We start from the raw sequence: 72,089 nt of genomic DNA on the forward strand, positions 1-72,089 counted from the left end.
CGGATCAGTAATACTCGCGTTTCATTGTCTGAAAACAGTAATTTCTGTACGTTATTGCTACCTTAGTTCATCCGAATTACTTTATGAGTTAATTCCAGGCTGAATAGAGCCAAACCATTGACCAACCACATTTATTCAAAGATGTATGGACTGGCAAACCATTATGGGCTTCTTTGTGTCTACTGGAACCTTGAACCACTGGGAAGGCCACAGGGTACGTGTTATAATCTTTCATGAATTTTTGGCTTCTCAATATTTGTCCTGAAAATGCACCATTTCGTCTCTTGGACCGTTATTAGAGATAGCTGCACGGTTTCTTCCCTGGTAACTCCAGAAAAATCCATACTTACATTTACGAATGCCTCTGTCACAACCCTACAGTTGTCATAACAATTTGCTGTGCACATTATCAATGTTTACGTTTAGTTTTGAATGATCTGATAATATTCGGGTTCTTTTGTTGACTGGATGTCATTCACCTTTTTTTTTAAAATTGGTATAGATAACTATATTGCTTTTTTTTGGCTTTCTTGGAAGCAGGAGACGAGTTGTTATCCTACTTTGGACATATTTCAGAATTTCAACACCGTTCTGTGCCTCATTATTCTGTATGAAAAAACGCCCTTCGGTAAGTTGGGCTTAAAGTCCGTTCAGGGGATGGCATCATTGGTATCTCTGCCATTCTATAGTACTGGTTCTCTCATCTTTGGAACACAATAGAACCAGTGATATGAGTCTAAAAATGATCATTTAATTGTGGAATAACACATACACAATACATACATATACATATATCAACAGTTACCTTAATTAATTACATACTCCTATGCACCCTGTTTTTTTATTTAAATGAACTATCTTTTTTAATAATATCTGTACATGCATTTTTATTATTCATAGTATTTTCGATTCCACAGGTACAGCTAGGTAATCTAGGATGTCACTAATCACAGTGATTACCTCAATTTTTGGGTCTCGCCTACCAGACAGGGTTTAGCTGTCTGGTTGTGAAAGGTATTTTGTGGGCTATACTAAGAAATTAAAGTGGTGTGAGAGCCGCCTACTGCTTCAGTGTCACTTCCATTTTCTTGCTTCTTATTCAATGACTGTCCTCCCTCTTCTGTTCTTTTGTGGTGTTTGTCGCTCCTCTGGAGCATACCCTCATTACCATCTTTATAATTAGCTGACTTGTATCCTTCCACTTCTCAGTTTTAGGGAACTACTTTTTTAATTTTTCCCTATGCATTCCTTGGGAGTGCATGTTTTTCTAGCTCTCTGCTTCGCGTGCTTCTCTCCTGCTAAGTATCCACCCTTCTGCACTCTGTGTTGCTCAATCCTTCATGTATTGCTCTCTCTCTCATGTGCTTCTCTCCAGGCCCCTCCGTGCTCTTCGGAAAACCTTATCTCTCTAATCCCGTGTTCCCGACGGCCTGCACCCGGGAACACAGGATTAGAGAGATACGGTTTTCCGAAGAGGTCACATACTCGTGATTATCTGATCATCTGTTCGCGCTTAGACTTCGCCAGACACAGACGTTCACCACATGACTTGCAAAACTCAAACATGAATATTTAGTAGAATAGATGCAAGTTCCTATTGGAATTTCTGCATATGTGAAAAACTAATTTCTCGAAGCCAACAAACTTGTTAACATATTCAAATTAAGAGCCCTGAAGAAGTCTTCTGTGCACGATATTGCACGACGAAACACATGTTGGCTGATTGTTTTCTGTTAATTACAAATCTGAGTTCAAGCTTTGTTTTGAGAACACTACCTGGCTGCATTGGAGACGAGATGCATATGAATAAATAACTGAATCTGGACTTGGATCAAGAGTTTTTTGGGGTTATTTGGACAATATATTGGATGGACTGTGTGCGCAGGGATTTTTTCTCATTACATCAAGGTACCCTTTCTACCTTTTTTTTTTTTTCACCAGAACAATAGTCGTACTGTTTTTATAAATTGCTTCTTGCAGAAATCGTATCCCAAAACCCTTTAAATCATCACCTTCTACTGCTTCTGGCACTTTTTTATTTGTGCTACACCTTTAGTGTTTCTTTTCATATCTTGCTTATTTTCCTGCATTACTATTTATAACATTTTTGTCGTGGTCATCATGTCCTCTAATTTCATTTTCAGTGTGGAGCAGGCATTTTAGATCTATCTCTAGTTTTCTTCAGAAGTGATAAATCTATACTTAATTTGAGTTTTAAAATTTAGTAGCATATCTTACAAATTTTTATTACCCAGCACTCAGCATCACCACATCACCACAGCACCACTCAGCACCACCACAGCATCACTCAGCACCATCACAGCACCACTCAGCACCACCACAGCATCACTCAGCGCCACCCCAGCATTACTCAGCACCACTACTGCATCACTCAGCGCCACCACATCATCACTCAGCGCCACCCCAGCATCACTCAGCGCCACCACAGCACCACTCAGCACCACGACAGCATCACTCAGCGCCACCCCAGCATCACTCAGCGCTACCCCAGCATCACTCAGCAGCACCACATTATCACTCAGCACCACCACATTATCACTCAGCACCACCCCAGCATCACTCAGCACCACCACAGCACCACTCAACACCACCACAGCACCACTCAGCATCACTCAGCATCACCACAGCATCACTCAGCGCTACCCCAGCATCACTCAGCAGCACCACATTATCACTCAGCACCACCACATTATCACTCAGCACCACCCCAGCATCACTCAGCACCACCAGAGCACCACTCAACACCACCACAGCACCACTCAGCATCACTCAGCACCACCACAGCACCACTCAGCGCCTCCACAGCATCACTCAGCACCACCCCAGCATCACCCAGCACCACCACAGCACCACTCAGCACCACCACAGCACCACTCAGCATCACTCAGCACCACCACAGGACACTAGCTGGTGCAACGAACCTGCTTCATGCATCATTAGCTCCGACCAAGAGTCCGGCAACCACTCAGCTCAAGTAATTCCCGACACTGGCCGAATCTCCCATATCAGTTCCACAAATAATCCAACTATCAATATAGTGTCTTGGACTGTCGCATGGTTACATAAAGCCCTGCAAAGCCCAGACGCAGTAGCTCTTATGGTTGGAGCAGACATAGTTTGTGTTCAGGAAACATGGGCCATCTCAGCAACACCATTACGTAACTATGCCGAATACTTCAAACCCGCAAAAAAGATTAACATCTTTGGGAGACCATCAGGGGGCATTTCAATTTACATTAGACACGTATTACAAGTAAACTTTGAAATAATACGGCACACCTCAGATATGTTTCTGGCCGGGATTCTGAAAGGCCTTATAACGCCCAAGGGCCAGACTTCAATTCTTCTCATCAATATTTATTACAATTGCCACGGGCCGAATTCAAAAGATAAATTCACTGACCTATTAAAACAGATTGAAAACCTATTGGTGCGTTATGCGGCCATGGATTCAATTATCTTGGGCGACTTCAATTTGCACGATATAGGGCACACAACTGACGAAAACCATTATAGTGGAAACACTAGAAGATTCAATGCCCTAATGCGAGCTTACAAATTGGCAACAACACACTACATCTCCATAAAGAATAAGCCAACAGTATTGATACCTCCTACTTTTAACAACCAAACAACAATTGACTATATCTTATTAAGTGAATACTTACAAAAGCATGTGTTAAGTTATACCGTTCAACCTTGGACTGATAGCGATCACGCCGCTCTTATAATAGAGCTGTCCATGAGTGCAAAATTTAGACAAACTCTCCATCACATAGGAACCACAAATGGAGATGAACTATATAGACTGCTTAAAAGAATCAAATGGGGCCCGCTCCCGACCCATAAGTTTGCTGAATGGAAATCATCCTGGAAAGGGTGGCAGACTGACCATAAGGATCAGGGAAGAATTGGAGAATGGGGCGTCCTCGCATATGATCTATCCCAACAGCTCCGAGAGAACAACAATCAAAGAGCCTACGATAACTCCATATACAAACTGGGATTTCAGCCAGCAATAAAGAGTTCCACAAAAGTTCTCAACTCCAAACGTAGAGCTTACAGGGCAACCGGATCGTTAATCGCAAAAAAGGATCTATAGGAGGCGGCCAAGGCTCACACAAAAATTGTTTGGCAGGTGAAACGCGAAGCAACCGAGCAAAAATGGTCGATAATCTTCAAATTGCTTGCTCCTAGCAAGTCACAAGAATTTTGGCAATATATAAACAAACTCAGCCATGGGTCTTGTAATAGAGAGAATTCAATTGATGCGAGCACTTGGGTAGCCCATGTAAAATCCCTCCACACTAACGACCCAAAAACAAACCCAAGCAAAAGATCCCCCCTTGATGATCATTTAACTGACGAATCAACCGAACCAACGCCCCTCCTTGCTAATGTCACATCTGCTAAAAAAAAAGGTTTTGAGAGCAATCTTGAAAAAAATACGCCCCAACGGGGCACCTGGACCAAATGGCCTGCCGGGCTCTCGACTTTTGGACCGAGAGCCTGGGCCAGTTGTACTCGGAGTGCAGACTTATGATGGACGTCCCAGACTCCTGGAGGGGATCCCTGCTACACCCAATCTATAAACAAGCATTTACAATGCAATGGTTTCGCCTTTGTTAAAGTTAGAGCTATTGGCATTGCTCTTGACATTATTTTTATTTATGTTTTTTTTAACATAAATAAATGGCATTGTCATTTACAATGCCACTAGCTTTATTTCTCGCAAATGACACACACAGAGCCCCCCACACACACACCCACACAGAGCCCCCCACACACACAGCCACACAGAGCCCCCCACACACACACCCACACAGAGCCCTCCACACACACAGCCACACAAAGCTCCCCCCACACACACAGCCACACAGAGCCCCCCACAGAGCCCCCCACACACACAGCCATACAGAGCCCCCCACACACAGCCACACAAAGCTCCCCACACACACAGCCACACAAAGCTCCCCACACACACAGCCACACAAAGCTCCCCACACACACAGCCACACAGAGCGCTCCACACACACCCACATGGCACAAGCAGGCAACAGGGGCACATGGAGGCACAAGCAGGCAACAGGGGCACACGGACGCACAAGCAGGCAACAGGGGCACACGGAGGCACAAGCAGGCAACAGGGGCATGAAAACGGAGGCACAAGCAGGCAACAGGGGCACGAAAACGGAGGCACAAGCAGGCAACAGGGGCACGAAAACGGAGGCACAAGCAGGCAACAGGGGCACACCATAAGTAATCATGTCTTAGCAACCTTTAGTGTCTGATCGTTCTCGCAATTAGATTTGTTGAGACAAAGGCGCGCATTAAATATGCCTGGTTCGGTTTGAACCGAAGTCGACTCTTAGCTGATTTAAGATGAATAAATCCAGCCTTGGCCATCACGGTTAGGTCGGCATGTGTTTTAAGCCATGATAGAAGAGGATGCTGAGGTTGTGCACCTATGTCGCAGGGGCTCGTCGCGTACCCTTAATTAATGCCCGCTCGCACTGCTTGCGAGTCAATCTTGGTGTCTCTTTGAACCCACCCCTCTTTCATGTTCGGAGAAGGATCCGCCAATTTATCTCCATCCAGCGTAGGCACTAGACCCGCCATGTCACCTCTGCTTTGTTCTACAAACACATTTCTCCCTGGCCAGCTTCTGATCTTTTCCTACTTACGCACTCTTGCCACCTCCCAGCTCGGCCCATCGCACTTCATCAGAGATACGGTGGCCTCTGAAACCGCGGGGACGCGGCGGTTGCAGCCGGCTGGTGCTTGTCAGTAATGAGGGCTAGAACATCAGGCTAGGAACATGAAAAAAAGTCTCTGTGCTTTGGGTCGGCTACTGTCTCTGGAGGAACTTGGCGGAACGCGAGGCTACCAGTGCTGGCGTACCCCGTTGCATCCTAGCCTGCCGACCCCGCTCACGCGGCTGTGGGTGGCGCAGCAGAGCAGCGGGAGCTCAGGGATCGCGCACTGGAAGGGATCAGGGATAGGAGCGCGTTCTGCTTATTATGCTGACCAGGATCCCATTCGAAACCAAGGTTAAAAAAAAAAAAGGAGCGGTGGGGAAAGGCATCAAAGGAGCAAAGAAGACAACCTGAGCAGCAAAGGAGAATTTCTGTCCATCAAAAGCAAGGAAGGCTCTTTAGATCTGTGGCAGAGAGATATATTGATATGTCTGATTGGTTGTGTCTTTTTATGCGAATAGAACTTCAAATTTCGAGCGAAAAGGAGAACTTAGAACCGGAAAGTCACAATGTACACCTTATAGAAATATAAGCAATTTTGGAGAGCGTGAGAGGCAGCGGGAGGGGGGCGGGAACGTGGCCGGAGACACGGAGAGCGGGAGAGGGGGTGGGAACGGGCAAAAAAAAAAGCAAGCACTCACCTGGACTTCTTCCGGGTGCCGTCAATGCCGGACCAGATTCGGGGGCGTTCCCGAGAACAGGCTTTCGGCTGACGTCACCAAAAGGGAAAAATTGTCGGGAACGCCCCCGAATCTGGTCCGGGATTGACGGACAGAGCCGTCTCCCAATGGCTAGCCTCCATTTATGGAGCTAGCCAATGGGAGGAGGGGGCGAGTCCCTGTTCCCCACTGCAAAACATAAGATTTTTCCTAGCGCATGCGTACTTCGTACGCTTGCTAGGGCAAAACCTAAAAATTGATCATATCACCTCAGACCTGAAAACACTGAACTAGCTACCTTATGAGGCCACATTCCATCTTAAAATTGCCTGCATGATGCATAAAGCTCTTCACCATAACAATCCATGCTACCTGGCCCAGAAACGGGCTCCGTCTGGCGGGAATAGATCTTCGCAAAGCACAAGCTCCCTACTACTGAGCCCCACAAATTCAACAAAAAGAAAACCTACAAGCGAGTCTTCCCTGGAATTGCCCCAGAAATCTGGAACTCTCTTCCTACTGAGACCAAGTCCAAGCTCTCGACAACCCTCTTCAAAAAAGAAGTAAAACTTTTTCTTTTGAAGCAACACCTTCCCAATCGATGTTGTACCTTTCTCAACCTTACCCCCGAGAGTCTATTTGCTCCTGTTTACATTTTCTTTATTGTTTTTCGTGTTAGCCATTTTATCTACTATTTCTGTGACCAATACCAATTGGGATCTTTGTCGATCTTTTGTCTTATAGCCACTTATTTGTATACTGTTGTACAACACCCATATACTCGAAAGGGTCTTGTTCGCACAATCACCTCCGAGAAGCTATTGTTGTCATATTCTTTGTTATTTTCCATGTTTACCCTGTAACTATTATTTCCATGACCAATACCAAATTTACATCTTGTGTTGATCTTTCATCCCATAACTAACTGTATACTATTGTACAGTGCTCTGATACCCGAAAGGGTCTTAGTTGCACTATATAAAACTCTAGAAATAAAATCTATAATGAACATCTCTAAAAGCATGGTTTGTGTAAGATACACAAGAGAATGGGTCGTACATTATCTAAAAAGGCACGACCTGTTTAATATAAATATAAGAGCACTGTTTGTAATTGTGTAACAGGAGAGTGACTTGTTGAACATACACATGGGTGTAGTTTGCATGACATCAACAATGCCTGCTTAACATCTATAAGGGCTTGGCGTGTATACAATCCGAGATAGCCCTGTTCGAAGAACACCTACAAGGGTGTGGTTGCTTAAGTTGTGGAATGTCACAGTTTCAACTTCTTTAAAGTCTATAAGGGCATGGCGAGTATAACAAAGATGATGTATAGTTTATATAACACCTAGAAAGGCGCTGTTTGTATACCCCTATACAAGGGGCGTGGCTTGTATAATTTATACAAGGGCAGGGCTGGCTTAACATTTAAATGCCAAGGTTTGCAGTTCTATAGTATCTATAAGGGTTGGCCTTTATGCTGTTAGATGTATCGGGAATAGAGAAACAAGTTCAGGCGTGAATGTGCGCATTGACGGGGGTCGCGGCCGCTGCAGTGTCGCCGCACCAGTAATCCGCGCATGCATGCCTGCATCCGAAAGAAGCTGGAGTTCATTATGTGAGGCCCGCCGCGGGGGGTGAGAAATGTCAGGGCCGAGAACAGGACAATTAGAGACCCGCTGATCTTCACGGCTTCCGCTACCAGCCAGAACTGGTTTGTGGTAAACTGAAGCTACCTACGACACATTAAGACGCTCAAATCCCCCCTTGCCTCGCCCGAGCCGCATACCAGATGAAATATGAACGCCCCTCCGCTGGTATCCCCAGTGGAGACGCTCTAGCATACCAACCTCTGGGCTCCCCGAACTTGGAATGCGTAATTCCTTCTGCAGCTGAGGAACGGTTTCTATTTTTGGAAGTGTCCCGGGCTGACGCTGTGGAGCGCGCGCCCTGCTCTGAAAGAAATTACCCAGTTCAATAAACGTATGACTGCCCCCGGAATGATTTGTTCCTGTTAGATTACATCCCCCCGGGAGGCTGTTTGTTGGTATGTCCGCAAGTATTCGAGGGTATCAGGCAGGCTCACATCCTGTCGTCAGTCTGTGATGTGTCTGGACATTACCACAGTGCACTGTTAGCTATAAAGCATCTGTTCGACATTTTACAATGCTGCCCACCAAGTCCACGGCAAACCTCGGGGAGACAGACGACTGTGCGTGCAGAACCACAGCTTCTAGGCACCGCCGCTGGAGTTCTTTAACCCGCCCCTGGGGAACAGCACAGTCATGGATTGGGTGAAAGCATGTTGTCAGGGATTGGCAAATGCTGTACACACACAAAAACAAGCACCTACGAGGACACAGGGGGCGGGAGATAACACGAACGGCGGGAGGGGGGGCGGGAGAGGACACGAACGGCGGGAGGGGGGCGGGAGAGGACACGAACGGCGGGAGGGGGGCGGGAGAGGACACGGGGGGCAGGAGGGGGGCGGGAGGGAGGCGGGAGAGGACACGGACGGCGGGAGGGAGGCGGGAGAGGACACGGACGGCGGGAGGGGACACGGACGGCGGGAGGGAGGCGGTAAATGTGCACAGGACAGCGAGGGGGGGCGGGGGCGGGGAGGCACACGGAGGGGGGCTGGAATGGACAGTGCATCTGGAACGGGAAAAAACGAAACTCCGCCCAGGGAAAAAATCTCGGGAACGCCCCCGAATCTGGTCCGGCCTTGACGGACAGATCCGGCACCCAATGGCTAGCCTCCATTTATGGAGCTAGCCAATGAGAGCCGGGGGACGTTCCCGAAGTCCTTATTGTTAACAAAGGATTTCACCTGCGCCGAAAAGCTGCGCAGAGCGCAGCCTTCGGCAGGCGAAACCCAAAAAGGGGCAGGCACAGACCCTAAGAACTATCGAATGATTGCGCTACTGGATGTGGAAGGCAAGGCATATGCAAGCTCTCTCCTTACAGAACTAGCACATTGGGCCACCAAGGAAAACTTGCTCCCCTTCTACCAAACAGGGTTCCGACCGGGCGGCTCAACCATAGACAACATCATAGTCCTCTCATACATCATACAACAATCAATGGCCCAGGGTGTCCAGCCTCTTTTTGCCTGCTTCATTGACTATACAGCAGCATTTGATGGTGCTGACCGGAACATCCTATGGAGTAAATTGGCGGGTTGGAATATCTGCCCGAAACTTCTACAAGCCATCAGATCACTGTATACCCAGACGTGGGTAAGAGTCAAACTTTCGAGCCAATCAGCCACGGAAAAAATTGGCACAGACCATGGGCTAAAGCAGGGGTGCGTCCTTGCCCCGCTTCTTTTCAACTTATATACAGCTGACTTGGGCAAAGCACTTAAGGGAGCAAATCTGATGACTCCAAGGATCGGGGGAACCAGACTCCAATTGATGCAGTATGCCGACGACCTGGTCCTATTGGACCACACCAAAGTCGGTCTTCAAAAAGGTTTAACCGCACTAGCAGATTATAACGCCAAAAACAAACTGGAGGCAAATCAAGCAAAATCTAAAATACTGATTTTTGGCCGATATCCAAAAAAGAAACTAACAAAATGGAGACTGGGATCGCTCACGTTATCTACCACACAAGCATATAACTATCTTGGAGTATGGCTTAGTGAAACCGGCCGGCCACATGTTCATCGACTCAAGCTCATGCAGAAAGCCAAAATGGTAACCTATGCAATCTGCAAACTAAACGCAACCTTGGAAAGCCCGACCACCACGGCCATCCAACGGGTTTTGAAAGCAAAACTATTACCCTCCGTCAATTACGGCATACAGGCGTTCCCAGGAAAACTGTGGCAAGACCTCGAAAAGATCAACTGCGCAGCCTATAAAAAGCTATTTTGTCTTCCATCTTGCACAAGGAACACTCTAATACGCCTAGAATTTAACCTCACCCGGCAATCCTTGGAAGAATTGGCAAGCATGGCAAAATATTTCTATTTAACGACCACAGCACCAGAGAATTCGATGAAGCAAGTAATAAATAAAATATTCACAAAGTCTGGCAATCCGTGGTCAGCCAGCCTGACTCTAGCCAAAGAGCATTTGTAATTAGCAATAGAAAACTGGGATCCTAACATAATAAAATATACAAACATCAAAGCAGTTATGAGAAAGCAAGTAAGAACTTGCTCACGAAAACTGGACATTGAAGCCTTGACGGTCAGAGACTTCCATGAGTCTCAAAGCTCTCCGCACATTTTAAATGGCCCAAAACCACATTTGGTACAGTCGGTGGGCAGGCAAGCCCTTCAAAGGATTCTGGCTGCAAGACTGCATGTGCTCCCCTTAAAACAGCTGTACCCCTCTGTCAAAGTTGGCCCAGAGATCACGGAATGTCACCTCTGTCATTACAAGCGTGAAACTTTATCTCACATTCTATTATGCTGTCCTGCCCTGCTGTCAGCTCCTAGAATCCACCTAAGACCCATTCTTCTCCAAATAGGAGCACGGACGGTAAAAGAGGCTGTTCTCCAATTGTACCTGTTGGACACTGTGAAGCATATGGCTAACTTCGCCAAATTCATCTATCACGCGCGAACAGCTTTAACGGACAAGACAACCACGGTTGTAACTGACTTCTAATGGGTGGAATTTTCTATGTAGCACACGCCACCCAAATATACAATATTTTCCTAAATTTTAAACATTTTCTTTCTTTTTTTATACTGATTGTTCCTTCTTATATTAATTGCCCTCTCTTGCATTGTTTTTTTTTTTTTTCTTCCCTATATATTTTCAATTAGTAAAATTTTAGTTTTAGAATACAGAGCTTCAGCTTTTAATGGAATATGAAATTGTGCTAACTACGTGTTTCATTGTACAGATTGCTAAGATTTTAATTAATTAAGCAATAAAGATTACCTACCTACCACTCAGCACCACCACAGCACCACTCAGCACCACCACAGCACCACTCAGCACCACCACAGCACCACTCAGCACCACCACAACACCACTCAGCACCATCACAGCATCACTCAGCGCCACCCCAGCATCACTTAGCACCACCACAGCACCACTCAGCATCACCATATCATCACTCAGCACTACCCAACATCAATCAGCACCACCACATTATCACTGAGTACCACCACATTATCACTCAGCACCACCACAGCACCACACAGCACCACCACAGCACCACTCAGCGCCACCACAGCACCACTCAGCGCCACCACAGCAGCACTCAGCACCACCACAGCACCACTCAGCACCACCACAGCACCACCACAGCACCACTCAGCACCACCACTCCACCACAGCACCACTCAGCACCACCACCGCACCACTCAGCACCACCACAGCACCACTCAGCTCCACCACCACAGCATCACTCAGCACCACCTCAGCACCACCACAGCATCACTCAGCGCAACCCCAGCATCACTCAGCACCACTACAGCATTACTCAGCGCCACCACAACATCACTCCGCGCCATCACAGAATCAATCTGTGCAACCATTCAACATCAACTGGTTCAAATATGTTCTCTCAATGTTTCAAGCTTTATTACAAATGTCACAAAAACATGTTAATATTTCACTTCTGTTCTTGGATTTTCATCACAATAAAATACACTGAACATAATCTTCACAAAAGTTATTTACAAAAGTTTAAGCTATTGCCATTATAAATTACAATCACTTGTATTTAAGTATTAATTATTTTAAAAAATAAAAGCCATTGTTTTTTGTAATATCAATACATCTAAGTCACGTAAATACAAAACATGTTGCATTACAAATGCTATAGGTGTCACATTTGCGAAAGCTATAACTATTGGCATTGGTAATGACAAAGCTATTAATTTAGCTATTTTCAAAACCAACACATAAATAAAAAAATGGTCATTTACAAGACCAATAGCTCAAACTTTCATAATGCGAGACCTATTGCATTGCAAATGCTTGTTGTTGAATTGTTTTGTTTCTTGGCTCTTCAGATGGATTCCTGCCTGTCCCGAGGGTCCAGCGCCTTAGACCCGCAATCTCTCTCACCTGCTGACAAATATGTCCATTTATCTGTGCTTTCTGGCGACCCACAAACCTGAAGTTTCCAAACTACAGGATCATAATATATTCTCATCATCATTAAAACCGTCATGAATGTGGAACTGAAAAGATAACAACATTTCCTCTCCTCCCCACCAGTGATCTCTTCATCTCCTCATTTTGTTTGGAAAATGAGCCCAAGAGGCTAAGGCTGCGTTAGAAGGGGAAGGGTGCAGTACCTCAGCTCGTCACTAGGGTTCGCTGTAGTCAGATGCAAAATGTGCAGCTCCTTGTACAGGCAGACAAGGTTTTCAATTTCAATTTATTTTATTTGTTTGATTAATTATAATCTTCCAAAAGTTCCAAAAAGGGGAACAAATCTAAAAGATTTATGATTGATACCATATCTTAAATATGCTAACTTATACTTTAAAATGCAGTACAAAATCGGGCAGATTTACAAGCCCCTTGCGCCACTTTTGTGTTTAAGGATCAAGGGGCATATTTACAATAACTGGCGCATCCCTGCAAATCAGCAGGGATGCGCCAGTTATTATGCGCCACAGCTCCGCCATCAAGGATGCGCCGCATTTACAATGCGGCGCACCATGGTGCAAAAACGGCACAGATGCGTCACGCATCTGTGCCGTAAAAGTGACGCATTGCTGGAGTTGCGTCGCAAGCGTGATGCAGCTCCAGCAATGCTCTGGTGGGGCCCTATCTTGTGAATGCTGCGTCAATCTTTACGCCTGCTTCATGCAGGCGCAGGGTTTTGACGCAGCATGGGCTTAAAAGTGACTGAGTGAAATCTTGTAGATTTCACTCAGCCACTTTTAGGAGGCGTTCCTGCGCCGGAACGCCCCCCCCCCCTGCACAGGAACGCCTACATGTGGCGCAGGGCAATACAACGTGACGCATCTCCCAGATGCGTCACATTGTAAGTACCCCCGCACCATGGAGCAGGATTTGCGCCACCGCTGCGTCACAAAGGTGACGCAACGGTGGCGTAAATGAGGCACAAGGGGCTTGTAAATATGCCCCCAAGGGTGTTAGCATAATAGGAATAATAACATTTACTCATTATTTGAAATGTCCATTGTATTTCTGTGTTACATTAAGATTCATAATATTTCCTTTATTTGCTATGCATACCTCAATTTATTAATATGCAGCAGAAATTAGGGGCCTTATTTATGAAGGCCTTGCGCCGCCGGTGCGTCACTTTTAAAATGGGAAAAAGTGACGCACCGGCGGCGCAAGGCCTTTATAAATAAGGCCCTAGATGTCTCCAAAAGCATCATATATTACAACATTGATTGGCTCACTCTAATGATACATTGCTAGTCGGGCCCTACTACGTCACATGTCATTACCAGATATGTGTGTAGCTTCTATGTCTAAAACCCCACAAAAGATGCTGTTATTGGGAGATGTGCCAGGTCTTTTTGATCTAGGCCCAAGGCTCTTAAAGATCTGGCCCGTTTTATAAAGATCTCTGGGGCATATTACCAACAACTAGCGATAATTATCGCTATGTTGGCTTAGCGGCAATATTTTTATCGCCGTGCTGCGGCGATTTTTATCGCTTAGGAACCTTGCTATCATCAAGGTTTATCTCCTAAGCGATAAAAATCGGCCGAAATGCATGAATATCGATGAAAAGTCAGCGATATTCATGCATTACCGAGCTAATGCTCTTAGCCATGTTATCCACCTACCATTGGATAACATGGCTAAGAACTGCTCAGGGGCAGGTGTTAGCTTTTGGAGATATTCGCACTTAGCGCGAATATCTCCAAAAGTTGGTAATAGGAGATAGCGATGTTAGCGACTGTTTCCAGTCGCTAACATCTTGGCACGCCCACTTTGCATGTCATTAGTGATAAATTTCACTGACGTGCAAAGCGGGGCCCAAGATGGTCGCTATCTCCTACTAGCTGTCGCTAACTGGTGTTAGTGACAGCTAGGTAATAGGGAGATCATTTTATCTCTGCTTTCTTGGATTTTAAAGCCACAAAAGCGGAGATAAACCCCCTTGATAATATGCCCCTCTGTTTGTTTGCACATTGGAGGAGGAATCATCTCAGAATACTGGGATTTAGACGAATTACCTGCTGTTTCTTCCAACCATGTATCTTTTTATATTGTGTTTACCTTGGTTATGTTATCTATTCATGCCTCAGGTGGGATAGAGACAACCCAAGAGTTCTTTGTCCAACAGGTTAGAGCAACTATTCTCCAAGATTGCCTTTTGTATTTTCTTAAGCAGCTTGATGTAGTTTGTGCCAAATTTGATCATATTCCTACCCCTTTTGAGCGATTCAGTGTAATTTCCATTTTTCCTAAAGTCTATAATCTCTTCTTCCAAGTTATAGATTATTGCAGGATTTTTTTGCGCTTGAGCTTGATATTATTTTGAATCTGCAGCATCTTTCGTGTAATTGTTTACATTTTTTTTGTGTTTTTGTTGAACTATCCATTGCCTTTTTTACTTTCTATATACAGTTCTCGTACTCTGTTACAAGATGATCCTCAGCAAACTATCAGGCCCAAACTTGCTATAGCCATCTTGTTGAAATGTTTTATGTTAGTGGTGTTCCAATGCAAATGTCCACGCGTTGGGCCAACATCACTCTGACCATATCGAGTCTCAAAGGACCATTCAGAGGATTGTTCCAGCATGGGATCAAAGGTAACTTGAAGAACTGCTTGTTGACTGTGTGTAAAATGTAACAACTTTACTCCCGAGATTACATTGGATAATTCATGGTTTGAGATTCTATAGTGTATTGTTGAGATGCCTGTGATGCGTCTTCTAGTAGGTCTGGCAGGTATATCTGACTCAACTCTTCCATTAATTATGATGCCATGTATGATTAGTAGGAACACACGTAGTTGTTTACCACATTTGTCAGCTCAGTTTTACAATTTCATGCAAAGAGTTATTCAGGGATGTTGCGCACTTCTTCTAGGTAGGCCTAGGTGGAATTTCAATTTTACTAGAGTAATCTGAGGAATTATTGTAATTCTGTATTACTCCTTGATGTGGAACGGGACTTCCAATAATAACACGATTGCACCCACTCACGTAATTAAGAGTAATTTGAGACTGTGGAGGCTTTATGTAATGTAGACAGCGCGCTCAGCATATTTCTATTTCTATTTCTATTTTTAATGTTTATTAAGTGCTCGATTGCCGTGGCGTCTTGGCGCTAATGTGTGTGAATCCATAATCCTGAAAGCTACAACCTGAGCCAGCCTAAGTTACAAAGAGCAGCGTCTTCAGACTCTTCTTAAACAGCCTTGTGTTTGGTTGAAATCTCATGTCCAGAGGTAGTCTGTTCCACAGATGTGCCGCTCTGTTGGATAGTGTCCTACCTCTCCATCTGGCTCGTTTGACTCTGAAGTTTTGAAGAAGTCCTAAATTGGTGGATCTCAGAAGGCGAGGGGGAGCATAAGGCATAAATAGCTTGGAAACTTCATCGGCACCCCCTCCATAAAGAGCCTTATGAACCTGGCACAAGGCCTTGAAATCAACCCGCTGCTGTACTGGTAACCAATGCAATGATTTAATACCTGAAGAGGTGGGGCAGCCCCTCGGAAATTTCAGAAGCAACCTGGCTGCCGCATTCTGAAGTGACTGAAGCTTTCCCATCTGCATTCTATCTATGCCCATAAACAAGGCGTTGCAGTAGTCTAATTTGGAGAGAAGAAGGCTCACCATCACCGTTTTCTGTAGATCCTGCGAGATGAATGGGAAAATCTTTCTTAGAGTTTTTAAGAGAAAGAAACAGGACGATGTCAGGCTATTAACCTGAGCTGAGAAGTTTAGCTTATCATCAAAAATGACCCCCAAGTTCCTAACCTTAGAGACCGGGACCGGGCATTTCCCAGCCTCAACTGGCCACCATGAGTTGTTCCATACGGGACCCCCCCCCCTCTAAATTCTATCACCGCTTTTTGTCTGTGTTGATCTTCAGAAAATTGTGGTTCATCCAGACCATGATCTCAGATATGCAAGCGTGGAATTTAGCAGATGTGACCTCAGGCTGTTTACCAATAGAGATAACAAGCTGTGAGTCATCAGCGTAGGATGCCAACACGAAACCATGTCTTTTGATGAACCTTGCTAACGGGGTGACATATATGTTGAAAAGTGTGGGGGATAGGGATGATCCCTGTGGGACCCCGCAAGGAAGATGGAAACTCTTGGACTCCAGTCCATCCCAAACCAGCCTTTGCTCTCTCCCCTCCAAGAAGGAGGTGAGCAGGGAAAGGGCAGTGTCCACAACCCCCAGATCCTTCAGCCGTTGCACTAAAACCGTGTGATTCACGGTGTCAAATGCAGCCGATAGGTCTAGGAGTAGGAGGGCCGCCCTACCCCCTTCGTCGACCACCCGCCGAATTTCCTCAGTTGCAACAATCAGAGCCGATTCAGTGGAGTGGCAGGCGCGAAAACCATGTTGAGTTGGGTATAATAGCTTGTTAGCATTTAGATAATCACCCAGCACTTTGTTCATTGATTTCTCAATGACCTTCGCCACCATCGGTAATCCTGCAATCGGTCGGTAGTTCTTTCAAACCTCCGGGTTTAGGTTTTTTTTTTTTAGTAAGGGCCTAATGGCCGCTTGTCTCCACCGAGCAGGATATAATCCCGTTGTCAGTGCTTGGTTGATAAGGGGCGTCAACTTTTCGCAAATCTTCATAGGGGCTAGATGCATGATGGCAGGGGGCAAGTGTCACTTGGAGAACCTGATTTTATAGAGAGGAGCAGCTCTTGCACCTCCTTGTTTACCAGTTCAGGGAAACAGGAGAGTTTACATTGCGTCGCCGGCCTGACATCCTCTGCATTGAGTATGATAGTATTCTGGAGTCCCTGAGCTTTTAGAAGATCATCATATATCATCTGTACTTTATTTTGAAAGAAAAGGTCCAGATTGTTACATATCTCCAGATCAGCCTTCAAAGCATTGTTCTGCTGAGGTTTTGCCAAAGAGTTAACTACTTAAAAAAGTTATTTACTACAATCGGCCGCATCTCTAATTTTGGTGGAAAAATAATGCTCTTTGGCAGAGATTATCTCATTTTTATATTTCTGCAATGCAAGGTTGTACATTATTTTGCTACTCTCACTATAATCTTGTCTCCACCGGCTTTCCACTCTTCTACATTCAACCTTTAGAGCCTTAAGCTGAGGACTATACCAAGGAGAAGATATCCTTGGCTTCCTTAAGGCTATCTCTTTCACAGGGGCTACCTGTTTAGCTGCCCTATCAATCCATTCGTTGAATGCAGAGGCCGCGGCGTCAATATCAGATATGGGTAGGTCAGGGCCCATATTCAGAGTGGTCTCAAAAACACTGCCCTGCACCTTTTTCCAACCTCGAACCTTGATTTTACCAGGCTTCGTCACAGGCTCTGGGCCAGGATTTGTGGTTCTGAGAGTAAAATAGATATCCTTGTGATCCGTCTAAGTCAAAGGCCTTATGTCTTGGAAATTAAGGTTGGGATTGTTAGTGAAAATGCCATCTAAAGTATGGCCTGCCTTGTGAGTCGATCCTGTGACTATTTGACTAAACCCGTACGTTTCCAGGGTGTCTAGTAGTTTGGAGGAGTCTAGGTTGTCTAACAGTTCTAGGTGATAATTAAAATCTCCCAGAAAGGTGAGGGGTAGAGCCTCAATGCAGGACTCTAATAGGGTCTGCAGAGCATGAGTGAAAGCCTGTCTTGCCCTGGGCGGGCGATAAACTAGATATCCCGGGAAAGAAGTGGCATTGTTTATTTTGATGCAAAAACGTAATGCCTCTGCCGGCAGGATTGATATGACTTCAGTCCTTATTTTAAAAAGTTCCCGGTGTATAATAGCTATTCCCCCTCCCCGACCCTCATTTCTATCAAGTGATAGGAAGGCATAGCCCTCTGGCACTGCTATATTCCAGTCTGGTGCGGAAGTGGTGTCTGACCATGTTTCCGTCAGGAACAGTATGTCTGGCGCAAATGACCGAATCATATCCTCCAGTTCATATTTATGCTTTCCCATGGAGCGGACGTTTAATAGTATGCATTTAATATTATCTGAAAATGTCCGTTGTCCATCATTAGTTGGTCCCCCGTTATAGATAGGCTTTCCCCATGCTCTCCCACCTGCCTGCCTGTCTGAATCCACTGATGTTGCCCCAGCGATTCCCCTATTCTGTCGGTTTGTACATACCGACTACTACTATCTACAAAAGGGAAAGGTAAACAGTCACCTGCATAATAACAACAAGCATTGCATAGCCAATAGGTCTCGCCTTTGCGACCTTATAAGTATTTAATTATGCAGCACAATATCATTAGTGCAACATAAACTGTTGCATGGCTAAACACTTATAAAGTCCCAAAGGCGAGACCTATTGGCTATGCCAATGCTTGTTATAAACGACAGATAGTCCGTATTAAAAAAAAGAATACAGATGATCTGTGTTCTTTTTTAACATTGTCTTTTTTCATTTTAATGATCAGCCAGGGATCATTAAGACAGCTATGGAACCCATCTAAAAGTGATTTCTTCTTATGTGCCATAGACAAATAAGTAGGGCTAGAAAATGGTATCAACTCTGAACACAGAAGGATTACATGGCAAAATCACTGACACAGGACTGCACACATCCACGGAGTTACAAGACAAGCTAAACAGACGAAAGATTCAAAATACCAGTCAGTGTTTTAGTGGCGGTGCACTTTTTTTCAGGTTTTGAAAGCACAAAGAAAAAAAGATACTGTGCATCACCCATGTCACGATATAGTTGAGGATGCGGCCTAATGGCTAGAGATGTCGACCTTGAAGCTGGGGGATCGGGGTCCGGTCTCGGCAGGGATGCTCAACACCCGGTGATTCTGGGCAAATGACTTAATATATTTGTGCCTGACAAAATGAATGTGTCACTCTGTAACATAACTGGTGCTCATGAAAAACGCTATGATACCTTCGGGTCGAGTTCGCGATATTTAAAAAACAAAAATAAGTGTAGTATTGAATTTTGGGGTCTGGAGTCATGGTTTTCTAATGGCAAGCACTAGAAAGTAAATGATAAAACATTTGAGGGTGGAGCTAATGAACAAATACGTATGGAATATTAAAGTAAATTATTTGGATTGAATTTAAAAGGGAAAAAACAGAGCCCTTTTCCAAGAGTTGATTTACCATTAAAAAGTATGTCATCTTTTTCGAAAGTGAGTTGAATAATGTATTGTAAATAATGATTTAAGAAATAAACCCCTTGTTCTGTGTAGAGGAATCAGGTAACCTTGGCCTGCCCTGAAGTACTTTCAGTTGCTGATCATAGCTCTTCGAAGCCTGCTACAATTCTGCATGAACTAGGCAAGGGCCAGGAAGCACAGCAGGGAATGCCTTAAAACAGTGTGCTGTCGAAGTGTGCTTTGTCTTACGAGAGAGAATGTGAGCACGCATAATATTTTAATCAATGTGTCTTTTCAGTAAAAAGTGTCGGCATGCAGGGAGTGTCCGTAGCATCTGGTCACTCTAGAGCAAATTAAACCAGAACCCGCCTCCTGCACGCCCACGGACGCGAGATGCCTCTAGTTCTTACCATGCAGTTGAAGTGCGCCGCCACCTCGTCGTCAGGGGTCTTGTACAGCACGCCGCTAACCGGGATCTGCTCGCGCTGGTGGCAGAAGCTTCAGACGCCCTTTATTTTTTCCTTTGGCTGCCGCGGGGCCATTGTGCTAACTCAGGAACACGGCTGACAGAGGTAGGTATGCAGCCAGGTAGAGCAAAAAATACTATGCGGGATCAAACACTTCAGTGCCCCCAGGATGCCTGCGCTCTGAGTCAGCTATTTCTGTCAAAAGCTCCCAAGTGTTTTAGCTGCAGGCATAGTTTCATTTCCAAGGCAGAAAGCAGCTGCGTGGGAGAGGGAGCCACGACTCCTGCCAAGCCCCGTCCGTGAGAATTAGGTTTCGGTTTTGAAGTAGGCGGGACGAAGCAGCTGCGTCTTCGTATTCGCGATTCTGTCCCACAGAGGGCCTTGTGCATCGTGGTACTGTTGGCTGACTAGGATTACCAACGCCACTCCGCTCGCTGCTTTAGATTTGCATGCATGTCAATGTCAATCCAGATTCTTGAAGTAACAAGCGTGCGCTTCGTGCGGCAGCAGGGGGAGGGTGCCTGCACGATTCCCTTGCGGGGGCGTGCGACCTAATAGCGCAACGCGCTCCCGCAAGTATATCGCCTGACGTGCACGCGTTGCCATTGAAGGCAATGGAATGCGTGCACGTGTTTGGCTGAAAAGCCAAAGCGATAGGAATAGGTAATTTTGCCTTAGCAGCGCATGCGCGCTGTGTAGGCGAGACCTATAAAGGGGTCACTGTGAGACATTCTTTAATCATTGTCTCTTAAAGCGTGGCTCTTATCTGAAAGCACGTTGGAACTAGGGCCGCTGATACGTGGGGGCTGGAGAGGCCAGGCACTCCACCATCATAATGCCGAATGCGGCACTCGCACTTTAGCTTTAAACATCTGAAGCTAAAGCGTGGGTGCCGCAATTGCTTTAAAAGTAAGGAAATAGAAAATTAGCATATTTCCTATTTTTGAAGCAATCAAAAATAGCTGCACTTTAGCTTCAGATGTTTATAGCTAAAGCGCGAGTACGGCAATTGTAACTAAAATAAACAAATTGGGGAAAAATGGCAGCCGCATATTTTTTTCTTCTGTTTGTTTACTTTTGTTATAATGGTGGCGTGCGTGCACCATTGTAACAAAGTTAGAAAATAGGGAAGGAAAAAAAGAGCATGTAATCAATTGTCCCGTTTCTATGCTGCCCTCAGAGGGAGAGGCTGGGGTTCAGGGGTTAGAGCTGCTGACTCGGGAGCTGGGGACCAGTGCTTGAGCCTCAGCATTGGCTCAACAATGGTAACTATTAGTGGCTCAACAATTGTTATTATTAGCAAATCACAGATCTTTCAATAATAAATAAATAAACAGGGATCTCTTAGGGGAAGAGGAGAGAGACGAAAAAATATTACTAAGGGGCATATTATCAACAGCCTTATCGCTGGCCGTGTATAGCGATAATTTTGTTATCGCGGGCTATCTCTGGAATTCATCGCCCTGGTAGCGGGTTATTAACAACATGTTTCTCCAGGGATACAAATTCCAGAGATAGCGAGGTTAGCGCCGTTTTGCATGGCACATCATTGGTTTGCCAGCGATGTTCCCTGCGTAACGGCAATAACTTTGCTGATACGACCCACAGGGTCGTATCAGCATAATCCACCCCAATGTTAGGGATAGGTAGGTATACATTTTAGCAGATGTTAGGGGCATAGTAGCAAGGGCTGGCGATATAATTATCGCAGCTTTAGTGTCTGTTTTTGGGCGAAAAGCGGCGATAATTATATCGCAATATCATCAAGGACACGCTAGTGCGTGTTTCCTTGCTGTAAAGGCCATTTTTTCACAGCCTCGCCTCGCGTCCCTAATGAGATGCAAAGAAGGTGTGGCTGTAAAAACAACACATGCTAATATCATGAAGGCAGCTTTGCGATATTAATGAGGAGATGAAGTGATAAAAAAAATCGCGCTACCTTAGCCTTAACTCAGGAAATTAACGTCTGCTAAATTCCTGACTAAGGCATACTTTTAATGGGAGATGGGTTATGCTGATACGACCACAGGGTTGTATCAGCAACGTTATTGCTGTTTTCAATGGAACATTGCTGGAAAACCAGCGATGTTCCATTGAAAACATCGCTATCGCTGAAATAATATCGCCATAGAGCTGAGCGTTGTAAATATAGCGTTATCATGGCGATAATATTTCTATCGCTATGTACGGACAGCGATAATTATCGCTGGCCGTTGACAATATGCCCTTTCGTTTTTGAAGAAAACAGCGTTTTCCTCCCAAATCTAACGTGTGCTAAAATGCTGGGGCAGCCTTGTAAATATTGCGATGTGAACATCAGCGATATTTGCAAAGTAGTCCATCCGGGGTACGCCCAGTGACGCCCACTTTGCAGGCGTTGGGAAAATATCGCATGTTAGCACCCTCTTGTAAATAGGGCGATAGTTTTATCTCCGCTTTTTTGGCTTTATAAGCCAAAAAAGTGGATATAAAGTCCTCGTAAACATGCCCCTTAATCTCCCTGTGCCTATCCAAAAATGAATGTGTCCATCTGCAACGTAACTGGTGTTCTTCTTGGAAAGTGCTTCAATACCATCGAGTGGAGCTCGCTGAACTTCAATAGCCAGATGGGAAGACACTGTACTGTGTGATGGCCAACTAATATGTTCTCAGAGTGAAATCGTCGGAAAGAGAACTAAACACACAAAGGAGGGACTTTGACAGAAATGTACCAATAAGAAGCCAGCATTTCTGAATTTCATAACTAGTTACCAATAGCAATCAGTGGGTTTGCCAAGCTTGACCTAAAAATTGTGAAATTAAGAGGTAGAGTTACAAGCCCCTTTGCGCCACCAGTGTGTCACCTTTTGTGATGCACTGGTGGCCCTTTTTACTGCTCCATATTTACCAGGACAGGAAAAGCTACCCTGCATGACTTTTCCTTTCCTTGTAAATATGGCCCCTTTGCATGCAGTACTTTGCATGAAAGGGTTGTTCCATGGGTGTTGCTGTGGGTGTTCCCGTGGAACACCCATGGAACTAGACACATTTCCAGATTTACGAGGAATTGCAAATCTTGAAAAAATGTGTGTGAATGCTACGCCTCGCAAGGTGAGGCATAGGGAGGCGAAACGAGGAGAGATGTATTAATTTCTTCAAGTTTTCTTTTCCTCTTTCCATGTGTGCGGCATTCTGCAGCACACATAAAAAGAGTAAATCACCTCTAATGATTTGTTATGTACAGGAAGGGTTCCCTTCCTGCACATAAACAATCATTGAAACAATGACGTTTTTTTACTTCTATGTGTGCTAATGCAGCACACATAGAAGTTAAAAAACAGCATTTCAGATTGTTTTTGTGCACGAAGGAAACCCTTCCTGCTCAAAAACAATCTCCCCACCACGCAGGCATCCTTGCACCATGGTGCAAGGGTGCCTGCACTGGCGCATGGCAGCAGTTTGTGCGGCAGCGCAGGGAGAAGCACAGAGATGCAACATATTGTTGTAAATATGTCGTATCCCTGTGCCTTGAAAGTGACTCCGTGCGGTGCGGCCAAATGGCATGTGTTCCACACTGAGTCACCCTCTTGTAAATCTGCCCCAAAGACCCTAAGCAGAAAGTGCAGAAGCAAACAATTCTGCCGCAATACTCCAGGGCCCACAAAGTACATACAGCAGATGGTCCTGGGGCACAAGCGCCATAGGATAGACCTGGACAAACGTAACAGAACCATGTTATAATTTATTTTTGTGTGCAGATTTTATATAGCGCAAACTCGACCCGAAAGTATTGGAGCGCTTTACATGAGCCCCGGTTCTGTTTACTCATTCAGGCACGGGGAGATTAACACCTTCAGCGCGGCGCGAATTTTCGCGCTGTGCTGAAGGTTCTAATGAGCCTACCTGCTCATGACGGAACGGTTCCGTCATGAGCACAGGCCAACCGACGCTCATGACGGAACCGTTCCGTCATGAGCATCGAAGGGGTTAAGGGCCTCATTTATGAGGTCATGCCTCACTTTTACGCCGCCGGTGCGTCACTTTTTGTGACGCACTAGCAGTGTAAAAAATTTGCCTTTTTGCACCATATTTACAAAGTGACGCATCTAAGTAGATGCGTCACTTTGTAAACCCCTGCGCCACATTATACCTGGGCCAGGTATAATGTATGCAGGGGGGCATTCCGGCGCAAGAAAGGGGCGTAGAAGTGACGCAGTGAAATCTATAAGATTTCACTGCGCCACTTCTAGGACACAAATGTGTCAATTTCTTACGCCTGCCTCTGACGCAGGCACTATGTGAAAGGACACATTGGTGGAGTTGCGTCACTTTTGTGACACACTCCAGCAATGCGTCGCTTTTGCGCTTACAGATACGTCAGAAATACTGACGTATCTGTAATCCTTGCGCCATAATGCGTCATACTGTAAATATGACGCATCATTGGTGTCGCAAGGAGGGCGCAGTGAAAAGTGACGCATCGCTGTTTTCACGCAACGATGCGTCTCTATTCATAAATGAGGTCCTACGTGATTAGCCAAGGATCACAGTATGTGGAAGTGCCATGAAGCGACATCTACAGAACCCCCGTCAGCGGAGCGCTACATGCACGAAAAAGAAGCGGGATAGAACATCTTCACCTATTACGAATAGAATTTTTGATATTATGCTGGTTGAATTTATTCTTATCACTGTAAAACGAGCCTCTGCCCAAAGCCGTTCAAAAAGAAGCCCAAAAGAAGTCCAATCAGACCAGTTCCAGCCCAAAAACCAGCCCAAATTAGCAAATCTGAAATCATGCACAAATTATCATCAGAAACAATTTTAAGGACTAATATACATTGTATTCAATATATAGATGTTGGGAGGGCGTTAACTGGGCACCTGCCTTAAAGCTACTCAATTTTAAGACCAGTCCTTACTGTGACTTTGTCATGTGAAACAGGGACCGCTCAGAATACAATAGTAGAAAACAAAGAATAAGCAAGGCAAAAATAGTGTTCTGTGCAATTTACTGCTCCCTCTAAATTGTATTTTAATAAAGTCTGTAAAACTTAGTGTCTTCATTATTCATTACATTACAGATTAAAAATCTACATTGAAAGTTTTCAACCCCTGGCAACATACATGAGCTGCATGCAGCTCTGGGGTGGTGGCGGCGCTGACTGTTACAATTTTAATCATACATTGTTCTGTTAAATTTTGCAAACAATTGCGGGGGTGGAAGAAATGAATAGGACTGTATCGCGTCGCTCCTGCCAGGGTGTTGTGTTTAACACTTAAATAAAGGAGCCTTGTCATCACCGCTGCCTGGTGTCTCTCACTTAACAATGGCGACGAGGTGAGGAAAATAACAACACACTGGAGATAAAACCACCCGTGAAGGAATATTCCACCACGAAGATAAAGAGAAAGATGTATTTAAATAAAGTAATCACAACTAAGGAAGACCGATTTTGATGAAGTACGAACGTGAAGGAACTTAAAAAAAAAATACAAAGGACCTCCCACTATTGAAAATTCTATTCTCCATGAGTATGCAAGTGCCTTCCCAGTGTGTTCTTGTGGTTGGAGTGTTTACCATTTATTTCAGTATTATCCTTGTACCTGTGTTTGGTACCCTTTTGTAACTTGCACACGTCACTTTTCTCTTGTAACACACTGTTTGCTCCTCTCACATTTTGTTTGCTTTAGATGCTTGCACAAGTGCCACCATTGCCTACGTAACGTTTGTTCTTGTGCTGGAGTGTCTGCCATTTATTGCAGTATTATACCTCACTTGTACTTTGTACGCTTTTGTGACCTGCACACATCACTTTTTCCTCCAGGAATGTACCGATTGCTACCTCTTGTATTTTGGTTGCCCACTATTGTCACTTTTGATTCATCTAAATTAACGTTTGCTTTTGTAATCTGTTCACGTGTAATGTTCTCCTCATGTATTAGTTCTGTTCCTATTGTGAAGCGCTCTGACACCGCCGGGTAAAGTCCGCGCTATATAACATCCAGTGCTTAATTTGTAAAAAAATAAGTACCGGTGCTCGAAATCTTTCTTATGCGGTGGTCACAACTTCTTACAGTTATTCACCCGGCTGCATTACTGCGCCACCCAACTGTACCATTGTTATGCCCACTGCCTACACTGACAACTCAAAAGCAGTCAAAATCAAAAATAAACTACTGCTTGAGCATCACGACATCGATTATAACAGTCTACTTATTTCACAACAACAGCATTCATTCAAACAAAACGCATTTGAAAGTGTGTTCCTGGGCAAATTGCTTTCATGTGCCAAGCTTTACGATCTGCTGCAATAAAGAGGTGTTTTTTAGAAACCAAGGGGCATATTACCAACAAGTAGCTATAATTATCGCTATGTTGGTTTAGCGGCAATATTATTATCGCCGAGCTCCGCCGATTTTTATCGCTTAGAAGCCTTGCTATTATCAAGGTTTATCTCCTAAGCGATAAAAATCGGCCGAAATGCATGAATATCGCTGAAAAGTCCGCGATATTCATGAATTACCGAGCAAATACTCTTAGCCATGTTATCCACCTACCATTGGATAACATGGCTAAGAACAGCTCTGGGCAGGTGTTAGCTTTTGGAGATATTCGCACTTAGCGCGATCATTTCCAAAAGTTGGTAATAGGAGATGTAGATGTTAGCGACTGTTTCCAGTCGCTAACATCTTGGCACGCCCACTTTGCATGTCATTAGCGATAATTATCGCTGACATGCAAAGTGGGCACCTAAATGCCCGCTATCTCCTACTAGCTGTCGCTAACTGGTGTTAGCGACAGCTAGGTAATAGGGCGATACAATTATCGGCGCTTTAGGGGGAAAAATTCCTGCTAAAGCGCCGATGAGGCCCTTGGTAATATGCCCCAAAGTTGGGTAGACTGTTAAGTGCTATATGTAACAAAAGCAGACCATTCAGTTCACTGCATAGAAGCAATTTACTTGAGAATGTTTTTGCATGAAAGTATAGCCATTCAAACATCTCAAGGCATCAAGGCACTGGATTGTCCAGTGGGGATTAAACAGTCCACCTAAATACTTTTTATTTATTTTGTAGTGACTTTATGAGCATTTGTGTAGTGAATTTATGAAAGTTTATGTAGTGAATTTATGAGTGTTTGTGTTGCACATGGACACTATTATTTTGCTCGCAGGACGTACATTTTGTCTGCCACCTTTTTTAGTTCTGCAATCCATAGAAGTCCTACATTTACACACATTGCAGTGTTGTTGACGAATTTAGTTAATCTCCTTAAAAGTTTGTGTGTTTGATAAAGCGCAATTTTTCAGCAAGTTTGCTTCCGAGCACTGAAATGCCCTGGTGCAAGTTAAAGCAAGAACACCACACACGCAAGGTGGGCATGGTGCAATGCCACTTGGCAAGCATACACCTTTTGGTGCAAGAGTTTTACATTCTTAAAATGTATTAGTTTGTGAGAGTAGTCCACTGTGCCTTGCAGCGCTTTGGGCACCTTAGACTATGAACATGAAGCAGCTTTGGAAAAATGCATTTTGCTTCTAGCCCCGAACTAGTTATAATAAGTACCAGGCCAGTGCAATGCCCCCAATAAGCAGCGGATGCTGGTGAAAGGTAGTAGTGGGCATTCTTGGCACAGTGGTGCAGTGTGCAGCCTGCAGTGGACGGTAACCACGAGTGCAGGCAAGTGAGTGTGCCCAGCACCTGTCAAAGACTTTAATGCCTCTGGGCACAGGCCGGTAACTTGCCGTTATCGTGTGATCATAACCAAGAGTTAGCCTCAGTAAGTGCTCAGAAAACCCTTAATGACCAAAACGAAGCACCGTACAAAACAAACTTGACAACCTTTAACCTTCTTTATCTGACGAGGGTAGGAGACAGACACGACACTAACAGAGGGGCATATTACCAACAACTAGCGATCATTTTTGTCTCTAACTTGTTTAGAGACAAAATTTATCGCCGCAAATCGGCGATTTTTATCGCAGATAAACCTTGCTATTAGCAAGGTTTATCGCAAATGCGATAAAAAACTGCCGCAATGCATGAATATCGCTGAAAAGTAAGCGATATTCATGCATTATCGAGCAAATGCTCTTAGCCATGTTATCCACCTCCCATTGGATAACATGGCTAAGAACTGCTCAGGGCAGGTGTTAGCTTTTGGAGATATTCGCGCTTAGCGCGAATATCTCCAAAAGTTGGTAATAGGAGATAGCGATGTTAGCGACTGTTTCCAGTCGCTAACATCTTGGCCTGCCCACTTTGCATGTCATTAGTGATAAATATCACTGACATGCAAAGCGGGGCCCAAGATGGTCGCTATCTCCTACTAGCTGTCGCTAACTGGTGTTAGCGACAGCTTGGTAATAGGGAGATAATTTTATCTCCGCTTTCTTGGCTTTTAAAGCCAAAAAAGCGGAGATAAACCCCCTTGATAATATGCCCCAGAATTCTGTCTGAGTCATCGCACAAACCCATCTTCGACTAGGAGGAAGGCCGCGCGCCTTCAACAGAATCTCTCTTGATTTAGTGGCCTGGGATAGTTGGAGTTCATAGGTTGCTTTATCGGTAAAGTGGAAATGTCAAAATTAACTTTTTCCGCAGTTCAATCTCTTCAGCTTCACACAAATCAATCCCTTTCACAATCCCGGCACAAATTAAGAACTGATAACATCGCATCAAGAAATAAAAAAAATACGAGGCCCCCACATTGTAATGTACAGTGGCAAATGTCTCCAGGCCACAACGTTGCAACTGTAACTAAGCAACAAACCAAGGTGGTGATAAAAAAAAAAAAAAGCTAACCCACGCAAGAATGTAAAGGCCTGAGCCAGGCCATTGATGGGTGCCAGACCTCGCTCTGCGGCTGCCTTCTGCTCGTGTGAGTCAGTGACTGTGCGCCTTCTGCTCGTGTGTGTCAGTGACTGTGCGCCTTCTGCTCGTGTGAGTCAGTGACTGTGCGCCTTCTGCTCGTGTGAGTCAGTGACTGTGCGCCTTCTGCTCGTGTGAGTCAGTGACTGTGCGCCTTCTGCTCGTGTGAGTCAGTGACTGTGCGCCTTCTGCTCGTGTGAGTCAGTGACTGTGCGCCTTCTGCTCGTGTGAGTCAGTGACTGTGCGCCTTCGCGCTCGTGGGAGTCAGTGACTGTGCGCCTTCTGCTCGTGTGAGTCAGTGACTGTGCGCCTTCTGCTCGTGTGAGTCAGTGACTGTGCGCCTTCTGCTCGTGTGAGTCAGTGACTGTGCGCCTTCTGCTCGTGTGAGTCAGTGACTGTGCGCCTTCTGCTCGTGTGAGTCAGTGACTGTGCGCCTTCTGCTCGTGTGAGTCAGTGACTGTGCGCCTTCTGCTCGTGTGAGTCAGTGACTGTGCGCCTTCTGCTCGTGTGAGTCAGTGACTGTGCGCCTTCTGCTCGTGTGTGTCAGTGACTGTGCGCCTTCTGCTCGTGTGAGTCAGTGACTGTGCGCCTTCTGCTCGTGTGAGTCAGTGACTGTGCGCCTTCTGCTCGTGTGAGTCAGTGACTGTGCGCCTTCTGCTCGTGTGAGTCAGTGACTGTGCGCCTTCTGCTCGTGTGAGTCAGTGACTGTGCGCCTTCTGCTCGTGTGAGTCAGTGACTGTGCGCCTTCTGCTCGTGTGAGTCAGTGACTGTGCGCTTTGAGTGTGTGTGTGATCGTGGGCCCCGCCCAGGCCAGCTTTTCCCGCCCAAGAACACAAAAGAAGCCCAATAACTATCCCCCGCCAGGCATGGGTTCTTCCCGCACACCTGAGAAAAAAGAAGCCATTTGTGTGGGAAATATCCCAATCTGGCAACATCATATCCCCATTTACCACATCTTACTGCTAATATTTATTAAAGTCACCCGTGAAAGCCCTCATTCTTTTTCATTTCACCCACAGTTAGACCCGCGCATTGACGCAGGTCCTCCAAAAAATTTCCGTCCTCTCTTCTTCAATCACCACACGAGGTGCCATTGAATCAGAGAAGCTTAAATAAAGTTCTGCTCCAAGATATTGAAATGAGCACTTACTGTATTTTTCCGCCTATGAGTGTTAGAGCGCTTATATGTACGGTGTTTCTGGAGATGAATGCAGAAGAATATTTAATGTTTACAGTAACAAAAATAAAGACATTAACAGCTAATTAATTAAAAGTGTAATGTGTTCTGTTAGATGCGAAGAGGTTTGTCACTGCAGTGCATTATGGGCAACCGGATATCCGTTAGCGTCATTGCAGGAAGTGCTTTCCTGGCAGCCTCGCTCGGTGAAAAACAAGGCAGGCGCGGTGACATCACAGCGTTCATCCGTCAGACGTCGCAAGTTCTCACTGTACACCATGGACGTCGACTGGAGTGGGACACCTAGTGACGAGCTCTGGTACTGCACCCTGCTCCACTGCAAGAGAACAAAACCAATGCATGACAACAATTGACAACAGTAAAGTGGAGAATAAATATTCAAGAGAATGCATTTCCCAATTGACTTCTATAGAAACAGAGGCAATTTCAGGCGGCAGGCAGCAATATAATAAAGTAATTTTTGCAATAAAAAATCAGGAGCCTCATTTATGAAAAGTGACGCATCACTGCGTGAAAACAGCGATGCGTCACTTTTCACTGCGCCCTCCTTCCACCACCAATGATGCGTCATATTGACAGTATGACGCATCATTGTGCAAGGAGTTACAGATACGTCAGTATTTCAGACGTATCTGCATGACGCAAAAGTGGCGCATTGCTGGAGTGTGCATTTGAAAGGTGTGCAGGTTAGCATTACTTTGTCTATATTTTCATACCCCCATCATTCTACCAGCACCCTACCATGAATTTTGATGAGATTGCACATCTAACAACAAAAGGGTTTACAGCAGAGGAAGCAGAGAGCATATACTCCTTAATTAAAGAGACCAGAGCTTTTCAAGCTACACCTGGTTCCACCAGCCAGATAATCAAGCAACTACAATATACTCTTAGGAAAAAAATTAATCAACGGCTTCATGCCTCAACTCTTATTCAGTACCACAGGGCGAAACGTATCCCTTGAGGACTACGGATAGCACATAAGCCTATGGGGCATATTATCAAGCCTGTGCGATAAAATTATCGCCGCTTTATAGGCCGAAAACGGCCGATAAAGCGGTGATAAAGGGCTTGATAATATTCTCTATGGAATTCCAATCGAAGCCCATGTTAGATGTGAAGACAGGGCCAGCATCGTGTGTTTCAAAAATTTGTATATGGTCCACCTGCCCCTACGTCCCAGGACCTACCTCCCTGTTGTCACAAACTTAACAATATATGGCAGGTCAGCGATCTTCAAGATGGTGGTGCTCCCCGCTTGCTGTACCAGCTGCAGAATCACCCGTACCCGATCGCGCCCAAATGGTTTAGGCTGGTGAATTCCGTGTTGGGGGGCAGGTGTGGGTAGTAGCGTTGCACACTTGCTTTCTCTCCACCTACTGTGGTGGGCTGGCGACATCTGATATTCGTTCATACTACCAGGCCTCGCATCTATTCGTTCTAAATGAGTTTTGGTATGGGGACAGGGGGGACCCGGCCCATGCACTGGAGTGACACCTTATGGTGTCTCACACCCTTCACACAATTCTCTATGCAGTGACACTGTGCGGTACATTACCACAGGTGACAAAGGTTGTCTTTCAAGTTTGGCAGCAGTCATTGAAGTGAATGGGGTGGTGGAATACCCTTACTGGAGAGACTCCCTTATGGCACAACAGGCGCTTGCCGGAGCTGGCGGCCTTGCAGGGCTTTAGGGGGTGGGATGCCATTGGCATCTCCACCCTGGGGGATGTAGTGCGGGATGGGTCCCTTAAGTCCTTCCGGGATCTACAGGTGGAATTGTGCATGGCCCGGTCCCAGTTTTATTGGTACCTTCAGTTCCGCCTTGCGCTTTCCCCTAGCCTAGAGGGCCTTGACTCGCTACCCAAGTTTAGTCCGGTGGAGGGAAAGGTTTTTATGGGGAATGGAAACCAAGAAGATCTCACAGATATATCAGTCCCTGGTCATCCACTTCGCGAACACGCTTGAGAAGCTTCGGGGGGTATGGGAAGAGGATGTGGGTACGCTCAAGGAGGACTGGAAGGAGGCCTTAGCCGCCCCCCGAAGCGCCCATAGCAATGGGGCTTCACCTCATACAATTTAAATACCTATATTGGGTCTACTTTACTCAGGTGTGACTATGGCAGACAGGTTTGATTGCCTCCCTCCAGTGTGGTGGGGAGGAGGGCACATTCTTGCACACCGTCTGGCAATGCCCATCACTCGATCGATTCTGAAGGGGGGTATTCTCCTGTTTATCGGAGATCCTGGGGTGGTCACTTCCACGCATGCCACAATTCGCTCTACTGCATGTGATGGAAGGGATTGGGAGCAATGTTTATAAACGGCACCACATGCTGCTTGGCCTCACATTGGCGAAACGTCATATAGCGAGGATGTGGAAGGATACACGGGCCCCCTCGTGGCAGCCTGGAAAAATGGCCTTGATTTCTCCATGGGGCTGGAACAGCCAATCTTTGTTGCCCAGGATGTCCGCGTAAGCATTACAAAATATGGAAGCGGTCGGCGGACAATAGGGGTTTGTGACTGGAGCCTCCAAATGTTGTGGACGATCTTCCAGTGGATGGGGGCTGTAGCGGGTCTGTCAAATCTGGCACAGGGGGGGGTTGAGGGGTAGCCTGGGGTGTGTGTGTACCAAGACTGTGTTTTTCTCTTACTGTTCTTTTTCCTTTACTGTTTTTTCTAGCCTGATTGCTTATGCATATGGACTGGGCTCAGTGAACTTTGTGCAACTCGGGGGGGGGGGCGGAGTAGGGGGGGTTAGTTGGGGAGGGGGGCTTTAAATCCTAACAGATACTCTAAGTTGCGTATTGTGGTTGCATTGTTTGATGTAAAAGGAAGTCAGATGATGTCTTATAAATGTATACATTGATACTGCAGTGGCCTCTGGGGTTCAGAGCCCCACGACTTTTGTGCAATCTTACAAATAAATATGTGTTAAAAAAAAAAAAGACCTTGCTCCATCCACATTCCTCCAGGAGGGCCAACAATTTGTGTGGAGAGGAAGCAACTGACTGAAACCTGCGGAAAGTAAAGAAGACTCCCTTGATTCCCTTCATATTCTGACACTTCCTTATTCTTTTTCAACTATACAGTTTTCTAAGTGAAAACAGTGTTTTGAGACATCATGAGATATGTTTTTATAGAGAGCGTACGACCCTTTACAAGACATTGAGGGGCAGATTTACAAGCACCATGCGCCACATTTACGTGGCTGTTGCGTCACTTTTGTGACACAGCGGCGGCATAAACCATACACCAAGTTGTGCCTTATTTACAACATGACACATCTAGGGAGATGCGTCACGTTGTAAAGCCCTGCACTACATGAAACCTGTTTTAGGTTTCATGAAGGCGTTTTGGGGCAGAGTGGGCGTTCCATCGCAGGAACGCATCCTAAAAGTGACACAGTGAAATCTACAAGATTTCTCTGAGTCACTTTTACGTACATGGGGCAGATTTACCACTTCTGCACCAGAAGAGTTGCGATGCATCGGCCCATCCGTGCGCCACCACTGATGTGCCGCATTTACAATGCTGCGCACCGTGGTGCTCGGATGGGTAGATGCGTGACGCATCCCTGGCGGAAATTTGGCACATTGCTGGAGTTGCGTGGCAAGCGCAACACAGCTCCAGCAAGGTTCGGGGTGCCCTATCTGTAACATGTTGAGTCAGTCCTTACACCTGCTTCAAGGAGGCGCAGGGTTTTGACGCAGCATGACCCTAAAAGTGACTGAGTGAGGCGTTCCTGCACCAGAACGCCCCCCCCCCGCGTCAGAACGCCTACATGTGGCACTGGGCTTTACAAATGACGCATCTCCCAGATGTGCCACGTTGTAAAAACCCTGCAGCATGGCGCTGGGGTTTTTGCCGCCGCTACTTCATAAAAGTGACGCAACTGCGGCGTTAAAGAGGCGCAAGGGGCTTGTAAATCTGCCCCATGCTTCGTCAAAACCCAGTGAGGTAGCATGTTAGGCATAGGGCGCCTCTGAGCATTGCTGAAGCTGTTTTGCGCTTGCGACACGATCCCAGCAATGCGCCGCCCTTACGCCCCAGGATGCGACACCCATCGCCCTATCCATGCGCCGCATTGTAAATGTGTCGCATTTGTGGTGGCGCAGGAAGGGAATTGTGTGTTGCATCCCTGCTGATTTCCATTTGTGGTGGGACAAGGAGGGAATTGCGTGTCGCATCTTTTCTGGCTCATCTCTGCTGATTTGCAGAGATGCCCCAGAATGTGTTTTCTTTTCTTCCAACACTTATTTTGTGGCAGAGAGCTGGTAAAGTCTTCAGAGATTTTCAGAAAAGCAAATGTCCAGATCTTAATACTAATTTGGAAGAGAGAGATAAATAACTTATTCTCAAAAGTTATGTTTGAAAATCGATTTCAACAGTAATGCTATTTTTTTTATTGATCATTCTTACTTGCGTCTAAATATAGAGCCGCATATTGACGTAGATCCTCCAAAACACACAATTCTTCTCTTCAATCACCACACGAGATGCCTTTGAATCAGAGAAAAGACGATCAAATGAATGAAACTACATACACAGCGTTTACAAATGAGCACTTACTCTATTTTGTCTCCTATGAATGTTAGCGCGCCTATCTTTACGTAGTTTCTGGGGATGAATGTAGAAGGTTGTTTAATGTTTACCGTAACAGAAATAAAGAAGTAATAACTGATAATTATTAAAAGTGTAATTTGTTCAGTTAGATGCAAAGGCATTCTCTTCAGTGCAATGCATTATGGGAAGCCGTATATCCGGTCAGTTTCTGGCACATTGCAGGAAGTGCTTTCCTGGTCTCGCTCCGTGAAAAACAAGGCAGGCGCGGTGACCTCATAGCGTTCATCCGTCAGGCGTCTGTGCGTGGACTCTGGCTGGAGCGGGACACCTATTGACGAGCTGTGGTACTGCACCCTGCTCCATTGGAAGAGAACAAAACCAATGCATGACAACAATTTTCAACAGTAAAGGGGAGAATAAATATACCAGAGAATGCATTTCCCCATTGACTTCTAAAGCGTCAGAGAGCCAAAATAAAGTAATTTTAGCAATAAAAATTCAGGAGTCTCCCAGAATATAGTCATTTTTGCAATAAAAATTCAGGGGGCATATTACCAAGGAAGGCGAAATAAAATTATCACCGCTTTTGCGGCCGTTTTCGGCCGCAAAGCAGCGATAATTTCATCGCCCTATTAGCAACATCAGTTAGCGACAGCTTTTAGGTGATAGCGAGCGGTTTAGGGCCCGCTGGAGCACAAACTGCTGCCTAGCGGCAACACAGGTGATAGAGCGTGGCAGTGCTCTAAAATTGTAGGGGTGCGTTATAATCACAGATAGTCCGCACCCGCATATATTCTTGTGTTGTATTAACTTTGGTTATTAGGATTGTGATGTATTTACAAAAATGTGCGAGTGAAGTACTAGAAAATGATTTTGTGTTATGCAAAGTAGAAACGAAAACAGTTATTCTTGATATTGTAACCTTAGTATGTCGCTGCTGCCTAATGAAAGTTTATATATAACAAAATGCATTTTGATTTAAATGTGCACCATGATGAAGATTGCATGAAGAATGAGCCATGCTCAACATGTAATAATATTAGACGTTGTAGCAATGTATTATTGTGTGTAAACCCTGATGTGTAAAGGCCGAAACTAATGTCCACGTTTTGCTATGAAAGGCCTGTTTGTTTATTTCTTATGGTAGCTGAATTTGTAGGCCTAAAATGTATTTTCCCTGGTAAGCTCTCAATTTAGAAATAGTCAGCGAAATTCATGTGCACGCAGAAATGTTTGATTCTCACGTTTCAGCTGCAGGTGGAAGAATCTGCCTTTGTTAGTTAGAACTAACGCCTTTTGTTTCAGGAGTTAGGGAGGAGAAATGAAACATTGTGTGGCAGATTTACAATAACTGGCGCATCCCTGCAAATTAGCAGGGATACGCCAGTAATTGTGCGCCGCAGCTCCGCCACCCATGATGTGCCTCATTTATAATGCGGCGCACCATCGGGCAGAAATGGCACAGATACGTCACGCATCTGTGCCGTAAAGGCGGCGCATTGTGGGACGCAGCTCCAGCAATGCTCTGGGGGAGACTAATTCTTCCAATGCTGCACCAAGCCTTACGCCTGCTTCAAGCAGGCGCAGGATTTTGACGCAGCATTGGCCTAAAAGTGACTGAGTGAAATCTTGTAGATTTCACTCAGCCACTTTTAGGAGGCGTTCCTGCGCCAGAACCCCCCCCGCACAGGAACAGTGACGCAACGGCGGCGTAAAATCGGCGCAAGGGCCTTGTAAATCTACCCTTCAATATGTAATGTCGATAATTGGGAGCTGATGTTCTTTCTCGCTGAAGAAGGCCTGGGAACCAAGGTCGTCCACCTTCTCATGAGAAGAGGTGCGGAAGACGATGGAAAATTACCTAGGAGAAGTGGCCATTAGTATGAGGTGATCTGTGGGTCTGTGGGCGTGTTTACGTTTCTGTGATTTTGTATTAGGAAAAGAGCCCCGAGGGAGGAGGGTGCAGAAGAGGTTTGGAGAGAGAAGAAGACAAGTAGAGTTAGGAGAAAAGTGTTAGGGAATCCATCTGGAAAGGGAACTTTGTAGCTTAGTCATCTGACATCTGTAAATGTACTTTTTAGGAAGCCTTCACGAGCTGACACCTTTTGATGGGTTTTGTCTGGAGATGTTAAATAGGGATATCAACTTAGTGATAGTGTAGGGACAGATTAACAAATTCTTTTTTTCCCCAAATGAGGTCCGATCTGTTTATTGCAGCAGTTTTAGCCTGTGTATTATTTTTGGAACTGTTCGTTCTTTTCTTGATTCACAACAGCCATCTGGGGGGTCTCAGTCCAGCAGGCGCACTTACCGGACCACACGCCAGCACGCAGCTCCTGCCCCTGGGTTGGCAACGCTGTTGGTCTCGCCGCGAACGTCCATCCAGGAGCGGCTGAGACTACAGCTCCCAGCGGGCTTTGCGGCAACTTCCTGTGTCCCGCTGTCTTCGCGCCCGGAGGCGCTACAAAGCACAGTCCACCCCTCGGTGGAGCGGGGGTCTCAGTCCAGCAGGCGCACTTACCGGACCACACGCCAGCACGCAGCTCCTGCCCCTGGGTTGGCAACGCTGTTGGTCTCGCCGCGAACGTCCATCCAGGAGCGGCTGAGACTACAGCTCCCAGCGGGCTTTGCGGCAACTTCCTGTGTCCCGCTGTCTTCGCGCCCGGAGGCGCTACAAAGCACAGTCCACCCCTCCGCGTCGCGGGACGCGCGCGGGCGACGCCGGGCGGAGCCCGGGCAGAGGGCGGGCCGTCTAAGGCCGTCCAAGGACGACCAGGGACGGGACGGGCCACGTCCCTTTTACCATGGGTAAGCGCAAACTGCACACATCGGCGGCGGACGAGGCTAATGCTAAGGTGCCGAAATACACAACCAGTATCCTCACTTATTTGACTTCCAAAGTGGACGAATTAACCACCCAGATAGCAGTCTCTGAACGTGCATTGGCGCTGGAAACCACATCTGGGAGCAGTAGCACTACAAACTCTTCGCCCATTAGGTGTGTACCACTGGAGCCGAGGGTCATAATTGAAGCGTGCCGGACTAATCTGGCACAGACTCCCACAGTCCTGCCTTCCCCAGAACTGCCTATTTCTGTAAAACCTGTCAGTAATGAGGTTGGGAGTGTGGATGAAACTGTGGCCAACACACAACCTGGGGGGCAGCAGGCCTCCTTTGTTACTAAGGAGGGTCTTATGGAAATATTGGAAAAACTTTTTACTGAGAGGCTAGAATCAGCCCTAATCCAAATTGCAACAGATATTACAGAGACATTGAGGGATTGTGTTAACAATTTGTTGATTAAATGTGAACGCATTAATAATTCTTTGAGTAATCAGCCGCCTGTCTCAGTACCCATAGTACCCATAGAAATTGATCCACCAAGTAACCCAGTAATTAATATACCAACAGAAAACCTTGCACCAGTCAAAGGAAAAGTTGTAAATGGTAGATACACACCCTTACCACAAGCTGCACCAAACCAGGTTCAACCGAATACATCTGTAGCGGCTAGGCCATCATGCCCCTTGGGAGACCAGGAGTTTAGGGTGCCCTCAGTACACCTACCTCCTGATGCAACACCCTTTGTGGCTGTCCTGGTTAACGTACCTAAATTAGGTGCGGGGGAGGTAGAACATCATGTAACGCTGCGTAACCACACAGAAAAGTGGTGCAATACAAATTGCACGGGTGAAAGCAACATCTCAGCTAATATATTGATGTGTAGAAGGGTCAATTGGGTTGGTAAAACCAAGAAATGTGTGGCGGGTGACTGTGTCATAGTAAATTTTAAACCGCGTGATGTCACTAGCCGACTCTTCTGGGATGCGTCCCCTTTAGATCCTTTTGGTAAGGGTGTGCGTGCTATGCCATTGGGTTTTTTCTACCCTCCCACACCCAGGCCAACCGGGGCTGGGTGCGGTAGGCCCCAGCTAAACAACAATCCAGGGCACCAGGGCAACCAAAATTTCCAGCAGCAAGGAAATGAATGGGTGACTAAAAGGGCTAGGGGTAGTGGTGTCGCCACACCGGTAATGAACACACTTCCAGACAACCTGCCTCTTTCAAATAGATTTGCGGTTCTTGACAACCAGGTCGTCATGGACTGACTAGATCCTGTGTTAACTAACAATTCAGCTACTTCACAGGATGCCCTTATGGACATCCCAATCCCCTGTAATTCAGCTATTAACTTTACCCCGTGTAATGTGGTTCCAAATGTGGGGGAGGCAATAACAGAGGGAGGTAATAGAAACATTAAGATTCTGAGCTGGAATATTGCTGGCTTACGTGCAAAACAAAATGATCCAATTTGGCTAGGCAAGTTGAAAGAATACGATATTGTAGCCATGCAGGAAACATGGGCCAGGGACAATTCTTTTTGGCTGGATGGTTATTCTTCCTTTTTTGTAAAAGCACAGTGTTCCGTGGCGGGAAGGGACATTGGCGGCCTGATGTTCTTAGTATCCCTTAATATAGCTGGGAGTGTGAGAGAAATTCATAGCTCCTCATACCATTTTCAACTGGTAGAAATATGTCAATTAGACAAAAATAAAACACTCCTTATAAATTGCTATAACTCTCCGCAGGGTGACCCTCAAAACTCTGTTTTAGATTGTTTAAATTTATTTGTTAAGGATTACACGTCAAAACAAACCACTTTTGTTCAAATTATTTTAATGGGTGATTTTAATGTTCACTTATGTGAATCACATTGTCAGATTAAAGATCCCGATGGGCCTGATCTTACGACCCCTCCCCATTTTGAGCATAGCCCGAAGGGTTCCTCTATGGAAAATTTGTTATCAACTAATGATCTTTATGAACCTAGTTTTGCTGATCACAATGAACGGGTGGTAACCTATAATGCAAGGGGTAGTGAATCCATCATTGATTATATCTTTATGTCCCCAGGGCTTCTTCACTATGTCCTTTTCTATAACGCCACCGAAAGTGGCTTTAGCGACCACAATCCGGTGTGTCTAACGCTGGATGGATCACTCGGATTGTTGAAGGAGGTCTTGTTATCCACTTCTGTGAAACACATAAAGAGTAAAGATAATGGGCGGCGTTTAAAATGGTGCAAAGTTTGCCCTGAAGATTTTTTGAATCTCATTGAACATGAAATGGCGGTGGAATTTCATATTTGCAGGGACCCAGCTAGGGAGGACAAAGATATTATTGCCGCCTTTGAGGCTATTTGCTTGAAGGTGGAGAAAGAATTAACCCTTAGCCCTAAAAGGGGACCCGCTCCAGTCTCCGGCTGGTTTGACCATTCTTGTTCAAAAACCCACTCTGCACTGATAGCTGCACTAAAACATTCCCCAAGAAACAGGCAAGTGATAGCCCAATTGAGGAAAAAATACGCAGAGGCGGTTAAAATACGAAAAAAAGCTGTCAAAGAAGAAGCCTGGGATGCTCTAATGGACTCCACCACCTTAAAACATAGCTCTAAATTTTGGTCCATTGTAAATAACCCCATATTTGCTAAAACATGCAACACAGACCTTGAGGCCAATATACCGGAGTCAGATTGGCTTAACCATTTTTCAGTTATTTATGGGAGCAATCTATTTTATGAAAGTTTCTGCTTACCGTGTAACACTGATCTGCAACCTGCGGTTGTTTTTACTGAAAATGATGTCAAGGTCGCTATAATTGGGTCCGCCAAGAACAAAGCACCAGGTCCCGATGGGGTCCCATTGGACTTATATAAATCAGACCTAGAGCTATGGGTAACTGTATTAACGAATGTTTATAACAATGTGCTTAAGGGGGGCTTCCCAAATACTTGGGCATGCTCAATTATTGTACCAATTTTTAAAAAAGGAGTAAGAAATGACCCAAAATGTTATCGCCCCATATCCCTGTTGGATTCCTCCATGAAGATCCTGGGAAAAGTCTTATTGGAGAAAATTAACAAATGGTCCACAGAGAATAACATTTTGTCCAATGCCCAGTATGGTTTTCGGTCAGGCAGAGGGACAGAGGACCAATGTCTGAACTTGAACATGATAATTGCTAAATATACGAAGGCTAAAAAAGGGACTATTTTTGTTGCATACATGGACCTGTCTACAGCATTCGATTTAGTGAACAGAGCTAAGTTGTGGGGCATGCTGTTACAGATGGGATTGGACCCCCCTCTGGTTCACTTTTTGGCTGAACTTCATAAAGACCTCAAGGCTTCCATTAGAATGGATCAAGAGGGGCATCGTACAGCGTGGTTTAAATCAGGCAGGGGTGTGCGACAAGGTTGCATCCTTGCCCCTATGCTGTTCACACTGTACATAAATTCTCTGGAAAAAACTCTTTTGGCTTCATCTGTGGACACTCCACGTGCAGGAGACACTCACATCCCAGTGCTCCTGTACGCGGATGATGCTGCTTTAATAGCTAGGACACATTTGGGCCTCCAGAGACTTCTAAATGCATTTAGTGACTTTATGTCCTCTCTTGACCTTGTAGTTAACAACACAAAATCTCATGTTATGGTCTTTGGGGCAGCAAAGAATAACACCAAATCCTTTTACTGCAAAGGGGAAGTGATCAACAATGTTAAAGTGTTCACTTACCTCGGAGTAATCTTTGATACCAAGGGTAGCTGGACCCCTCAGGTAGTAGCAAAGACCAAAGCTGTAAGGAGTTCTGTGAATGCAATCTTAAGTTTTGCAAGGAGATTGGGGGGGAAACCAAGTGGTGCACTTTTAGCCTTGTATAGGGCTAAATCATTGGCTATAGCGAGATACGGAGCTGGATTATGGGGTTATGTAAAAACTGAAACCATTCAAATAGAGGTAAATAAGTTTTTATGTTCTGTGTTAGGACTCCCCTTATCAACAGCCACCTTTTCTGTCCATCAGGAGCTTGGAGTTTGTTATATCACAGATATCCTCTCCATGGCTCCTATTCTATTATGGATAAGAGTTTGGACCAACAACAACTTAAGTCTTAACCACAAAATTTTGTTGGACTGTTTAAAATTGGATAAACATAAAGATATTTCTTGGCTGGCTTACATTAATAAGTGCTCGAAAGAACTTGGACGCCCGGAGATTTTCTCCTCCCCGCTTGGTTTAAAAAAAGCTGACCTAGCTTGGGTCAAAGAGAATTTTTGCAGACTTAAGTCTTTGGAGAGAGAACAACTCCAGTTAGTAAAACCTACGGTCAGAGCACATTATATGACTCTTACATGTATTGCCATCCAACCGTACCTTGCTTTAGTTAATATCCCATTTCATAGATGGCTCCTGGTTAAGTTTAGGTTCAACCAGATATATTTGGTACTCTGTGATAGACAGGGTTGGTGCAAACTTGAGGATGCACCAGTATGTGAATGTGATAATTTTTCCATACAAGACAACATACATCTTGTGTTGTTTTGCCCTTTTTATCAAGTTCCAAGGAGAAAGTATTTGTTACCCTTATTGAAGGAGAAAGCGTTCCTGCAAGCAAAACCCGCTTTTTTGTTCTTACAAATGCTTGATTCTCCCTTAGTAATGTTTAGTGTGGCAAATTATCTTGTGGCTGCAGTTCGAATTAGGAGGAGGAAAGCACAAGCCCAACAACGGGGACTGGGATGACTTAAAACATTTCTGGCTCTTTTGCACATAAGTTTTTAAAGACCTTTTTAAACTTGATTTGTACAATATGGAATTTTTATAAAATGTGTTTTTAACTACATTGCATTACATGAAATTGTAAAATGTGTAATTGGAATGATTTTATATTGGAATGATTTTATATTGTTGTAGTATGCTTTTATGATTTTTATCAAAATCGAATAAAGTGGTTTTTGACTTGACTTGACTTGACTACATTATAAGCTTCTCGACTTGGTCTGGCGTTAAGGAGTTAAATTTTTGTAAATAGACCTGCATAATCACCCTATCTTTGTTTGGCCCATTTAAATTAACTCCAGCCTTGCTGTTAGAGAAATTGTCATAAACTTTTACCACTTTATTGTGAAAGAACTCTGCTAATTGTCGCAGAACTGCCTATTTGGACTAAACTGTTTGCTATTGCCAAACTTGGCTAAGGTAGAAACTGTTTTAAAAAGTTCTCTAGCTGTATTTTTAGCAGCAATAATTTTCTCGGTGAAGAAACGTGATTTTGCTGAGATTATTGAATCTTTATACTTTATTAAGGCCTGTTGGGACGGGAAGTCTCCTGCATGTCTCTGGAGAGAGTGCTTCCCCTGCCTTATGCTAATCTCCAGACAAGTCACTCAAAAGCTACTGTATAGTTTCTAGATCCCTACCTCAGTGAGCATGACAATCATACATGTCCACTGAGGGTCTCCCTGTTTACATGGATTGAGACCCTAGAGCTTGGCTCTGAGGTCGAGGGGGCATGCCTAGTGCACCCCTATTTTTCAGAGAGTGGCTACTGCTCTCTCTATTATGGCTGTGGTAGACTGACAGTGGGGGCAGCAATAAATCTATAGTCAGGAGGGGTGAGTCCCTATGCACCCTCCTGACCAAGTCTGTGCAGTTTGCCATGCCTGTGGGCCTGTTGCCTTTGTCTGACTGATGTGTGTTTGATAGCCCGTGGGTGTACAGGGGAAGAATGGGCATTTGAGCCAGTGTGAGGAATGCGAGCTGTCCTGCTGGACATCCCAGCTCCCCCGTCCCCCTCCCTATTTCCTTGGAAAGGCCTGGTGGGCTGGGGGAGACCCTCAGCTCTTATCTGGGATTAGCTGCACTAACTGTGTGGATAGGACCCTCCCTCACTTGTCAGGGCCTCCTGGGCTGGAGTTAATTAAAATTTCTCTATAGAGGGTGGTGCAGCCTGATACCAGAACACGACCTGCTACATGCTTTACCCATGCATTGAACACGCGGTGAATGGTCTGTGATTGGAGGTGTAAAAAGTAGCAGACCCTCTGATTGGATGAGCCTATCAATCAGAGGTGATAAAAGTCTGGCCTGAGTGGTCAGCTGTTGTTCAAAGACTGGGCTATGACAGAGAAGATAGCCAGGCACGGACCCCGCGGGTGTGAAGACAGAAGATAAGACTCTGTTCACTGCGGTCATTAAGGACCAGCTGTTGTAAGGCTTGGAGGAGCGTTCGCTTTGGACCAAGGAAATTACAGACAGCTGCCCAGTGTGGGAAGGAAGCTTGCGGCACATCACCAAAGGTGTGGGAAGGAAGCTTACAGCACATCACAGAGGCTGGTGGAAAGAAGCTTGCAGCACAGGACGAGAGCCAGAGAGAGGAGGATGCTTGATTCTAGTCTTTGAAGGTGAGGTCAAATCCCCTCTAGGCTCCTCCCTTGCGCTGTGGGAGCCTGTACAAGCAGTAACTGGGAAGAGAGGCCAGTGAAGCAGACCCCACCTTTCTTTTTGTGATCTCTGAGGGTATCAGGGTGAACTGGCACTCTGCCCAGCCACTACCCTTCTTCAGCAAGCCAGTGGCTACTGGACTAGTGGGACTCCAGTAAACTGTGCCAAGACATCCGGCACCTCTTCTCAGATCCCTGACACCACTAGAGCGGTGTCCTCACTCTCAATGGGAGGGCACTTCTGTTGCTTTGGGTGGGGGGTTATGGGGCTGATCACGAACATTTGACTTCACATCATATGCTGAAACTATATCCTTTCAATACAAAGTTTGGTATCAAGGCTCTAGTGAATGAGAACAGCCTTGTGTAACATGATCTGTAATATGCAATGCTTACTGTGTGTTTTCATGTTAACTGTTTTTTTATAGTGCTGGCGTCTAGGCGCTATAATACTGTTTGGGGTCAGAACTCTGCCCCAGAGGGTTGTAGAGACTTCGGGTTTTCACTGTTTTTATCCTAGTTTTATGTGTAGAATAATTATCTTATGTGTATTAAAGTACTTTTCTTTTATAAAAAGTAAAGCACTGACTGGACATTGAGTTTATCAGCTGGTGGTACGGTTTACACTGTATTCTGAATGTCTAACCCCACCTCACCTCCTTGAGTAAGCCTTGGACTGCTCTGTCTCGCTACCCTGAGAGAGTCAAGTGCTGGAGCGGAGTACTTGGTTATCCAGTTTTAGGTCCCTTTAGTACTGAGGCCCCAGGACATCAGTGAGGGAACACTCCAGTTGATGCGATTGGAGCGCAGTTACCCCTGAGTGCCCTGGTGCCCAGGAAGCCGGGTCTAACATTGGTGGCAAGCGGTGACGGATCTCTAGACTTCAGACTCAGTGGACACTGAGGCCAGTTGATAATTCCAGTAGATATCTATAAGCTATATGTAAAATGGCAGATAACATTGGAGAGGAATTGGAATTGCAGAACTTGACTGTGGAGCAATTAAAGCAAATGTGTGCTGAAAGGGGGTGGAAGGTCCCAAGGTCTAAGGACAGGGAACACCTGATTAGCCACATGAGAAAATGCTTTGAGCAAGAAGTCACTGTTGTGCAAGAGTTGGAGAGCACTGATACCACAAGCCTGCCAAGTCAGTCAGTGCAGGCTTCTCCTGTACCAGCCCCAAGGCATTCCCCAAGGCTTTCCCCCATGCTTTCCCCTAGGTATTCCCCTAGACCTGCCCCTAGACTTTCACCTCCCCCTATCTCCAGGGCTACCTTTTCCCCTGTCCCAGGATTCGCCTCCTTAGGAGGGGCTGAGCTAGCAGTGACCCTTAAACTTCAGCTGAAACTCCAGGAAGCTAAGAATTTAGCAGAGGAGAAAGCAAGGGAGTTTGAAAGGGAGAAGCTAAGGATGGCCCGCCAGGCAGAAGAGGAGCAGCGAAGGGTCAGACAGGAAGAGTGGGCTTGGAAGGAGAAGGAGAGGGAAAGGGAGATGCGGGAGAAAGAAAGGGAGAGACAGGAGAAAGAGAAGGAAAGGGAATTGCAGAAAGAGTGGATAGCCCTAGAGAAAGAGAAGCTCAGTTAGCAGCTGATAGAGGGCTTAGTTCTGTGGATGGTGCATCCACTTCAAAGTCCCAGGGAAAGGAAAATACCACCAAGGTACCAAAAGAATTGATACACATGTATGTCCCTGGCACTGATATTCTCAGTTGGATGTGTGCCTTTCATTTAGCATGTAAGGCTCAAGGTCTTAATAGTCAGTCCAAAGCAGCGACTTTACTGAGTCGCCTCCCTCGGGAAGGGACTGAAGTGATTGAAAGGATGCCTGAGAAAGACAGTCTGACATATGAGTGCATGAAGGATGCTTTGATTAGGCGGTTTGGGTTGAATCCAGCCCAGTACTTGCAGAGGTTCCGTGAGAGCAAGAAGGCAGAGGGGGTTCCTTTTGAGAATTGGGTCCATGACATAGTGAGAGACTGGAATGAGTGGCTGAGAGGGATGGAAGCAAATGATTACCAGTCCCTAAATCAGGTGATGATTGCAGCGCTTCTCCGGGAGGAGTGCTCTGTCCCACTCAGACAGTATTTGTCTGACCTTCTTGAGAGGGATCCTGAGAAACTTGCAGTGATGGCAGATAAGTGGCTTGCCAACAGAGTGAACAGGGGGCAGGGGCAACCCCTTTCCAAGCCCAAGGGGGAGAAGAACTCCCAGCAGGCTGACCCTAAACCAGAGGGGAAGGGCCAGAACGGTTCCCAAGGCTCTCAGTCAGGACAAGAGTCTAAGGGGAACGGGGCTTCTAGTCAGTACCAGAAAGGGAAAGGAGGAAAGGGTCCTTTCACTCCGAAGGGGATTAAATGCTATAAGTGCCACCGAGAGGGACACTAAAAGCCAGACTGCCCAGTGAAGGACGTGGTGCCAGTGGCACCCGTGATAGCAAGTGTGCTTTCAGTGGGGGCAGACATGAAGGGAGGCCCAAGTGAGTTTAACTTAGTCACCAGGGACATCTGGGAACTTGACCCAGAAGCCCTTAAGCATATTCACCCTAACTCGACGGGGTATATGAGTGTGGCAAGTATCAATGGAAGGAAGGTTCCTGCCATGAGGGATACTGGTGCCCACAGGACTATGGTTGAACGCAAATATCTCAAACCCGAAGAGATCGTTCCTGGTTTCAAGGGGTATGGACTTGTAGCTAGTGGTGATGACATGGAGTACCCTCTTGCTAGAGTGGAGGTAGAGGTGAATGGCAGGAAGGCCATGGTCAATGTTGGGGTGCGAGAGAAGCAGGGTTCTTGGTGCTTTCTGGGGAATGATCTTGTTGAACCCGGGTTAGTACCAGGCCCTGAGGCCTATATTGCCTGCATTTCATCAGCTGTGCTCACTAGGGCACAGAAGGTAAAACTTCTTCCTAGTGAAGTGGGGACAACTCTAGCGGAAGAGACACTAGAGGGGAACAGGCCAGAACAAGGACCAAGGGCAGATTCTGAGAAAGCACCTGTCCTGGTGTCGGCACCTCCTGCTCCAGTGGGAGAGGAGGGTGAGCATCCAGAGGTGGATAAGGTGTTGGAGTCTGGGTCCCTGCCAGAGCTGCTGGAGCTGCTTGCGGCAGGAGGACCGTCCAGTGAGGAGTTTTGTAAGGCGCAGGCGGAGTGTCCTACACTGGTGGGCCTGCGGAAAGCTGCTCAGGAACAGGTCTCTACTGGAGTAGTCGGAAAGCACAAGGTGGCTTGGGAAGATGGACTCCTTTACAGTGAGCCTGCTGACCCAGAGCCAGGAGCCAGCAAAAGGTTGGTGGTTCCTCAGGTGCACAGGAATTTCCTGCTGTAGCTAGCCCATGAAGTACCCCTAGCTGGGCACTTGGGCATCAAAAAGACAAAGGACAGGTTATCACCTCTGTTTTACTGGCCAGGAGTTGGTCAGGATGTGGAGCTATTTTGCCGAACCTGTCTGGTCTGTCAGGCCAGTGGCAAGTCTAGTGGTCAGACAAAGGCACCCTTGGTGCCCCTACCTGTTGTTGGGGTGCCCTTTGAAAGGGTCGGGATTGATATAGTTGGTCCGTTTGACCCTCCATCATCCTCGCGCAACAAATACATTCTTGTTGTGGTGGATCATGCCACCAGGTACCCTGAGGCTGTGGCTTTGAGGAGCACTACTGCTAAGGTGGTAGCTAGGGCTCTTCTAGGGATCTTTTCCAGGGTTGGATTTCCACAGTCGGTGGTGACTGATAGGGGAACCAACTTCATTTCATCTTATATGAAGGCCATGTGGGAAGAGGTCGGGGTGACTTCCCACTTCTCCACCGCTTACCATCCTGCAACCAACGGTTTGGTGGAGCGCTTCAATAAGACCTTAAAGAGCATGATGGGGACTCTGTCTGATCCCCTCAAGAGGAAGTGGGATCTCCTCTTGCCATGCCTGCTGTTTGCTTACAGGGAGATACCACAAAAAGGGGTAGGGTTCAGTCCCTTTGAACTACTTTCTGGGCATCCTGTCCGAGGTCCCTTGACATTGGTCAAGGAGGGCTTGGAAGGCAACCCTAAGTCCCCTACCCATGATGTGGTGGACTATGTCTTGGGCCTCCGTAGGCTGATGGCCCAGCTCATGAGTAAAGCAAAGAACAATCTTCAAGCCAGCCAACAGCTCATGAAGGAGTGGTATGACCAGAAGGCTATGCTGACTGGGTACCAGGAGGACCAGGAAGTTTGGGTCCTGAAGCCGATTTGTCCCCGGGCTCTGGAGGACAAGTGGTGTGGCCCCTAAAAGTTGTTAAGAAAATTTCTGATGTCACTTATCTAGTTGACACAGGTGCTGCACGGGAGCCCAAAAGGGTATTCCATGTCAATCGGCTGAAGCCGTGTCTTCGCAGGGAGTACACTGTTTCTTTACTTGCAATGGCTGAAGAGGTGGAAGAAGAGAGTGAGCCCCTCCCTGACTTATTGCAAGGTGATGAGAAGGATGGTTCAGTTGAGGGAGTTAAGCTTGCCTCTGAACTGACACCTGAACAGCAGGTGGAGTGTAAACAGCTGCTGGGGAGATTCTCCCATCTCTTTTCACTTACTCCTGGATTGACACCTGTCTGTGTGCATGACATAGACACAGGGGACACCCTGCCTGTTAAGAGCAAGACATATAGGATGTCAGACCGGGTTCAAGAGTGCATCAAGACTGAGGTGGCCAAGATGCTTCACCTGGGGGTTGTTGAACACCCCCGTAGTCCCTGGGCCAGTCCAGTGGTGTTGGTGCCTAAGCAGGGGTCAGCTGAACTGCGCTTTTGTGTGGACTATCGCGGTTTAAATACTGTGACAAGAACTGATGCCCATCCTATTCCCAGAGCTGATGAGCTGGTGGATAGGTTGGGTGCCGCAAAGTACCTTAGTACTTTTGATCTAACCAGCGGTTACTGGCAGATTGCATTAACACCTGGTGCCAAGGAGAAAACAGCATTTTCAACCCCAGGGGGCCTCTACCAATTTAAAGTTATGCCTTTTGGATTGAAGAATGCTCCCGCCACTTTCCAGCGCCTAGTCAATCATGTATTGGCAGGCCTGGAAGAGTTCTGTGTGGCGTACCTGGATGACATTGCTGTCTACAGCTCTTCCTGGGAGGACCACATGGGACACCTGGAGCAGGTGTTGGTGAGGATGCAGGGGGCCAAGCTGACCATCAAGGCAACCAAGTGTCAAGTTGGGCAGTCCTCTGTTGTTTATCTTGGGCATCAGGTGGGTAATGGGAAGGTTCGCCCCCTGGAGGCTAAAGTCCAGGCGGTGCTGGACTGGGAGACTCCCACTACTCAGACCCAGGTAAGGGCCTTTCTTGGCCTTACTGGTTACTATCGGAACTTTGTAGCAAACTATGGGGCCATTGTTGCTCCATTGACCAGACCCTCCAGCTTATCGCGATTTTGCGATTCACGAAAAAATCGCGAAATCGCGGGACTAGCGCGATTGCCGCGATATTTACATTTGTGGCCGCGATATTGTAAAAGTTTCTACTGGGAGACAGCAAAACACATAAATCTTCATTTACTGGCTGTGCGCGCACACACGTCATTCCGTGCTGCCGTCCAATATCTGCTTCCTCCTGGCCAAGCTGTGAAAGGCGATCAAGCAGAACAATGCGTGTACAGCTCTCACAGTCTCTTTTTTTTTTCTCAGAAAGAGCCTGTTGAAAATCGGAGCCTTGATCAGCAGCAATTGAGCAAAAAAAGAACCACACGTTAGGTTCCCGGATATTTTCTTCAGGCGTCCACAGCCTCTTGTGATGTTTTGGAAGTTGCAGCAGTTTGAATTCTAAGCTGCCCTACAAAACCATCTGCCTACACAGGGTTTTGAATCATTTGGTTGTTTTACCTGCCTTGTTGTAATGGCACGTGCTGTTTTGCCAACATATCTTCCACAAAGATATTTCGAGGCATGAGCTGCTGCGCAACTGTTGTGTTAAGAGAGGTATTTTATTTTGAAAGCTTCAATGCTGTCTATTAAATTAGAATTAATGTGCACACACATACAGACAAAAATAGATCTATTTCAAAAAGAAAGAAACATTTCGGCTGCCATGTTCCCAAGCTTATCCAGGCACCGTTTGGATATAATAGAAATGCAGTGGAGACTGGGCGGATGCATGAATGAATGATGTATGGATGCAGGATGGGTGGGTGGATGGATGGGTGGGTGAATGAATGAATGATGTATGGATGCTGGGTGGGTGGATGGATGGATGGATGGGTGGATGCATGAATCAATCAATCAATCAATCAATGACACTTATAGAGCGCGCTACATACCCGTAGGGTCTCAAGGCGCTTAGGGGAGGGGGGGGGTGCCGCTACTGCTCGAACAGCCAGGTCTTCAGCTTCTTCCTGAAGGAGAGGTGGTCTTGGGTCAGGCGGAGGTCGGTCGGGAGGGAGTTCCAGGTCTTGGCGGCCAGGTAGGAGAAGGACCTTCCTCCTGTAGTTGCTCTTCGGATGCGGGGGACGGCGGCGAGGGCGTGGTTGGCTGAACGGAGGTGGCGTTTGGGAGCGTAGAAGTTGATCCGGCTGTTGAGGTAGCTCGGGCCTTGGTCGTGTAGGGCTTTGTGTGCGTGGGTGAGGAGGCGGAAGGTGATTCTTTTGTTGACGGGGAGCCAGTGAAGGTCTCTCAGATGTCCGGAGATGTGGCTGTGTCGTGGGATGTCGAGGATGAGTCTGGCTGAGGCGTTCTGGATCCGCTGGAGTCTCTTCTGGAGCTTGGCGGTGGTACCGGCGTAGAGGGCGTTGCCGTAGTCCAGTCGGCTAGTGACGAGGGCCTGGGTGACGGTCTTCCTGGTCTCGGTGGGGATCCACCAGAAGATCTTCCGTAGCATGCGTAGGATGTTGAAGCACGCCGAGGAGACGTTGTTGACTTGCCTGGTCATGGAGAGGGAGGAGTCCAGGATGAAGCCCAGGTTGCGTGCATGGTCTGTCGGTTTGGGTGCGGTGCCCAGGGCGGGAGGCCACCAGGAGTCGTCCCAGGCGGAGGGTGAAGAGCCCAGGATGAGGACCTCCGTCTTGTCCGAGTTCAGTTTCAGGCGGCTGGTCGTCATCCACTCGGCTACCTCTTTCATCCCTTCGTGTAGGTTGGCTCTGGCGGTGGCGGGGTCGTTGGTCAGGGAGAGGATCAGCTGGGTGTCGTCGGCGTAGGAGATTATGCTGAGGTTGTGTTGGCGTGCGATGGCCGTGAGGGGGCTCATGTAGACGTTGAAGAGGGTGGGGCTCAGAGAGGATCCTTGAGGGACGCCGCAGATGACTTCGGAGGCCTCTGACTTGTACGGTGGTAGGCGGACTCTCTGTGTTCTTCCGTCGAGGAAGGAGATGATCCATTCCAGCGCCTTGTCCTGGATTCCGACGTTGCTGAGGCGCTGTACTAGGGTGCGGTGGCAGACAGTGTCGAATGCCGCGGAGAGGTCTAGGAGGATGAGGGCCGCTGTTTCTCCGTTGTCCATCAGGGCTCGGATGTCATCGGTGGCGGCGATGAGGGCGGTCTCGGTGCTGTGATTGGCTCGGAAGCCGGACTGTGAGGGGTCGAGGGATCCATTCGTCTCGAGGAAGGCGGCCATCTGCTTGTTGACGGTCTTCTCGATGACTTTGGCTGGAAACGGGAGGAGCGAGATGGGGCGGTAGTTCTTGAGTTCGGTGGGGTCCGCTGTTGGTTTCTTGAGTAGAGCGCTGAGTTCGGCGTGCTTCCATCACTCAGGGAAGGTGGCGGTGTCGAAGGATGTGTTGATGATGTCTCGCAGGTGGGGTGCGATGACAGCGTCGGCCTTGTTGAAGACGTGGTGAGGGCAGGGGTCGGTCGGTGATCCGGAGTGGATGGAGTTTATCGTGCGGATGGTGTCTTCGGTGCTGATCGGGGTCCAGGCGTTGAGGGTGGTGGTGGGGGGTGGTTGTTCGGTCATGGTGTGCGTTGGTTGTTTGTTGAAGCTGTTGTGTATGTCCGGGATCTTGTTGTGGAAGTAAGAAGCGAGGGAGTCGCAGAGGTCTTGCGATGGGTTGATGTCGTTGTTTCCTGCACTGGGGTTGGATAGCTCTTTCACGATGTTGAAGAGTTCCTTGCTGTTGTGCGCGTTGTTGTCCAGCCGGTCCTTGAATGCAGTTTTCTTGGTGGCGCGGATCAGCTGATGGTGCTTCCGAGTGGCCAGTTTGAGGGTGGTCCTGTTGTTCGGTGTAGGTTCCCTTTTCCAGACTTTCTCGAGGGCTCGGCAGTTCTTCTTGGAGCTCTTGAGTTCGTTGGAGAACCACGGGGCCTTCTTGCTGCCGGGTCTGCTGGGCGGGGTCCTCAGCGGGGCGAGCTCGTCCGCGCAGATGCTGATCCACTTCGTGAGGTTGTCGGCGGCCTGGCTGGGGTTCGCTGAGCTGGCAGGAGGGTGCTGGCTCAGGGAGGTGGCGAGCTGGTCTGCTGTGATCTTGTTCCAGCTTCTGCGGGCGGCCTGTTGCTGGTGGTGTTGGGTCGTCGTTCTCTTGAAGGTGAAGTGGACGCAGCTGTGGTCCGTCCAGTGGAGATCTGTGGTGTGGCTGAAGGCGACGTCTTTGCTGGATGAGAAGACGGCGTCGAGTGTGTGTCCGGCGAGGTGGGTGGGGGTGGACACCAGCTGCTTGAGTCCAAGATTGGCGAGGTTGTCGAGCAGGGTGCTGGTGTTGCGGTCGTTGTTGTTCTCCAGATGAAAGTTGAGGTCCCCCAGGAGGATGTAGTCAGCGGAGGGGAGGGCATGCGGGCTGATGAAGTCGGCGATGTCCTCGCTGAATTGTGTGCGTGGTCCCGGAGGTCGGTAGATGAGGGTGCCTCTAAGGGTGGTGTTCGGGTTGGTGTGGATCTGGAAATGCAGGTGTTCGGCGCTGGTCAGGGTGTTGTCGGTGCTGGTCGTGAGACGGATGGTGTTCCTGTGGATGATGGCGATGCCTCCTCCCATCTGGTTGGCGTTGCGGTCCCTCCGGACGATCTTGTAGCCCTCTGGGATGGCGATGGCGATGTCGGGGGCTGAAGAGGCGTTCATCCAGGTCTCCGTGAGGAAGGCAACGTCAGGGGCTGTGGCGTCTAGGAGGCTCCAGAGTTCGATGGCGTGTCTGTGGACGGAGCGGGTGTTGAGCAGGATGCACTTGAGGTGGGTGCTGCTGGTGTTCGACTTGGCGGGTGCTGGTGCGAGGCAGGTCCGGATGCAGGTGAACTTGCAGGCATGGCAGCTGAAAGGTCCGTGGGTGCGTCGTGGGGTGGCTTGGTGGCATTCTGGGAGTCGGCCGGTGTTGAGGGCGATGAGGGTGGCGGCGGAGTACGTCAGGCGGGTCGGTCGGGGTCTTCGTGGGCCAGGGGTCCTGGCGCTGGTCGCGATCCGGTCGCGGACGGGCGCAGACGGGCTTACCTTTGGCGCGCCTTCGGCGCACAATCGGCGCGCCCGCTGCGCGTGAACGCTGCGCGTTCGCACGGTCGCCATATAAGGCGAAGTGCGCGGGTGGGCGGAGCAGCTGGGAGGCGGGAGCGGGGAGGGAACAGAAGGAAAAAAGGGGCGGGGTCTGCGGTGGTGGCGGGAAGCGGGGAGCGGGGAGGGAAGACGGGGGCGGCGAGGAGGGCGGGAAACAGAAGGAGGAACGCTAACACGGGCAAAAACTATGACGAAACAAGCACAAATGGAGAACAAAACAAAGCTAAGACGGGCAAAAACTATGACAAAACAAGCACAAATGGAGAACAAAACAAAGCTAAGGCGGGCAAAAACTATGACGAAACAAGCACAAATGGAGAACAAAACAGGCAAAACAAACGACAGCAGGGTCAGCCGGCAGCGAGGCAGGCAGCGAGGCAGAGAGCAAGGAAGGGGGGCACACGCAGCAGCTGGTGGCCGTGCGGCGCGGGGGTGTCCCACAAGTGAATGAATGATGTATGGATGCAGGATGGGTGGATGGATGGGTCGATGCATGAATGATGTATGGATGGATGCATGCATGATGGGTGGATGCATGATGGGTGGATGGATGCATGAATGCTGGGTGGATGCATGATGGGTGGATGGATGCATGAATGAATGATGTATGGATGCAGGATGGGTGGATGGATGGGTGGATGCATGAATGAATGATGTATGGATGCAGGATGGGTGGGTGGATGGATGGGTGGATGCATGAATGATGTATGGATGGATGCATGCATGATGGGTGGATGCATGATGGGTGGATGGATGCATGAATGAATGATGTATGGATGCAGGATGGGTGGATGCATGAATGAATGATGTATGGATGCAGGATGGGTGGGTGGATGGATGGGGGATGCATGAATGATGTATGGATGGATGCATGCATGATGGGTGGATGCATGATGGATGGATGGGTGGATGCATGAATGAATGATGTATGGATGCAGGATGGGTGGGTGGATGGATGGGTGGATGCATGAATGATGTATGGATGGATGCAAGGTGGTTCGGGCTCGCTCGCTGCGGTGCAATATGCAAATTAGTTTACGCCACACCACTTTCAAATGTCACCAGCCGCCCCTGCGTGTTGGTTCTAAAAAGTAACACTGGAAAATGTTTTTTCTACCAAATAGAGCAGTTTTCCGCAGTAAAGAACGCAATGCTGTCTGAAACAATAATGCCTAGAAAGTAAGGAGGGGCAACATCGAGACCACGTGCCACCTGTCGCCTATTCTAACTTCGATCAGCTGGAGACTGCTGTCCCGCAGACTTGCACCTCCCTCAGGGACTGCACTTCTGGGCATCGTGGGAGACGGGTGGGGACTGAGGGGGGAGGGATTGATCCACACGTGACGGCCAGACACACACGTAGCCTCTCGTTTCGTGAATGGCGAGCTATCTTTAGCCTCCGACCCGAGTGATGTCATTTAATGCTCATGGAAACGCTAGCGGCAGCCAGACATGAAACCTACCGTAGCTGTGAGCCTTCACCCACCGCACCACATTGTAAATAAACCAAATAAACATAGCTTCATGTTGTTAAATAACTAAAAAAACTAAGATATCTGTGTTTGTTCTAGGACAAATGGCCACATAAAATGCCGCAAAATTGCCGCTAAATTTCCATATTTGTGCCGCTAAATTTCCATTTTTGTGCCGCTAAATTTGCTAATCCATGCCGCTATATCCTGGGGGGTCTGATTGACAGCCCTGGCCTCTAAGAAGCAGCCCAGGAAGGTGATCTGGACTGAAGAGTGTCAGAAGGCATTTGATGAATTGAAGACTTCACTATACAATGCACCTGTGTTGAAGGCCCCTGATTACAGTCAGACCTTCATTGTGCAGACAGATGCTTCAGACAAGGGAGTTGGGGCAGTTCTTGCCCAGCTCAATGAAAAGGGAAGGGAGCATCCGGTGGCCTTTATCAGCCGCCGACTACTCCCCAGGGAGCAGAACTGGTCTGCAGTTGAAAAAGAATGCTTTGCCATAGTGTGGGCCCTTCGAAGATTCAGGCCTTACTTGTTTGGTGCAAAGTTTGTGGTTCAAACAGATCACAAGCCCCTAAAGTGGCTTATGGCAATGAAAGGTGAGAATCCAAAGTTGCTCAGGTGGTCCATATCTCTGCAGGGACTAGGGGGCCTATTACCAACGTTAAGCGATATTTATCGCTAACGATGCTTAGCAACGAATTTTTTAACGCTAAGCATCGCCAGAAATTATCGCAGATAAACCTTGCTATTATCAGGGTTTATCGCAAATGCGATAAAAAACGGCCGCAATGCATGAATATCGCTGAAAAGTCAGCGATATTCATGCATTACCGAGCTAATGCTCTTAGCCATGTTATCCACCTCCCATTGGATAACATGGCTAAGAACTGCTCAGGGCAGGTGTTAGCTTTTGGAGATATTCGCGCTTAGCGCGAATATCTCCAAAAGTTGGTAATAGGAGATAGCGATGTTAGCGACTGCTTCCATTCGCTAACATCTTGGCACGCCCACTTTGCATGTCATTAGTGATAAATATCACTGACATGCAAAGTGGGGCCCAAGATGGTCGCTATCTCCTACTAACTGTCGCTAACTGGTGTTAGCGACAGCTAGGTAATAGGGAGATAATTTTATCTCCGCTTTCTTGGCTTTTAAAGCCAAAAAAGCGGAGATAAACTCCCTTGATAATATGCCCCTAGATTTTACAGTGGAACATAAAGCAGGCTTACAGCACGGTAATGCAGATGGACTTTCCCGCCGGTTTATCCAATCAGATGATCGGTCTTCTCCCACTGGGAAGTAAGTACTGGCCATTCTGATCTGGGGAGGGCATATGTTGGGACGGGAAGTCTCCTGCATGTCTCTGGAGAGAGTGCTTCCCCTGCCTTATGCTAATCTCCAGGCAAGTCACTCAAAAGCTACTGTATAGTTTCTAGATCCCTACCTCAGTGAGCATGACAATCATACATGCCCACTGAGGGTCTCCCTGTTTACATGGATTGAGACCCTAGAGCTTGGCTCTGAGGTCAAGGGGGCATGCCTAGTGCACCCCTATTTTTCAGAGAGTGGCTACTGCCCTCTCTATTATGGCTGTGGTAGACTGACAGTGGGGGCAGCAATACATCTATAGTCAGGAGGGGTGAGTCCCTAGGCACCCTCCTGACCAAGTCCCTGCAGTTTGCCATGCCTGTGGGCCTGTTGCCTTTGTCTGACTGATGTGTGTTTGAGAGCCCGTGGGTGTACAGGGGAAGAATGGGGATTTGAGCCAGTGTGAGGAATGCGAGCTGTCCTGCTGGACATCCCAGCTCCCCCGTCCCCCTCCCTATTTCCTTGGAAAGGCCTGGTGGGCTGGGGGAGACCCTCAGCTCTTATCTGGGTTTAGCTGCACTAACTGTGTGGATAGGACCCTCCCTCACTTGTCAGGGCCTCCTGGGCTGGAGTTAATTAAAATTCCTCTCTAGAGGGTGGTGCAGCCTGATACCAGAACACGACCTGCTACATGCTTTACCCATGCATTGAACACGCGGTGAATGGTCTGTGATTGGAGGTGTAAAAAGTAGCAGACCCTCTGATTGGATGAGCCTATCAATCAGAGGTGATAAAAGTCTGGCCTGAGTGGTCAGCTGTTGTTCAAAGACTGGGCTATGACAGAGAAGATAGCCAGGCACGGACCCCGCGGGTGTGAAGACAGAAGATAAGACTCTGTTCACTGCGGTCATTAAGGACCAGCTGTTGTAAGGCTTGGAGGAGCGTTCGCTTTGGACCAAGGAAATTACAGACAGCTGCCCAGTGTGGGAAGGAAGCTTACAGCACATCACAGAGGCTGGTGGAAAGAAGCTTGCAGCACAGGACGAGAGCCAGAGAGAGGAGGATGCTTGATTCTAGTCTTTGAAGGTGAGATCAAATCCCCTCTAGGCTCCTCCCTTGCGCTGTGGGAGCCTGTACAAGCAGTAACTGGGAAGAGAGGCCAGGGAAGCAGACCCCACCTTTCTTTTTGTGATCTCTGAGGGTATCAGGGTGAACTGGCACTCTGCCCAGCCACTACCCTTCTTCAGCAAGCCAGTGGCTGCTGGACTAGTGGGACTCCAGTAAACTGTGTCAAGACATCCGGCACCTCTTCTCAGATCCCTGACACCACTAGAGCGGTGTCCTCACTCACAATGGGAGGGCACTTCTGTTGCTTTGGGTGGGGGGTTATGGGGCTTATCACGAACATTTGACTTCACATCATATGCTGAAACTATATCCTTTCAATACAAAGTTTGGTATCAAGGCCCTAGTGAATGAGAACAGCCCTGTGTAACATGATCTGTAATATGCAATGCTTACTGTGTGTTTTCATGTTAACTGTGTTTTTATAGTGCTTGGCGTCTAGGCGCTATAATACTGTTTGGGGTCAGAACTCTGCCCCAGAGGGTTGTAGAGACTTCTGGTTTTCACTGTTTATCCTAGTTTTATGGGTAGAATAATTATCTTATGTGTATTAAAGTACTTTTCTTTTATAAAAAGTAAAGCACTGACTGGACATTGAGTTTATCAGCTGGTGGTACGGTTTACACTGTATTCTGAATGTCTAACCCCACCTCACCTCCTTGAGTAAGCCTTGGACTGCTCTGTCTCGCTACCCTGAGAGAGTCAAGTGCTGGAGCGGAGTACTTGGTTATCCAGTTTTGGGTCCTTTAGTACTGAGGCCCCAGGACATCAGTGAGGGAACACTCCAGTTGATGCGATTGGAGCGCAGTTACCCCTGAGTGCCCTGGTGCCCAGGAAGCTGGGTCTAACAATGCCTCTTTGTAATTGTATTTTCTAATTCAGAGTATTCCTTCCTCCAAACTCGTTCTTTGGCTCTGCATTTTTTTTTAGTTCTTTTAACTCAGCTGTGTACCATGGGGCTGATGGTAGTCTTCTGCCAGTGCCTGTGCGCATCTCGAGGGCTAGTTTCTTTGCTGTCGAGTTGTTCCAGCTATTGAAATATAGGGCTGCGGAAAAGAACAACGTAAAGTAAGAGGAGAATGGGGAATGAAAGGAAGGCAGGCTTGGTCCCGGGGCAGACAGGCCAGTTCAGTGCAAAGAAACACTGGAGTCAAGAGAAAGGGCAAAAAGGCTGTTACTAACAGAAGTTGTCAAGTTGAAGTTAAATAGGAAATTGTTAACGGGGCATGGGAATTGTTTAGTAGCAGAGGGGATAGTTAGTATTTGTTAGAGTGCTGTGAGGACATATTAGTCTGTGCGGTAATAAGGAGATGATTGGTTTTATGTACACCAAGCACAAACGGCCTTTTGATAACAGCAACAAGGTGTCGGTGGTGATCCCGTCCCAAAGTAGGTTTGGGTGACTAAATGGCCGCTAAATCCCCATTCAACATATTTTAATAACATGGCAGAGGACCACCAAAGAAGAGAATTGTGCAGCAAAATAAACAGCAACATACATAGAACTACATTCACTTAAAATAATAAGTGTGCCACAAGAACGCATTTGTCTTCCTGTACCGCACAATAAAGAATTACAAAAAATACCATAATTCTGTCCTTCAGAATATAACGTCTGTAAGTACTAGTTTACAGCACCGAAGAACTGGATATGCTTTGCTATGCAGCACATGATGGATTACGTCGCAAATGCGGTAATATAAGTGGCCCCCCCCCTTTTATTTCTTTAAAAAGGGCCATCATTAGTACAGTAGGTACTGCTGCCAGGTGTGTAAGTGGTCACTGCTGGTTATCATTAATTAACCAGATGTAGTAGGCCTGGGCACAGGGGCTTGAGGGGTCCCCTGCATCACAATTATCACTGTCTACCTTTGAAATAGGGGCATGGGAGGTATGTTCCTTTCTAGCATTAGGACCGAGGGCACCTTTGTGGACAATAGGGAGACCTTTTTTCTGAAAGGGACAGAGTATGGTCAGGTATGGTGGTGAAGAGGTGAAAGATTCAGAGGAGACAGCCTGCTAATCGGGGATGCTGTTATCATTAATGCAGCAGGTGTAGTTGTATTGGGGTCCAACAGCTAGATTCATCAAGCTGAATTGCGCTCACAAAGGGCCAGATTCTGAGAATCTGGCCCTTTGCGAGTGCAATTATTGCATTCGGGATTCATCATCCCAAATGCAAAATTTGATAATAAAGAATTCGCACATTTGAGAGGAATTGCATTTAAGGAATCTCTATTTGAGATTCCTTAAATGCTATTCATGAAACATTTAAAAATTGCGAAATCGCAATTTAGGACCGCTATTTACCACGAAGTCAAACCTCGTGGTAAATAGCGGAAACTTGGAAAAATGCATTTAAAAGCAATTTTCTAAGTTGCATGTTACACACACACATGTCCTTTGGATATGTGTGTGCACAACATCAGTGTAAATACACATTTCAGGGGTGCTACAGGGTGTCCTTTGGACACTCCTGCACCCTTGAAATCGCATCCTTATTTGCGATTAGCAAATTGCTAATCGCAAATAAGGAATAACTCCCCATTCATTCCTATGGGCCTAAAGGCCCATAGGAATGAATGGGGAGTTATTCCTTATTTGCGATTAGCAATTTGCTAATCGCAAATAAGGAATGTGTAGGAATCGCAATTTATTTAGCGATTCCTACATGAATCCCGTTTTGCAAGTCCTTAATAGCGATTCCTTATGAATCGCTATTACAGACTCGCAAAACGGCCCTTTGATGAATCTAGGGGCAAGAGTGTGAGGGGCTCAGAACACCACAATTATGGGGAGCAGTATTTTTGGGACCATATATGTTTTTGTTTGATGCATTTTATATTATATATTATATATATATATATATATATATATATATATATATATATATATATATATATATATATATTATATATATTCATTTTGTTTGATGCATTTTATAAGTCTCATATTTAGTGTGTTTTATGAGCGATAGAAAAAGTGCTCCTGAAATCATCTTATAAGCCCGCCCCCTGTGCCTAGCCATGTCCCTACCGCTCCCCCAACCCTTGCCATAAAGTTTTGAACGGGGGCCCGACCTCAAAACATTTTGCTTAGGGGCGCTCCGAGCAAAAAGTTTTGAAGAACTCTGCCTTAGGGCTTCTATCCTGGTCCCACTCACTAGAGGGAATTGTAGGAACCGTTTCAGGTTAAGGGGCCCGACAGCCAAAGTTCCTAACCTTCCTTCCATTTCAGACACTAGAACAGTCTCAGTGCTGTAGCGGCTCTTCAAGGGAGTGCCGCTGGGCAGTGGGGCGGGGTGGGGGAGGGGCAGCATGGGGGGTAGTAAACTCTGGCATACGGGTGAACGGAGGTTAGTAAATAAATAAATAAATAAATAAAATGAATTAAATTGCTTGCGCTGCATCGCCATTTGGCGTTGCAGCGCATGCAATGTAATTCATTTTATTTATTTATTACCTCCGTTCGGCCGTATGCCGGAGTTTACTACCACCCGCCCTGCCCCTCTCCCGCCCCTCAGCACTCTATCGAGGAGCCGTTACTGCCTCAGTGTGAACCCTGATTTGCTCTGGGCACATTGTTGATCTCATCTGGAGATTTGCCACACCAGTAGCAACTGGCGGGGGACCAGGGACATTTTTGTTAGGACAGACAGCATCTTCAGTAGAGTGTCCAACCTTCTTACAAGCACAACACCAGGCCTTTAAGGGGTCAACATTTTCACCCTTATATTCGCCAGCGGACTGTGAAGACTTCTGGGACCCACCCTCCTGAACAGGTTTTTGGGGACGTTTAAAAGACTCTTAGGGCCATATTATCAAGAAAGGGCGATACATTATCGCCGCTTTTATCGGCAGGAAACTGCCGCTAAATCGGAGATATTGGGCTTGATAATATGCCCTTATCTATTCCCATAGAAGCCCAGGTTAACACCAGAACCTGGACTTCTATGGGAATTCACAAGGGCATATTATCAAGCCCATTACGGCGATAATGTGTTGCTCTTTCTTGATAATATGGCCCTTCGTTTTTATCTTTGGGGGCATCACCCCTTTCCCCTCTGGAGGTTTTGTAACCCCTTTCTTTTGGTCACCCCCATTAGACGTTTTAGTCACCCTTGTCCTAACCCAATTATCTGCCTTCTTTCCTAATTCTTGGGGAGAAAGTAGAGCTATGTCTACTGTGAGAAGTTGGCCTTGTATATGATGTCCACTATTCTAGTGGGCACCTTGCACCAGTTCAAACGACCCTTATTGAAGGTAGGTTGTGAAGTCAACCTTATAGAAAGATATCGTAGTGGTAGCTGTGGAGAGCAGCCTTCAGACTAAGACTTAGAGGCGAGTTAAGCAAGTTGTTTTACCAATTATAATCTCTTGAATGATCAAATGAAAGCACACCACACAAGGTATATCTATACTACTATTATAAAGAGAGAACTTGCACCTTTTGGCCAGGTAAACTCGGGAACCACAGCACCAATCACAACACCCAATACAGCGTTGGAAAGGGCAGTTGCAGCAGAAGGACATAGGCTATGCAGACACCCACCATATTCATTTAAAATGTAAAAGAACCGTGCCAGCAAAGTAGTCCCTTGTGGGCGTGTCTGCATTGTGCTGTGGGTGTGTGCTGGGGGCGTGACAATCGCTGGAGGCATTCCGTCACGATTGTTGTTTTTCCTTCCCAGGTTCTATACATTCCTGCTACCTTTAAATAGTAATTCATTGGTGGTCCCATTCTCTTAGAACCACCCCAAGCACAGTTATGGGCAAAAATACAACTAAAAGGCCCTGCAAAGCATTATGGGATAAGCTTAGCATAATTTTAATGTTTTTGAATTTTACTCATCAGGGACATCTTGGGACGGCGAGGTGAACTGCAGCTACGTGTATAATATTTTAAATGCGATTGCATTTGCCTCATCAGGGACATCTAGGGACGGCGAGGTGAACTGCAGCTTGATATATAATATTTTAAATGCTTTTGCATTTGCATCATCAGGGACATCTAGGGACATGAGGTGAACTGCAGCTTGATGTGTAATATTTTAAATGCTATTGCATTTGCCTCATCAGGGACATCTAGGGACCGTGAGGTGAACTGCAGCTTGATGTATAATATTTTAAATGCTATTGCATTTGCCTCTTGGGGACAACTGGGGAGAACGAGGTGAACTGCAGCTCTTTGTAGAATTATTTGGATACTATAATATTCCCTCCCCACTGCTAATCTCATCCCATAATGGTTTGCAGGGGCTTGATCTCAAAATCATCACCTCTCTCACTGCTTGCTGGAAGCTAATTTCACTTTTGTGAAATGACTATATGCATTTTAGCATGTAGAAATACTTGTTATTTTACCTTGAATATATGAGGTTTCTGTTTTAAGAATTGAAATCTGACGGAACGAAATATTGCGGATTTATTGTACCAAGTTCGCGCCAATTCCACCCACCCCTACTTTAAATACCCCTGCACCCCATAATCATAACCCACCCTTACTCTATAAAATACCCCAAACCTATCCCTAAACCCTAAAAATACCCCTGTACCCCAAAACCAAAACCTAGCCCTGAACCCTATAAATACCCCTGTACCTCAAAACCCAAACATACCCCTGAACTCTAAAAATACCCCTGTACCCCAAAACCCAAACCTACCCCTGAACCCTAAAATACCCCTGTACCCCAAAACCCAAACCTAGCCCATAACCCTTAAAATACCCCTGTACCCCAAAACCCAAACCTACCCCATAACCCTAAAAATACCCCTGTACCCCAAAACCCAAACCTAGCCCAGAACCTTAAAATACCCCTGTATCCCAAAAACCAAAGCTAGCCCTGGACCCTAAAAATACCCCTGTACCCCAAAACCCAAACCTAGCCCTGAACCCTTAAAATACCCCTGTACCCCAAAACCCAAACCTACCCCTGAACCCTAAAAATACCCCTATACCCCAAAACCCAAACCTAGCCCTGAACCCTAAAAATACCCCTGTACCCCATAACCCAAAACTATATCTGAACCATTAAAATACCCAAACACCCCAAAACATATACCTCAGTACCCCAAAACATATACCCCTATACCCATACTTGCCTTATCCAAACATTTTTAAAAAACATGCTTTTACCATTCATGCATTTACAACGAATTTCGTTGTAAATGAATGCGTGGTAAAAGCATATAAAATGTAATGCCATGCGTTATAATGGCCTTGCGGAGTCATGGTACTTTCGTAATGAAAGTATGCAGAGTGATGGTATGCGGAAACAAATTTGCGGAATAATGGGTGTTTACCCTCCCCCGTAAGTACATTGGTGGCACGGCGGCCCACATCTCCAGCAACATACTCATATTTTTTCACCACCAATTGGAAAAATGCACAGGTCTCTCTCATTGATGCCCAGCACCGACATACACTTTTAGACACACCTCCCACCACAAGTTCTAGAATTGCGAACTTTAGAGATGGGGAGCTACGTTAGAATCTCAGCATCAGCTCAACATCCTGTGATTCCAGGCAAATCGCTTTGTCTCCCCGTGCCTACCACAAATCAATGTGTTCTTCTGTAATGTAAATTGTGCTCATGCCATGTTGTCGAGTTCGCGCTATATAATATTGCAAGGAAAATAAAGTAGGGAAACTCGAGTTTACACACTACTGAACGCGCACTCTTCAGTGCATCAGCAGTGCACTGTGAATCGGAGCGTTTCACAGGCCTGTCACAGATAAGAAATGCTATCAAAATGAAATCCTACGAAACAATATATTACTGGCCGGCAGCAATTCATACCCGGACAACGTCGGGACGGGCTGCTAGTATCAAATATATATGTATTTATTCTAAACACAATCCCTCTGGTCTCTTTACGAGGTCAGAGGTAAAAGTACAATACAAGGAACTTAATTAGCATACGATAAGTTGCACAGTATACGTTATGCCCTAGGGGCCTCACAAACCGTATACTAAAATAGTGGTATAAGAACAACGTGAGAGTTAGAAAGCAGGCCTAGGGCCTGCGGAATCGCTGGGGCTACCTAGAACCACCAAAGGTTAGGTTGTAGGAGGCCCACGGGATACGTGTGCAGTGTCTACACACAGCCGCGGGTTACCATTGACTTTCTATGGAGAACGAACAAGTTACAATTTCAAAGATTAAGGACACTTCTAGGTTACCTACGATGGAACCCTTTTAGACTAGAACACTTCAAGAGTCAAGACCCATGGGAGCACCAGAGTACTCGTGTTACCTCACCCAGGGAAGCCGGGTACATAGGTGTCTTTTGGTGTCTTTTTGTCGTCGCTTCCAATGGAGAGCTGCGAATAAGTGCTGCAGGCGACCAGGGGAAAAGTGTCCGGGTGGATCCAAGGGTGGATCGAAGACCTGAAGAACTTGAAAGCAGAGGGGACAGAGTCTGGGTCACTAGCCAGTGACCAGGATGACAATGGGAAGCTGCCAGCCAATGTTGGATGCTTTAAGGTGAAAGAGGTGAAGCTTGTCTCTTCAGCCACGTGGTCCAAGAGGTGTTGACGACAACCAGGAGCTGGATTCAAGCTGACCCATGGAGGATCAAGTGGACTGTAGTGTCAGAATCCGGATTGGATCCAACAAGCCTTGGCAAGCGCAATCCACGCAGGATGTCAAGATTGGCTTTGGTGCAGACCATTAAGGTCTGTGGGACTTCTCCTATGGAGAGAAATGAGAGCACATCTGGACCAACCAGGAAAACTCACAAAATCAGAGATGGCCCTTTGTGGGTGCTCACTTGCCAACAGACTAGGAACCGCAGAGGAGCCTTGATCTGAAATGCACAAAGCGGGTCCACGTGACACTCGTGGAGTGTAGGCCTCTAAGCTTCGGTGCAAAAGGTGCTCGGTGCAGGTGCTTCAAATACTCCAATGCATAACTTCGGGATACCTCGGGAAGTAGGTGAAGGTGCATACGTGCAGGATGTCCAGGAGTTCCGGTGCCACGTCTCTCGTGTCCGCTACGGTTCTCAGCTTTGCTGGGAGCTTGGGTCAGAGATGTCTGGAAGTCCATGTCCTGTGTCGCAGATTCTTCAGGGTCCAGCAGGAGCCTTGAAAATGCATACTGGCAAAGATGCAGTTGGTGCCTATTTGAAAAGCATGGTCACTCCTCGACCACAAGGGGGATATCATCTTTCAGTCGATATGGAATGTCGAAGGTCCAAGATATATGTTGCAGAATTTTGTCCAGGGTAATCTAAAGTCCTAGGGACTGGGATCCTATTCTTATAGCAAGTTTAGGGTTTGGACTAAGTCTTAGGTCCCACCTATGGGAGGACCTGGGAAGGGGGTGGTTACACCCCTTCTCCTTTGTCCATTTTCATGCCAGAGCTGGGGCTGAGTGCCCCAGCAACCGGTTTGAACTGGGAAATGCATGGAGCACCTAGTGTGCCCCAGGCAGTGCCTGAAAAGCATTCACTTAATGCAACCCACCCTGCCCCATTACACTAAAGCCTGTCTGGGGAGGTGCCAGCACCTCCCTGGACAGGAAACCTATTGTCCAGGCCTCCCTTGCCAGAATTTTATCCAGCAGCAGGAGGGCAGACTTGTGTCTGTGGCAGCAGCATCCATTTTGTAATGCTGGGGTTCTGTTTAACTTTAACTGGGTTTACCAGTAACTACATGTCTTCTCCCTCTAGAAGGGTAGAATGCTACCCCTGCCACCAGAACTGGCGGGAGGGTAGTATTCCAAAGTGTTTGACACCTTACACAACATGTTTTGATAGAGCTAAACCAAAGTTAGCATTAACCCCAAGGATTATAATGCACTTAAGAGTATATGGTATGGCTATATCATAGAACAGCTATAAGGAGATGGTTTCGAAACCTGCAGAGGGGCTCAGCTCATGCTAGGGCACCCTCTCACACAAAACCAAGCACTCTGCCTCCAGGATTGTCAAGGACTGCCATAGGAGTGACTTATAGGTTAATATGTGTCTATATATATATATAGATATGGGTATACTATATCTAAGTAAGGGGTGATTACACAACCCTACCCAAGCTGCAGGTGCAGACCTGTGGTGTCAGTTGGGAAGGCTAACCAGGGGTGGCATAATACATGCTGCAGCCCCTGGTAGGCCTTCGGTGCACCTACTGTTAAAAGTTAGGCGGCAAACGTCAACATTATCGGCGCCATCTTGCTCTTCTTGAACCCATTCGTGCACGTAAGCGGCAGCCATTTTGAGCACCGTGGCCTCCCTGCCCCTCGCTGATAGCCAGCACGTCTCTCTCTCTCTCTCTCCCCCCCTCGCACGCTGACAACCCCTCTTCAGCGCAGCTCTGCCTCGGAATCCCATCCTGTTCCCAGCGCGACACCTCCCTTCATTCCTTTCATGGTCCCAGGCCCTTTGATACAAACCCCCTTTTCCTGTGTGCCCGTTTGTCTTCCTCGTTCCCAGGCCGCCACCTGGCCCTGCGGATACTGTTTATTGCCCCCCCCCCGTACAGTAGGAAGCTTCCCCCATTAAAGGACCCTCGAATTGATCAAAGCCCCCACCCTATGAGATCCGATCAACCCCACACATTCCGTGAATCGGCGGAATGTCCAGCTGCGCGGTAATCATCACCTGTTGTGACCGGGGTGGGGACTTCAACTGTAAATGTGTGTGGGAACGGGCCTGAAGGGGCGATTCCGAGGATGTCCTTTCATACTTCAAAGCATTGCAAGAATGTGTTACCTGCAATAAAGATCATAAACCTGTGTATAAGAGGCCAGGCCTCAGAGATGCGGTTAGAGCACCTCGTGACGATACTTGCTGTCCGAACTGATGTGTTCTCCTCCGGAGAGAATAAACCCTTGTTTCCTGCCTTCCAGTCTCCAGCGCCTGCCTCTTCATTGATTAATATTTTGTGGGTTAAAGAGGCGACACCGCCGGGCAATACTTAAGGATCTTTGTTTATTGGTTGTCCCTGACCTTTTTTACAATTGGCGCCCAACGTGGGGCCCATCAGTGACTCGTGGATCCAGTGGGAGAGGTCCTGACGACAGAGTGAACGACTGCAACGATCGGGAGTGCACCTGTCCGATAGACCCTCGTCTGACAGCCGATCATCCGAACTTCACTGGTTCCGAACAGACCTCTCTCGAGTGATCTACGGTCCTGACTGGGAACCATCAGGAGTGCCGCGAGGAATACGAAGAAAAGAGGACGATCGGGCGCTGGATTCGGAAGACAAGAAACTGTCCATGCGGTCCGGGTAAGGTCGTGTAAACACGACGAATTGCGAAATGATTGTTTGATTGTTTGGAAAATACTAGTATTACTCTTTGTTGATTTGTTTGGAGATTCGCTGTCTGCAAACGGAGAAACAACAGGCTCTCTCTTTGCAAGCAGTGAAGGATAGTAACGCAGCCGTCGTGCCTATCTTTCTCCCCCACTGATTAATTATTTGAACCCGAACTACTGTTCGCGGATTGTTTTCTGGAGATTCTCTGTCTGCAAACGGGAAAGAGCAGGTCCCCCCCCCCTTTACAGATAGTGAAAGGGTAGGTAACGCAGACCTTTGCGGGCCTACTTATTCTCCCCACTGAATTGTTTGATTGACCGAACGTTGACTATTCGATATTGGTTCATGAGGTATTCACTGCCTGCAAACAAAGTAGAATAGAAATATTCTGTCTAGTCTTTGCACGCAGTGATAAGATAGGCAGTGCTGACTTTTGTCCCCGTTGTGATCCGTCATGCCTGTCTTCTCCCCACTGATTGGTAGCCTGTTTAGCCCGGACCGCTTATTAGAGATGAACCATCCGGCTCCACTGGAAGGCACCCCTAATAAGGACATGTTCATGAAGCATGGATTGATCGCTATAGCCTATAACAAGCTGTGGCATAAATATACGAAAAGGGATCGAGAAAGTCAGTGGCCACTGAAAGGATCCTTCGATGATGACAAAATAAAGGCGCTAGAAACAGCCCTTGGTAAAAACAAGACAACGCCCACTATGCTTGATAGTTTCGGCATGTGGCGCAAAGAAACTGAACAACGTAAAAAGAAAACTGAGAGTAGGTTGGGAAAAGAGCTGCGAAAAGCAGCCCACCTAGCTGCTCAGAAACTAGAAGAAGAGATAAAGGAAAGAGAGAAAGCCAAATAGAAACTAGAAATGGAAACATCAAGCCAGTGTCCGGTTAGAACGTCCTCCACGCTCTACCCTGATTTACCCTCGAAACAACGAGCCAACGATGATCTGCTGTTAGGTCCTCCGATCATCTACATGCCCCCTCCATATGCCCCTTCCCAACCCTTAGCACAGCACCCACCACCCCCAGGTACAAACGAGGGTAGCACCACAGCTTCGGCCCCCATGGCCTCTCTGCCGGCCGAACTCCTTGTATTAAATACTACGCAAACGACAACGTTAGGCGACCCTGAGACCCGAAGGGTTGGTTCTGCAAGAACAAGCAGACTAAGCAAGGATGAGCGAGCAGGAATCGACAAGATAGCAAGGACACTGGTAGAAAGGAAGGAAGATGAAGAGTACATCACGGATATGTTTAACTCGTATACAGGGAGTCACAGACGACATTTTACCGTACGACTGTGTTACCATGTCTTGAACGCATACGAGGACCGATATCGAGACAAAGGTCCCGAGAGCCTAACGACTCTGTACCGGAAGGTCGATATCGGGGATGAGGGCGAGTGTGATGTGACGGACCTCCTTACGCGTACGCTTGAGGTTTTCCGCCACCTCACTGAACGAGAATCGGGAACTAAACCCACGACATCCGTAGCGACCGAACCACAAACTGAGCAATCCAACACCATGATGCCGATACGAGAGGCTGCCCCTTACTGGGTTCCTCCACGAGGTGAAGGGACTAACGATGATGCAAACCACAAAGATGCAAAAGGAAGGGTAGTGTACAACTGGGTCTACCAGCCATGGGACCGGCAAGAGATTCTGACATTCCGGAAATCTCTGCCTGACCTACGTAAAAACCCCACTGCCTTTTATACTGAATTGGGTACAGCCCTAGGTTCAACGATTATGACCCTGGCTGACATCGACTTGTTTTTCGGGTTATGTCTACCAGCTGATGTGCGGAAGCAAATCCGGAAAGTCGACCACCTTGAGCTGTTTGGACATACCTGGTCACAACTCGATGGCATTGATAAACAACGAGGACCTGGACAAAAGCCTTTGAAATCCATTCTAGACCTTCCAGATAAAATCGTACAGAAATTAAAAACCCTGATTCCAGAAAAGAAAGTGGACTGGTCGATAGTAACGGCCTGTCGCCAGAAACCCCAGGAGGATGTATCGGACTACTTCTCCCGGTTTGAAACGGTGTTCTCCGATTACAGCGGCCAGGATATGACCACTGCAACCGGACACCATCTGTTTGTCCAGAATTATGTTAAGGGTCTGTCACCAGAGGTCTCCCAGAAACTGCAGGCTAGCGAGAGTAGTTGGGCATCCTCCAAACCTACGGCTATCCTCCAGATGGCCCAATATTATGAACATCAGAAAAATGAAAACGATAGAGCAACAGAGAAAAAGAAGAAGGACTTGAAAGAGAGGGTGATGATTGCCCAACTGCAAGGGGTGACTATAGGACGAGACCAATACCGGGGAAACTATCAGACGAACGTCCCTAAGATTGCACTTCCCAAGGACCGCACTTTGACTCCCCACATTGGACGTACAGACATTATAGAGGACCAGTGTGCTTTCTGTAAAGGAACTGGCCATTGGAAATCCCAGTGCCCAGTTCTTCTGGAAATAATCAGAAGCAAAGACCCCAAGGACATAGCAAGTGGACCGAGAAATAAGGGACAACAGCGAGGGCCCCCAAATGACACGACTAACGACAGATCAGGCAGACCAAATACATTTGATCAACCCAGACAGAACCAATGCCAGCAATCTGACTACGATGACGCCCACAACTTTGCATAGGACTGCCAAGGGCAAGGGAGGGATCCAGTCGAGCTCTATGTTGACCAGCAAGGCCCTTACGTCACTGCTAAGGTCTTGGGTACAAAGTCTCCATTTCTGGTAGACACTGGCGCAACACGTAGTGCGTTATCTAAACGACTGATTCCAAGGGCACCCTTGTCTGGCTCACTTATAACATCGACAGGTTTCGATGGAACGCCCTCCACTAACCCTTTGTCCGCCCCGATCCTCTTCGACTTAGAAAACAACACCACTGACACCACGTTTTTGCTTTCCTCCAATAGCCCTGACTCCATTATGGGACTTGACTTATTGAAACACTTCCGAGCGACAATTAGATGTTCTCAAGACGGAGTTCGAGTTTTCCTTTACGACAACCCCGTCCTGCTTAGACATTGCCCTCCCCGACGCATGTTTTCCATCACCGACGCTGACACATCCCTGCTTGACACTCTGCCTCCGTATCTGTGGGCCAAGACGGATTCGGACGTAGGGCGCATGTTGATTGACCCAGTGCACATTACTGTCCGACCAGACGCAACACTCCCAAAACTTCCACAATATCGGATATCGCCCGAGGGCGAGAGGGCATTGGTAAAGATTATTCAGTCGCTGATAGACGCAGGAGTGGTAGAGGAAGTGGTTAGCAACGTTTGCAACAGCCCTATCTTGCCCATCATCAAGAAACAGGGAGAGGGAGATGAGAAAGCATACCGTTTTATCATTGACCTTCGAGAGATCCACAAAGTGGTGGTACCCCAGTACCCCGTGGTCTCAGACATCACCACCATCCTGACTTTGATTCCTTCTACTGCCACCACCTTCACTGTCATTGACCTCAAAAACGCATTCTTTTCCATCCCCATCCACCCAGACAGCCGATATCTCTTCGGCTTCACCCTAAAAGCCCGCTCATATAGGTTCTGCCGAGCACCCCAGGGCTACACAGAAAGCCCTAGCATCTACAGCCAGGCCCTCAAGAGACAACTGGATCAAGTCCAGTTACCCGATGGAGTGGTGTTAGTGCAATATGTCGATGACATCCTTTTGGCAGCCGACACCACTCCATTAGCAGTTACAGCCACCATTCAACTCCTGCACTTCCTTGCGGAAAATGGCCACAAGGTCTCCAAGAAGAAGTTGCAATTCTGCCAACCCCAGGTCACTTACCTAGGCCACCTTTTGTCCAAAGACGGAAGGAAACTCACTCCCGACCGGATCCAAACCATTCTCGAAACTCCTGTCCCTAAGACCCAGAAACAGGTTCGCTCCCTACTAGGCCTCACCTCCTTCTGCCGACAGTGGTTACCAAACTTTTGCCTCATTGTGAAACCGCTGCTTTCTCTGCTAGCCAAAGACGTCCCCTTCCCACTCCCTTGGACCCCTGAGTGTCAAACCTCCTTCACGGACCTACGAGATGCCCTTTGTTCGGCCCCTGTCCTAGGTACCCCCGATTACACAAAGCCCTTCTCCCTTTACACTCACGAAAGGGAGGGGTGCGCTTTATCTGTCCTGACCCAGTCCATTGGCCCAAAGCAACGACCGTGCGCTTACTTCTCTGCCACTCTTGACCCTGTAGCCAGAGCCTTGCCTGCCTGCCTTCGAGCTGTAGCTGCTGCTGCAATCTCTATCCGACAGAGTGAGGGGATCGTGCTCTCGAATTCCCTCACGGTACTGGTACCCCATGCAGTTGACACCCTCCTGAACCAAACCAAGACGCAACACCTGACGAGTGCACGACTGACTGGATACGAACTGACTTTGCTTGCACCCCATATCACCCTAAAG

The sequence above is a fragment of the Lissotriton helveticus genome, chromosome 8 (genome assembly GCF_964261635.1).
Source record: "Lissotriton helveticus chromosome 8, aLisHel1.1, whole genome shotgun sequence".
Classification (NCBI taxonomy): domain Eukaryota; kingdom Metazoa; phylum Chordata; class Amphibia; order Caudata; family Salamandridae; genus Lissotriton; species Lissotriton helveticus.